At 38.1% G+C, this 71,436-nt stretch overlaps 6 protein-coding genes, 1 non-coding gene and 1 pseudogene across 7 annotated transcripts; 7 read left to right on the top strand and 1 right to left on the bottom strand.

Moving 5' to 3' along the window:
• The first annotated feature begins 8,715 nt into the window (after window positions 1-8,715).
• LOC147942295 (small nucleolar RNA R71) lies at window positions 8,716-8,822 on the top strand. Its single transcript, XR_015560582.1, has one exon. It is a non-coding gene; the product is annotated as a small nucleolar RNA R71 (small nucleolar RNA).
• Window positions 8,823-21,757: 12,935 nt separating this feature from the next.
• Window positions 21,758-24,430, top strand: LOC147942294 (uncharacterized). Its single transcript, XM_087456007.1, has 5 exons — window positions 21,758-22,243; window positions 22,440-23,105; window positions 23,211-23,330; window positions 23,431-23,564; window positions 23,833-24,430. Exons 1-5 carry the CDS (start codon window positions 21,758-21,760, stop codon window positions 24,428-24,430), a joined length of 2,004 nt encoding a protein of 667 aa, XP_087312133.1.
• A 117-nt stretch (window positions 24,431-24,547) lies between these two features.
• On the top strand, window positions 24,548-24,901 carry LOC147942293 (uncharacterized). The gene has a single exon (XM_087456005.1). The coding sequence runs from the start codon at window positions 24,548-24,550 to the stop codon at window positions 24,899-24,901; it is 354 nt and encodes a 117-aa protein (XP_087312131.1).
• A 965-nt stretch (window positions 24,902-25,866) lies between these two features.
• Window positions 25,867-26,749, top strand: LOC147942292 (uncharacterized). Its single transcript, XM_087456004.1, has 4 exons — window positions 25,867-25,907; window positions 25,981-26,160; window positions 26,264-26,387; window positions 26,465-26,749. The coding sequence occupies exons 1-4, from the start codon at window positions 25,867-25,869 to the stop codon at window positions 26,747-26,749; spliced, it is 630 nt and encodes a 209-aa protein (XP_087312130.1).
• Window positions 26,750-41,561: 14,812 nt separating this feature from the next.
• LOC104790464 (xyloglucan glycosyltransferase 4) lies at window positions 41,562-45,076 on the top strand. Its single transcript, XM_010516223.3, has 4 exons — window positions 41,562-42,585; window positions 42,698-43,006; window positions 43,745-44,149; window positions 44,236-45,076. Exons 1-4 carry the CDS (start codon window positions 41,950-41,952, stop codon window positions 44,905-44,907), a joined length of 2,022 nt encoding a protein of 673 aa, XP_010514525.2. The 5' UTR covers window positions 41,562-41,949; the 3' UTR covers window positions 44,908-45,076.
• LOC104790463 (uncharacterized) lies at window positions 45,037-46,148 on the top strand. The gene is made up of 6 exons (XM_010516222.3): window positions 45,037-45,043; window positions 45,300-45,331; window positions 45,420-45,452; window positions 45,549-45,581; window positions 45,669-45,764; window positions 45,869-46,148. Exons 1-6 carry the CDS (start codon window positions 45,037-45,039, stop codon window positions 45,962-45,964), a joined length of 297 nt encoding a protein of 98 aa, XP_010514524.2. The 3' UTR covers window positions 45,965-46,148.
• Window positions 46,149-56,785: 10,637 nt separating this feature from the next.
• LOC104698714 (uncharacterized) lies at window positions 56,786-59,615 on the top strand (annotated as a pseudogene).
• Window positions 59,616-59,786: 171 nt separating this feature from the next.
• LOC104790462 (WAT1-related protein At3g28130) lies at window positions 59,787-63,075 on the bottom strand. Its single transcript, XM_010516221.3, has 7 exons — window positions 62,636-63,075; window positions 62,449-62,514; window positions 62,193-62,306; window positions 60,551-60,797; window positions 60,282-60,443; window positions 60,046-60,194; window positions 59,787-59,955 (listed from the first exon to the last, which is right to left on the bottom strand). Exons 1-7 carry the CDS (start codon window positions 62,827-62,829, stop codon window positions 59,874-59,876), a joined length of 1,014 nt encoding a protein of 337 aa, XP_010514523.1. The 5' UTR covers window positions 62,830-63,075; the 3' UTR covers window positions 59,787-59,873.
• Between the last annotated feature and the right edge of the window lie 8,361 nt (window positions 63,076-71,436).

The raw sequence follows: 71,436 nt of genomic DNA, 5'->3' as shown, positions 1-71,436 counted from the left end.
ATTTATAGCAACTTCTAATTCAGAAAACTTTCTTCCAAAACACTGCCTTGCGGAAATTTTGTACCCCAAACACCACCTCATCTTGTTACTGAGTCACACAAACAACCACCCCAAGCGACCGAGTAAACAAGAGAGATGGGTTGGAATACTCCATTCCCGCTCCAGCCACGGACTACGACTAGGACCAGGCTAGACAAGTTCAAGTCGCGACCTGCTTCTCGAACCACTTCTGGAACCTTGCCTTCATCCTCCCCTCTGGCTCCCAAGTCTTCTCCTCAACACCATCACAGTCCCACAGGACTCTCATCAAAGGAATATTCTTCTTCCGAAGTTCCTTGATCCTCCTCTCGAGAACCCTCACTGGTCTCGCCTCCAAAGTCATGTTGGGCTGAAGATTCTTAGGGATCTTAGCCAACAACTGGTCATCCTCACGGAGACATTTCCGCAACATAGACACATGGAAAACCTTATGGAATGCACGCATAACCTCAGGTAACTCCAGCTTATATGACACTGGTCCAACTCGCTCAAGCACTCCGAACGTACCCATATACCTCGGACTCAACTTAGTCTCAGACAATGACATGTTTGGACCCTACAACATGGCCATCTTGAGGTACACTCTATCTCCAACCTGAAACTCAAGATCTCTCATCCTCCTATCGGCATAACTCCTCTGTCGATCCTGAGCTTCCTTCATGTTCATCTTGAGAACCTGAATCTTCTCTGAGGTCTCCTGAACAAAATCTGCTCCGTACATGCTCTTCTCCCCCACCTGAGTCCAGCATAACGGTGTATGACATGACCTCCCATACAAAACCTCATAAGGTGCCATCCCGATACTCGCCTGGTAACTGTTGTTGTAAGCAAACTCTACCAAGCTCAAGTGATCTGCTCAATGGCCACCCCAATCCAACACACACATCCTCAAAAAACCTCCAACGTTTGGATCGTCCTCTCTGACTGTCCATCTGTCTAGGGATGATAAGCTGTACTCATATGCACCTTTGTGCCCATCTCTGCCTGAAATGCCCTCAAGAACACCGAAGTGAACTTGGAATCCCTATCAGACACAATACTCGTTGGCACCCCATGCAACCTGACTATCTCCTTCACATACTTCTTAGCCAAGACTGCTGCTCCATCAGTCTTCTTAATGGCCAGAAAATGTGCCGACTTAGTCAACCGGTCCACAATGACCCAAATAGCATCAAACTTCCTGGACACTGGCAAACCAACCATGAAGTCCATAGTTATCATATCACACTTCCACTCCGGAATGGGAAGACTCTTCAGCAAGCCACCTGGTACCTGATGCTCATCCTTTACTAGCTGACACAAATCGCACCTCACAACCCAACTAGCCACGTCCTTCTTCATCCCGACCTAGTACCTCTTGTGATCTCGGTACATCTTAGTCGCTCCTGGATAAATAGAGAACATGCTAGCATGAGCCTCTCTCAGAATCTCTTGCCTCAACTCCTCATCCTTAGGCACACAGATCTGCCCATGCACCAGAATAGTATCATTAGTCGAAACCTGATACTCTGAGTCAACATCCTTTGAGGCATTCACCAGCCCCAAATCCGACTCTCGAGGCAACCGCACTCTGCTCAACAGATCTGCTCTATCAGCTGCAACCAAATCCAACGGCTCCTGAGAAACCGCACACAAGCTCAACGCACTGATCACTCCTACCAGAGAATCCATATCCTGCTCCTAAGCCGAAGCCGCCCACTTCCGACTCAATGCATCTGCAACCAAGTTAGCCTTACAAGGTTGGTAGGCTATCTCCAGATCATAATCCGCCACCAGCTCCATCCACCGCCTCTGCCTGAAGTTCAGCTCGGGCTGAGTGAATATATACTTCAGGCTCTTATGATCTGTAAACACCTGTACTTTTGAACCATAAAGATAAGATCTCCAAATCTTCAGAGCAAAAATCACAGCACCCATCTCCAAGTCATGAGTAGGATAGTTGTCCTCATGCTTCTGCAACTGCCGCGAAGCATAGGAAATCACCTTCCCATGCTGCGTCAACACACATCCCAAACCCACTCTAGATGCATATATATAAACCACATAGGGTTGTCCCTGCTCGGGCAAAGCCAACACCAGAGCAGTAGTCAACATCTCCTTCAGGATTGCAAAGCCCTCCTCACACTCATGTGACCAGACAAAAGGAACATCCTTCCCCGTCAACTTAGTCATAGGACGTGCTCTGCTCGCAAACCCCTGCACAAATCTTCTGTAATACTCTGCCAACCCGAGAAAACTCCTGATCTTTGTGGCATTATGTGGTCTAGACCAATCCCTGATAGCCTGAATCTTCTCCGGATCTACAGAAACCCCATCTGCAGACACAATATGACCCAGAAAACCCATCTCACGCTGCCAGAAAATACACTTGCTCAACTTTGCAAACAACTTCTGCTCACGCAGCCTCTCCAGAATTGCTCTCAAATGCATTGCATACTCTTCAGGACTCTTAGAATATACCAGGATGTCGTCGATGAAAATGATGACAGACACGTCCAGAAACTCCTGAAACACGCTGTTCATCAATCTCATAAACGTTGCTGGTGCGCTAGTCAACCCAAACGGCATCACCACAAACTCATAATGCCCATACCTCGTCCTGAAAGCAGTCTTCCTCACATATGCCTCATCTATCGGGATCTGATGATAACCCGACGCCAGATCTATCTTGGAAAACCAAATAACACCTCTCAACTGATCCAACAACTCATTGATCCTTGAACGAGGGTACTTGTTCTTCACAGTGACCGGGTTGAGACCTCTATAATCAATACGCAAGCGGAAACTTCCACCCTTCTTCTTAACAAATAACACTGGCGCTCCTCACGGTGATACACTAGGACGGATGAATCCCTTGCTCAACAAATCCTCAAGCTGCTTCTTCAGCTCTGCCATCTCAGCTGGAGCCATTCTGTAAGGAGCCTTGGATAACGGTGTCGTTCCTGGTTCCAGTTCAATCGTAAAAGAATCAGACCGAGAAGGTGGTAATCCCTGCAATGACTGGAACACATCCTCAAACTCCTCTACAACCCGAATACCGCTCACCGTAGACTTCTCCACTGACTCTGGCATAGATCACGAGACTCCCCGAAGTCGGTCTAATCCCCTGATAAACCAACTTCCCTCCTGAACGCTCAAACTCCACTCTACCCCGATGACAATCCAGATGAACCATATGTCGATGCAACCAGTCCATCCCCAAGATAACGTCATACAACTCCACTGGGCTGATAAGCAAATCCGCAGGCCAAGAATCTCCCGCGATCTGAATAACAAGACCCTCAGAAACTTGCCCCCAGCAACTCTGACAGCTCCTGTACGCTCTCCGGGATCTCCCATGATACCCGCACTCTCTGCACACTCCGGGGTAATAAAGCTATGAGTAGCTCCAGAATCAAACATAATGTGGGACTTAAACCCACCCACCAACAAGGTCCCTACACAAACCTCATGTGTTGAGAACCTAACACTTTATCACAGGACAACATAAAATCTGAACTTACTAAGAATTCACAAAGACAAAGTTCCAGAAATTATACATGTGATCGCCCCAACACTGGATCCACCAGTCTCTGCAGTCGTGTAAACCCGTGGCGCCTGCTTAATCCGTGCCACCTGCTGCAAAGCTGCCACTGCTACCGGCTGCAACTTGGGGCAATAGGGCTTGATGTGCCCTAGCTCCCTGCAATAGTAGCATACACGATCTGCTGTTGACGGGGCACTCCTCTTTGGACAGCTAGCAAACTTGTGATCCTTGCTCCCACACTTGAAGCAACTCGCACCACTCGACGTCTGATACACAGAGTTTTAAACCCTATTTTCCTACTGCAAGTGCACAACAAAGAAGTAGTACTTAGGGGTCGAATCCCACGAAGACCAAGTTTTACTCTATGGTTCTATTGGTTCAATTTCAAGCTAAGACAATTCAAAGTTGGGTTTGTTTGGTAACAGTAACGTGATTAAAAGGGTATAAAAAGGCAATAAGCAAAACACTAGATCAGGGGTAATTCTCGGGAATTTCAGAGATAGCAACTAAACAACTATTCAGGGCATAGATTAAGTATTAGTCTAGAACTCAAACATAAATATAAACTGATCCACTGTCGTGGCATCAATAACTCTATCTGATCGATTCTGTGCGGAAACGCGGAGCACATGCTCAGACATCCGGAGCACATGCTCGGCGGTCCATAAACCCTAAACTGTCGTTTGAGCCCAGAATCGCAGACAAGCATTAAAGAACAGGAATGATAAGTTCACAAATCACCTACACATCAACTTTCGCAGGTCTAGGATAATTTGCCCACTAATGTCTTTTCTAGCAACCTATTACACTTTTGATGAATAGATAAACCTAAAATCATAGATTGGGTGATCAAATCAACCTAAGCATTAAGTCTAACAATAGTGAAGACAATCGATTATATAAAGCCCTATTTGTGTTCTGTTGCTAACCCATGAAACCCCTTTTGAAACCCCTAATCTAGCAAAGAAAACTACTCAGACATATAGAAACGAATCATAGCAAAAGATGAGAAATTCAATGACATAAAAAATAAAAAGGGTTCAGAGAATCCTTCACAAGGTAGCCGCTCTTCTCCCTCTCACCAAAAACGTCGCTCAAAATCCAAAAGAAAAGAGTATATTCTCTCCTAAAAAACCTAGGTTAAATAGCATACAAGTAGAGAAAAATAAGGAAAGAATCAAAATTCGAATCTTCCTATTAAAAATCGATATCCTCTCTCTTTCTCTCACAAAGGATCGCCTAAAATAAGGGGAATTAGGCAGGGAATCGGCGCCTAGATGCTTGCCATGTGTCGTCATGAAACCGTAGAGTTGGAAGCATGTGCTCGAAAATCGGGAGCATGTGCTCCTGGGTCTAAAATCAGCTTTTCTGCTCCAATTCAACTCCTTTCTGCTCCGATTGCTCCTGCTGTTCCAATCCTTGCTTTTAGCTTCCTAGCCTCTTATTATAACCTGAAAAGAACTCAAACAACTACAAAACTATCAAATAAACGGGGTCAAAGTGAGTCAAACCCGTAACATATCAACTCCCCCGGACTTAGATCTTTGTTTGTCCTCAAACAAACTCAAACCAAGCGCCAAGAGAGCCAAGGTGGGAACTCGCAAAAATCTCAGAAACCGTGAGTAGACCATGACCTGCAGACCACATGTGTTAGAACAAGCTATACCAAAAACTTCTCCAACAAACATCTCCAAAACCAGAACCATAATTGGCAATCAAACCCGGAAAAATATCACTTTCCAGACAAAGACTCTTTACATTCAATTAAAATTGGCGTGAGCTTCTCATTAAGGGCACTAAGCTAGTGAAATCGAGGCTTGGTAGATAAAAGGCTGTTTTAATGGTGGAGCTATAGAGTGTTTAGGGGTTACCATTACTTCGAAAGAGATGCAGGATATCGTACAAAATGGTAAGGGAGAGTGGACTCATTGATGTCCACAACCTCTAATCACTCTCCTCTTCTTATCTTCTCAAACTCAGCCTCTCTGTTCTCCTCAGGTTACAACGCATGCTCTGGGGTGTGTAACACAAGCTCTGGTCCCTTTCCATCATCCTTAAACGTTTTTTTTTTTTTTTTTTTTTTTTTTTTGCAAAGAAATGAAGGATGATGGGGGATCTTCTTCTGATATTGCCCCCTGGAGCATGCAGACCATATCCTAGGCTCTCTCTCTGCTCAAAACAACTCGCGGACTCGGATGTATATAATTTCGGAGCAGGTGCTCGCTGGGTTGGAGCACGTGCTCTGTCCGTCCGGCTCTGTCCGTCCGGCTCTTTCCTCTTTGGTTCTCCAGCAAGAGCGAGTTAGAGATTGTGTCAGTCCTGCTCTCCCCGACCGTTTTGCACATAGCTGCACAGAATGAGAAAATAAAAATACAAGTGCAAGTGGTTTGAAAGGAGGTTAGGCTTGGGGTGGGTACTAACTTAAAATGAGCTAGCTATTCAGGATCAGCACGATTGGTAAAATGAATAAGAAGTCCTGAATATGTGACACGTTCCCTATCCTAATGCCCAAAACGAGAAGAATTTAAATCCGGTTAGGTTCCAATAAAGTAGAGTCTAAGTCTTTCTGGTGAAACCTTATTAGGATGAAGCTTTTCTGGCCAGGAGAAGGGTCCGAATGTGAAGAGGTATTAGCTCGTCTCTGTACTCTTAGTTCTGCAGCAATGGTCACTAGGAAAAACGGTCAAATTCACAAATGGTTAAAAACATCACAGATTTCGGTCCTAATTCCCACAAGTTTTGGTTCGACTCACATGACATACTGACTCAATAAAAAGAAAAATAAAGAAAACAAATGTCATAGGTGACCCTCCCCCGGACTTACTTCACACCGTCTCCGGTGTGAAAATAAGCCAAAGAGAGACCTAGACAAGAAGAAAAATAAAGATAACAATAAAAATGAAAAGAAAATAAGGCGGATAGGACAATGATGGTGTGTGTAACCGCGATCAGGCGTCGGAATCGTCTGGGCTCTCGCGCTCCGAACGGGCAAGGCGGCGCCTCCGACGTGGTGGATAATAAAGCAATTTAGTCTCAAAAATCACTGAAATCGGTCTGGGCTTGGTGGGCCTGGGCCTGAAATTCATCAAACTTACCTGACCCAATCGCTCTTCTCTGTTTCTTCTTTTGTTCTCAGTTCGTCGAGCATGTGCATCGGGTTGCTCGCGTCCTGCGAGCATGTGCTCCGCATCTTTTTTTCTTTTTTTCTCAGTTCGCCGAGCATGTGCATCGGGTTGCTCGCGTCCTGCGAGCATGTGCTCCGCGTCTTCTTCCAACATTCCTTCTGCCTTTGTCAAGGCAACCTCCAACGGGTCGAGAGTGAGAACTTCATCGGTAACCTCATGTGCAACCTCTGAACCATCATCAACCACAAAAGTCTGACCATCTATCATAGGTTTCTTGAGCAGCTTATTCGTCTCAAACCTTGCGATCATATCCCCCAGCTGGAGATCGATCGCTCCCCCTTGCACATCTATAATCGCACCAGCTGTGCATAAGAATGATCTACCTAAGATCAGGGGGTCACGTGGTTCTTCTTCAAGTTCCAGAACCACAAAGTCTGCTGGTATAAGCGTGTCCCCTATCTGGACATGTAAATCTTCCAACACTCCTATGGGGCGCTTGGTGGATCTATCCGCGAATACTAACGAAATCCGTGTAGACTTGAACTTCGTGTATCCCAGCCTTTTAGCCACTGAATATGGCATAAGGTTCACACTGGAACCCAGATCACAGAGGGAGTTTGCAAAACTCGTTTTACCGATTCTCACGGATAAGACAAATCGCCCTGGATCATCTCTCTTCTTTAGCACTTTGTTTTGCAGCATAGCACTGCACTCTCTTGAAACCATCATCACGTTCTCTTCCTCTGACACTCTCCCAGAAACTAACCCTTTCACATATCTCTTGAAAGCAGGTATCATCTGAACAGCATCAGCTAGGGGTAGTTTTACCGTCAATTCTCTCAACATCTCCTTGCACTTTGCATCCTCCAAATCCTTGCGAGATTTCTTAGGAGGAACAGGGTAAGGTACCCTAGGGGTGTACACGCGTGCAGGAGGTACCTCAGTAGGAACGGTCTGATCGGGAGTCGGGAGCACGTGCTCGCTGGGTGGGAGCACATGCTCGCCGGATGCTTTGGCTTCTTTTTGACTCAACGGTGGAGTCTCAGCAGCATGTTGAGGAAGGTATTCTTCAGCAATACCCTTGCCCTTGTCAAGCCTAGCAGATGGTGCTTCTCTAGGGGGCAACTTCTTTCCTCCCCTTAGCTCAATCGCATTGACATACTCGTTCCGCGGGTTTGCTTCCCCTTTTTCGGGCAGAGTCCCAGGAGTTCTTTTCACGGCTTCAGCAGTCTGTGCAACCTGAACATCAAGCTTCTTCACATGTGACATTACTGCCTCATACTTCCCATTAAGGTCATTGTACATGGTATCGACCTTAGTGTTGATTTCCACTGAAGCTTTTTGTTGATTCACCAAGAGTTGTTGCATCATGTTTTTCAGCTCATCCTGAGAGGTGCTAGCAGATGAAGGCCCCAACTGCTGGTTGGTGTACGGCAGTGCTTGCTGAGCGCTTGTATATGCTTGCTGGTTCCCCCCTTGGAAACGGTTTTGAGTGGGCACAAACTGTTTGCCTTGGAAGTTGTTTGAGAAGGTTTTCTGATAACCCATCTGATTCTGAGCTCCTTACTGCAGATACACCTGATCCTGAGGATTCTCCACGTTGGTGCTTCTATAGGACAAATTCGGATGGCTTCTGTAGTTCGGGTTGAAACCCCTGTTCTGCACAAAACCTTGCCCACTCACATAATTAACCTCCATTGTTTCATCCTCTCCATCACAAATCTCCTGAGCTAGCGGCATGTCTCCGGTCTCATCGACAAAATGGACAGTTTTCTGGCTCCCCTTCAGAAGAAGGTTCACCTTGCTGTCAACTCGTCAATCTTTTGCGTATCGACACTGTTGACTTTCACGGACCTGTCATACTCAGGAGCCTTGTTACTGGAGCTTGCAGCTAGGTTCTCAATCAACTGATATGCTCCTTCCTTAGACTTCGTCATAAAATCCCCATTGCTGGCCGAGTTGAGAGCGTTTCTGTAGTCCCAGTTAACTCCATCATAGAAAATGCCCAGAATCTGTTCATCACTGAATCCATGGTGCGGACACTCTCTACGGTACTCTTTGTACCTCTTCCAAGCCTCGCAGAAGGCTTCTCCAGTGTGTTGTTGGAACGATGAAATCTTGTTCTTTAGGGCAGCGGTCTTAGCCTTGGTGTAGAAATGGTCCAGAAACGCAGATCTACACTGTTCCCATGATGTCAGAGACCCAGGTGGCAATGACTTCAGCCAACGTGAAGCTCTATCCGCAAGAGAGAAGGGAAAGAGCTTGCACTTTAGGAAGTCTGGCGGTATCCCATTTGAACCAGTGGTGCTACATATCTCCTCAAAATTCTCGATGTGGTCCATCGGAATCTCAGCTGGGAGAGCGTGAAATAGGTGCTGCTTCACTAGAGAGATCATCTGTGGCTTGATCTCAAAATCTTGTCTTGGGATGGCGGGAGGAACAATCGCCGCTCGGTTGGTGTAGAACACATGCGGGTTGTCCTTGTCCCCAATGGACGGTTGTGGCGGCGCGGCTCTTTCGTGTTGAGCACGGAGCAACTGCCCCAACTGTTGCCGAAGTTGCTGCAACTTGGTAGCCATATCCTCATTGTTTCTGTTGTCACCCATGTTGACGGATTGAAACTTTCTGTTCTTGCGGTTTGTTCTTTCTGCCAAAGAGAGCTCTGCGGCTGACAAAGCAACTAGTTCTTCGGTGTTGTTTCTTCTTGTAGATCTTCTTGACATGCACTTGAAACACACGCAAAGAAGAAGTAGAAAGACAAATCAGTAAGGTCTTAGTCTAGTAATTTTGCCGAAAACCAAAGGTAAAAATTTGGTCCCCGGCAACGGCGCCAAAAACTTGATACACAGAGTTTTAAACCCTATTTTCCTACTGCAAGTGCACAGCAAAGAAGTAGTACTTAGGATTCGAATCCCACGAAGACCAAGTTTTACTCTATGGTTCTATTGGTTCAATTTCAAGCTAAGCCAATTCAAAGTTGGATTTGTTTGGTAACAGTAACGTGATTAAAATGGTATAAAAAGGCAATAAGCAAAACACTAGATCAGGGGTAATTCTCGGGAATTTCAGAGATAGCAACTAAACAACTATTCAGGGCATAGATTAAGTATCAGTCTAGAACTCAAACATAAATATAAACTGATCCACTGTCGTGGCATCAATAACTCTATCTGATCGATTCTGTGCGGAAACGCGGAGCACATGCTCAGACATCCGGAGCACATGCTCGGCGGTCCATAAACCCTAAACTGTCGTTTGAGCCCAGAATCGCAGACAAGCATTAAAGAACAGGAATGATAAGTTCACAAATCACCTACACATCAACTTTCGCAGGTCTAGGATAATTTGCCCACTAATGTCTTTTCTAGCAACCTATTACACTTTTGATGAATAGATAAACCTAGAATCATAGATTGGGTGATCAAATCAACCTAAGCATTAAGTCTAATAATAGTGAAGACAATCGATTATATAAAGCCCTATTTGTGTTCTGTTGCTAACCCATGAAACCCCTTTTGAAACCCCTAATCTAGCAAAGAAAACTACTCAGACATAGAGAAACGAATCATAGCAAAAGATGAGAAATTCAATGACATAAAAAATAAAAAGGGTTCAGAGAATCCTTCACAAGGTAGCCGCTCTTCTCCCTCTCACCAAAAACGTCGCTCAAAATCCAAAAGAAAAGAGTATATTCTCTCCTAAAAAACCTAGGTTAAATAGCATACAACTAGAGAAAAATAAGGAAAGAATCCAAATTCAAATCTTTCTATTAAAAATCGATATCCTCTCTCTTTCTCTCACAAAGGATCGCCTAAAATAAGGGGAATTAGGCAGGGAATCAGCGCCTAGATGCTTGCCACGTGTCGTCATGAAACCGTAGAGTTGGGAGCATGTGCTCGGAAATCGGGAGCATGTGCTCCTGGGTCTAAAATCAGCTTTTCTGCTCCAATTCAACTCCTTTCTGCTCTGATTGCTCCTGCTGTTCCAATCCTTGCTTTTAGCTTCCTAGCCTCTTATTATAACTTGAAAACGACTCAAACAACTACAAAACTATCAAATAAACAGGGTCAAAGTGAGTCAAAACCGTAACATATCAACGTCTGCCTAGCCTCCCACCTCCTTATGGTTCCCTGCGCAGGCTTGCCGCCCTTGCTATAACCTCCCTGGTGCTGAGCCTTACTAGGCTGAACTGCTAGGCTAGCCGCCACTGACTGTGCCCTGATATCCTCCTCAATCCTTGCTGCAGTCTCAACCAGCTCTACACGCGAAGCATAACTCTGCCCCCTACAGTGAACCCTCAAGTCATCACATAGAGCCCTCAAAAACCTCTTGATCTGAGCCTCCTCAGACTCCATATCTCGACCCCCATACCGCAGAAGTCAGCTGAACTCCAAGTCAAGCTCCCGCACTGATCGAGTCCCCTGAGCTAGCTGAAAGAACTGCACCTCCAACCTATCTAGTGCCACCCTAGGGAAATACTTGCGGTTGAACTCCAAGACGAAGTCAGCTCAAGACATCTCCCTCTGCACTCTCCTGGCTGCCACAGAACTCCACGACAACTGAGCATCACCAGTAAAATAGTGGACCCCAATGTCCACCCAAAACCCTTCAGGACATCTCAGAGTATGGAAGTTACGTTGAACACTCATCCTCCACGCATCCGCAGCGGTAGGATCTGTACCTCCCAAAAACCGCTCGGTACCAATATGGCCCATCTCAGTTAGCATGCTGATATAAAGAGAATGGACCCCCACATCGGCAGCCACTGGCTGCCGCTCCGCCCCCACCACTGGTGGCACTACCTGAGCCTGAGCCGGTGCCACTGGTGGCAACCGCTCCAACAACTGTGCCAGCAAACCCGCAAGTTCGACACCCAGGACTCCACCCACTGTGACACCCACACCCGGGGCCCTAACATCACCGGGTACTGGAGCATCAACACCGCCCCCTCCGGCCACACTCATGGAATCCCCCTGGACACCCTGCGACTCGCCAACACCCTCAGCTGTCACACTCTGGTCTGCATTCTCACTAACCATTGGGACTCTGCCCCTACCACGACCACGTCCGCATCCACGACCACGACCAGCAACAACATCCTCTCTAACCATCTGCACTACCATGAGAAGAAGGCTAAGCACACAATTAACATAACACATAAACAAAAACTCACCGTGGAATCACACTGTAGGCTCGAAGAAGATGTTCTAGGACTTCATGCCACACACAATTGACTAACTCACATAATCAATCAAGACATGCAATCCCAGAAAAAATAACAGAAACCTAGTGAACCCAATCCTAGAATCATAAGTGCTCTGATACCAAACTAAAAAGACCTGACCCGTTTTTTTTTTTAAATAATAAATAATAGATAATAATAATAATAATAATAATAATAATAATAATAATAATAATAATAATAATAATAATAATAATAATAATAATAATAATAATAATAATAATAATAATAATAATAATAGTAATAATAATAATAAGCCACAACTAGTGGTCTCGTACCCACTAGCCACCTAACCACAATCACACACAACAGCGGAATAACAAATACCAATATCCAATAATAATCCATAATAGAATAACTAATATCCAACATAATCATTCCAATGTCAAACAATAGGAAAAGAAGGAACCGGCAACCTAGCAAGTTATAAAGACTCAACTCTAGCAACCTAGCAACGCTAGACAACAACCAATCGAGTCCCTAGAACATGTTCCTCTTCATTGCCTTGATTCCACGATCACACTTTGCCTTAACCTGCAGCACAAATACAAATTGAGATGCATGAGTATTTGATAAATACTCAGTGAGGCGATCCTCCCATCTACTGGGCTATACACACAAGCAACAATGATCCAATGTTCCAAAACAACCAACAAACAAAACACACAAACCAGGAAATTTCGCTAGAAGGGAGGTGTCGACCGACACCAGCCTAGTGTCGACTGACACTGGCATTGGTGTCGACCGACACTATCCCACAGTGTCGATCGATGCCATCTTGATTATGTCAACCAACACAAAGTGGTGTCGATCGACACTCCACCTGCAACTGCGATCTGCACGAAGCCGAGAGTCGAATCTCGCTTCCCAATCTCTTCCAAATCGTCCAATACTCAAAACCCATGCCGGCAACATTATTAGGAACCTGTATAATCAAATCCCTAGCAAGAAAACACACAAAACAACAACAAAAAAGAAAGAACAAGGAAATCAAGGGCTTAGATTAGCCATGGTCATGCACTCACCTTCTTGCAGGAAGATTCTGAGCCACAACAACGAATCCCATCCTCCTAACAATCCTCTAGCTCCTTTCTAGCCTTGGATCTCTCAAGATACAGCAAGAAATCTCACCAATCTCTCCCAAAAGCTCAAGAACTCTCTTTTCTCCTTTTTCTCTCAAAAACCACAAAGCGGCAGACAAAAATAATTCCCAAAACCCTTCTGGTCGACAATTCACTTATATATCTCGGTCCAATGGTTTTTCTAAAACCAAACCGGTTCAAATCGATAGTTAAACAATCTGGTCGAACCAGAAATAAGTGCTGTCGACCGACACCACTATGAGTGTCGATCGACACCCACCCCCAAAACGCAGAGTTTTGGTTCGCGTGCGCTACACTTACGAAGACCCACTTGTGTCCCACTGGCTTTATCTCGAATGGCGTCCTTAAGATCGGACTGAACACATTCTTTTTCTTTAATGAATATAACTCCACGTCAATGGCTTCTTTCCATTTTAACCAATCTGGTCTTTGAGTGCACTCTAATATAGACGTGGGTTCATGATCCTCATTTATTTCAAATGCTACCTTGTATGCAAATATTTCATCGATGTCGACATCTTTTCGGTTCCATTGTATTCCAGACATGATTTAATTTATTGAGATCTCATTATTATCAATACCTTCAGGACCTTGAGGTTCAGCGTCCCAAATCTCATTCGGTACCTTAGGATTTGTCGCGGCCATGTCTATAATTTCTTTAACCTCGGTTTGATTTGCACCTTTCTTAGATTTCTGAGGGTTCTTATCTTTGGAACCTATTGGTCTAGCACATTTCAAATGGGCCTTAGACTCTGTAGCAACTTGATTATTGTGTTCCTTTTGAACATCAATACAACGGGTGCATTACAAGCTGGTATGTACGATTTTATTACTCTCTTAGGGTCAGCAAAGGAATCTGGCAATTGATTAGCTAGCTTTTGCAAATGTATAATCTTTAGGACCTTTGCCTCTCATGCTAGAGTCTGAGGATCTTGCCAATTTAAGGATGTTTGATTCCATGATATTTCTTTGATCAGCGTGTTTGTCTCTCCACCCAATTTAGGAAAGTCGGTTTCATCAAACTAACAATCTGCGTATCTGGCCTTAAATAAATCACCCGTAGTTGGCTCAAGATACTTAATAATGGTGGGAGAATCATATCCAACATATATTCCCATCCTCCTTTGAGGTCCCATCTTAGTTCTCTGTGATGGTACGATCGGTACATATACGGCACACCCGAATGTCTTTAGATGGGATATGTCTGGCTCATGACCCGTTAATAATTGGGATGGCGAATATTTATGCTCACTAGATAGCCTGATGCATATAAGCTCAGCTGCATGTAATATTGCGTGTCCCCAAGCCGACACCGAAAGCTGCGACCTCATGAGTAATGGTCGAGCAATTAATTGGATCCGTTTAATGAAGGATTCAGCTAATCCATTTTGTGTATGGACATGTGCCACATGATGTTCCACACTCACCCCATGGACATACAATATTCATTAAACGCTTGGGATGTGAATTCACCATCATTATCTAGACAGATAGTCTTAATTACTTTGACTGGTGATGGCCTTATAATGAGTTTTCCTTGTGAACATGCTACACACGTGAGATTCTTAGGAATAACTCTTCTCTCTTTTAGAGTGTGCCCTTTAAAGTTTATTATCAGCATGTTAGAACCCGGATGGCCAAGCCGGTCATGCCATAAAGTGAATTGTTCATTGAACATCTTGTTCATTGCCAAATTAGCCTCTATCATATTAATATTAGCCTGGTATAAACCAGTGGCTAGTGCGGGTATAGCCTCTAGGACTTACTTATGTCCTTGGGTGCTTTCAGTAATATATAGGAACTCTTGGTTTCCTTCAACCTTAGTTTCAACAAGTAGACCATTCAAACGAATGTCTTTAAAACTCAATAAGCTTCTCTTTGAGCTGGGTGAATATAAGGCATCACTTATTTCAAGATGTGTGCCATTAGGCAAAAGTATGTGTGTCTGGCCGTAGCCTTCAATTAAACTCGCTATACCCGCTATAGTGCTAATATTGGCATTTTTCATAATGAGATTAACAAAGTATCTCTTATCCTTCAAAATTGTGTGGCTAGATCTACTATTCACCACTAGTATGTTCTTGTCCTCTGCCATTTCTTAAATGGACAAGAATTTCTGTTTTAAAACATAAACAAATAATCTTATAATGAAGGAAATAAAATCATTGAATTTAAACCAAAATTATAATTCAATAAAATCCAAAGTCATAAAACATAGAGAATTAAACTAAATAAAAACAACCAATGTTTAATTATCCTCTTTTAGGCAATCAGAAGTTTCATAATCCAATTATTCATCATTCTCATGGTCGAAATCTCCTTCACCATCGAGATGAACCAAGTAAGCTTCTGGATCCTTTTTCAAACTCTCTTGATAGAGATCAATGAGATGCTTAGATGTCCTGCATGTCTTAGCCCAATGATGTGACATACCACATCGGTGACAAACCAATTTAACCTTATGTTGCAGTTTGAATATTCTGCGGCCTCTACACGGCCAAAACCGAAGTCGGACCGGTTCCCACGACCATAACCACCACGGCCACGACCATGATGCTTATCTCTATCGACGTAGTTAGACACTTTGGTCTCCTTTGTGAGCCTCTAGTAAGGGGGTAGATCCAGGAGGCCTCACTGCACTGTTCATCAATAATAGCTCATTGTTTTGCTCAGCAAGTAGCAAACAAGAGATGAAGCTTGCATATGTCTTAAAACCCTTTTCATGATACTGTTGCTGAAGCAGTATGTTATTAGTGTGAAAGGTAGAGAATGTCTTCTCTAGCAAGTCCTCCTCAGTAACCTCCTTACCACATAATTACAAGATAGAGACTATCTTAAATAGCTCTGAATTATACTCATCCACGCATTTGAAATCCTGGATCCTTAGGGTTTTCCAATCGAATTGAGCTTTGGGTAGGAGCACCGTCTTTTGGTGTCCATATCTGTTTTTCAACTCTGTCTAAAGCTCAAGAGGATCTTCTATGGTAAGGTACTGGTTCTTGAGACTCTCAGCAAGATGATGGCGTATATGTAATATCGCCTTATATTTACTCTTTTCAGTGCAATTATTATCATCCTCAATGCATTCTCATAGGTCTTTTGATTTCAGGTTGATCTTAGTGTCCAATGTCCATTGGAGATAGTTGTCTCCAGAAACGTTAAGGGCTGAATATTGGAGATTGTTGAGCTTTGCCATCTTCCACCATTTGGAGGTTGACTAGAATTAAACCGGGAACTAAAGACCTCGGTTTTACTTTTAGCTTGATCACGAACCTTGGCCTAGACAAGAAGAAGAACCGATCACGAACACAGGTTGCTCACGAACACGAACAGATCTCTGAACAGAAACTAACTACGGACAGGAACTGACCACGAACACGGATAGATCACGGACTGGAATCGATCGCTGAACTTGAACGAACAGGGGTTTTGTGCGGCGGCCGTTTTAGGGGTTAGGGATTTTTCTCAGTTGGAGTTTAGGGCAAACTCATGCTGATAACGTGTTGTAAACTTAGAGAAACTTATTAATCCAATCGAATGTTACATATATAGTAAAAGACAAAGCCCAAATACATTAGGACTACTAAACTGACTTAGACTTAAAAAAGGTGGCCGATGGGCCTTATCGACTTGGACGTGTATGGGCCGTGTATGAGCCGTGTATGGGCCGGTTATGGAAATCCATCATCCGTGTTTTACAACATCACTTTTAATAAAAAGACATAAGGTTAGAGATTATTATAATGAAATACTACTCAAATTGGAATAAAGATAATTCTTGAAGCCAAACATATAGCTAAAAAATCGGAACCAAACAGATATTATTTGTGTTAAGTTAATTTTCTCAATAAATCAGTTTTTTTTAAATATATATATATAGAAAATAAAGTATAATATTTGTAAAAAATAATATATTTTTTTGCCATTAAAGCTAAATAAATCTAACCACATAATTAACACACAAGATTTTAATGTAATGTATAACACAATTTCAAATTATATTGTTAAGATTAGGAAAATATTTTTGTTTGTTTTTTTAACAAAGATTAGGAAAATCCAGTCTTAGAATATCTTTCTTAAAAGTAAATATACGGTTAATAAGTGATCAATTTGATTTTTTCCACACCTATATTTTGGATAGTTAACATATGATAAATGATTCTGAAATATTCTAATATACAAAATCTTAGCTACTTACCAATATTTTGGTAGATGATATGCTACATTTATTTTCATCCTTAACAATATAGCATATTCTGAATAGTAACGCATATTAAAGATTTTTCTATTGCACAACTAACATTAAAAACAATCAAATCTTATAGATATTTTAATATTAGTTTTTTAACTAAATTTGACAAACTAATCTATATTTACATTTTCCAAGTACATTTAGCAAATAAATCCTTAAGTTCACACCTATTTACAAAGACTGTCATTGGTATTAAATTTTACAATTAACATTAAATTTAAATAATATCAAATTCGGAATTTATTTCAATAATAATTTATTCTTTTCAAATTTCCTAAACTATCGGACGAACACCAATTAACATTTAAAATTTTTCTAAACTATGATTGCCGAGATTTCCGGTAAATCTTGATTCCCAAATATTTCTTCCCTGTAACATATCTTCAAGATCAAAAGAAAGTAACAGCATTAAAACAAAAATATATCATATTCCGCAAATATAAAAATTTTGATATTTAAAGTATACATTTTCCATAAAACTTCACTAAACATTAAACTCTCCATTTATCGTACTATTGCCTAGATCTCCGATTAATCTTGATTACCAAATATTTTTTACCTATACCATATCGTCAAAATCAAAACAAAGAAACATCATTAATAACCATAATATATCATATTCCAAAAATATTCTATAAAAACCATTTTATAGTTATTATCTTCCTAATTCTTCCGTTACTTTTATATTGTTTCCCCTTAAAAGGATTTTTATAGTCAACCTAATAATCAGTCTATTGATATGTGTAATTTTTAACTCCAAATCTTTTACCTGAAAAGACCACAAGACGACTGAAAGTGCACAGTTAATCAATGTAATAATTTAGGATCGATCCCACCGAGAGTAAGAACTATGGCTAACACTAAATAAGAGATTGGGGTTTTGGTTTTCCTAATAGCTATTGCAAGAAAATAGTTACGGTTAAAACTATAAGACTAAGGCGTTGGCCGTTTTGGGAGTCATCTCAGGGTTTTCATGGTTCTAAGCACTATTAAGTGTAAGATCTAACAAGTAAATACTAATTTCGGTCTAGGTTCTCAACTACGAAACACTAATGAACTAACAAGCTATTGTCATAGAATGAAAGTCTAAAGTCTTCATACTCCATTACTCAACTTTCGCAGGCAACGACGCATGTCAACCAGCTAGTAAAACAAGTTCTATACATTCACCAAACTCCGCAAATCAACTTACGCAGGTTACGACGAGAGGTTTCGGTATATGATGTTCATATATTTTACCTTGTTTTCCCTTAGTTTATTCACAACTTTTGCATCTTTTGCTATCCATTTAGGCCATTATTGTGTAGCTTTAGGACTAATCATGCATTAGAGTATAGTTGCATTGCATTTGCATCTTTTCATGCATAAACAGGTGATTTTGGAGCTTAAGGAGCATGGAAGCAATGCTGAGGAGAAGTGAAGCAATCCTGAGGAGAAAACAAGAGAGTTAAGGCTGTAGAATCAAGGTCCGGAGTCCAACTCGACCGCACCACTCTATTTGTCACAAAAGTAACTTGATCCCAAAAGCAATGAAAGTATGAAAGAACTAGAAAGAGTAGAAAGAGAGAGATGGTGGACCTTCAAAGGCTTCGAGAGGGATGAGAGGTTGTGGCTGCTTCTCTGATCGTGGCTAGGGCTACTCCAAAATCTGTTGATGATGCACACTTGAAACCCTAGGTCTTTAAGAGTATTTATAGGGTGTTGTGTAGGATTAGGGTTTGTAAGGGTAGAAACGTCTTTTCTTCTTGAGTCCAGGACAAGGGGCGGGGAAAGAGGCTTCTGGACCGTGTAGGAGGCTTGGACTGGGCCGCAGTGATGGTCACTGGTCAGGACTTCAATAAAAGCACATCGGCTGGATGCTTCTCTTCACGTCGGTTTATAACACGTCTCGGTAAATCGGAAATATCTTCTTGATGAATGAACGAATTGACTTGATTCCACTTCAAGGAGAAAGATAACTCTTCCATATTTCCACTGCCATGTCATATCATATTGATAAAATAAATCAAAATTAAAATAAAAACACATAAAAGTTAAGGATAGACTTTCCGTTCGTTTTATTTTATTAATTTTTCCAAGTTAATAATTCTATGCACAATTTTTAAAAAATTACTAGATTATAAAATTTAATGCATTATTTTTATCTATTGATTGCATATTTTATGAATGATAAAATATTTTTGCTTTTAGCCAAAAAAAATTATAAAATATGAAAGAGGAAGTATTTAAATAATTAAAATTTTAAGAAAATATAGGTAATAGAAATCCACAAATCAACATTTTATTTTAATTTTCTATATGCCATATAAGTAATAATTTAATAATGTCAAACTGTTTTAAATGTGTTAAAACTTATGAATAAAACATAACTAAAAATATACTAATATACTCATCAAATAATCAAAATTTCATTCTTAGAACCTGATTCTTTTTCTCAAGTTTTTTGTTCCAGAGTTTGTTAGAAATACCTCTTTTATAAAACCGGAAAAAAAATCTAACTACCTAATTGAAGTGAACCATGAATTCCTCTTTAATCACCCCATAAAACCCAACAAATAAAACTACTTGCTCATGCTGCAAAGACACGACATTGATATCATAAAGTATAGCATCAAAAACGAATCAATAAATAAAAGGGTTCAAAGGAAACTTCTCTATTTGTCACCCTTATTTTTTTAGGTTTTGCCACGTCAGCACAGTTCTCTCTCTAGGGCGATCGTAAGAGCGACTAGGGTTTTGTTAGTGTCTGCCGCATGGCAGGGAGCGTTGAGAGGATGTCGGCGCCGGAAAAGGAGGCCTCTCCTTTTCCGGTGCAGGGGCCGACGAGTCAGAGTAGTCCGCAACTTCATCACAGCCTATATCGTATCCGGTAGCGGTCGAGAACAGGTTTTCCTATTCAAATCATGCGTTACACGTTGCAGTGGTAGACGGAGCTTCGCTAGTGCAGATTCTGGATGATCTCATTCAAAAGTCAATCCCTCTTTGGGAAGATTTTCTGCAAGGCAAGTTTCTGGATACGGCTCCTCATGTTGACAAAGTCCATGTTATTGTTACTAAGATCTGGCCATTGGGGAATAGATCGGTTCGGATTGATGTTTATGAAGTGAATAAAACAACAGTGAAATTCAGAATCAAGTATGAGAAAACCAGAAGTAGGGTTTTACGTAGGGGAATGTGGAATATAGCTGATATTCCTATGGTGGTTTCCAAGATCCCGTTGTGGGTTATTCTAAAAAATGTACCGCATAAGATGTTTTCCAGGGATGGTCTCCACTTTATTGCTAGTGCAGTGGGGAGACCCATTCGGCTTCATTCTGACATTGAGCTTTGCTCAAAGTTTACTGAGGCCAAGGTGTATGTTGAGGCAGATATTTCGAAAGAGCTGCCGAAAACGTATCGGTTTCGATCGAAATTGGGGATTGATGCGTAGATTGAATTTGTTTACCCATGGTTACCTTCCCGGTGTTCCGTCTGTTTGAAATGGGGGAATCGTGATGCTGCCTGTAAGGGAAATATTGCTCCTGGCTCGAGTTTGGAGGGGCCAATAGCTGGTGTGGACGAAAGACCAAGTCCTCCTCTAGGTCGGATAACTGGCCCACCGGAGGCTCCACTCTCTCAGGAGAAGGGAGTGACTCCCTCAGATGCTGGAGAGGCAGAGTGGTCTGTTGTTTCTCTTTCGAACATGAGGCGGAGTGGGGACCGTCAGGTGGCTCAAAATATTGTAGTTTCCCCTTCTCGTTTTGCTGTGTTATCTGGGACAGAGGAAGAGCTAGAGGAGAGGGTTGATGTAGTCATGGAAAAGGTATCGGAAACAGGAGATGTCGACTCTTCGCTGCTTCAATGTGATAATGAGGAGAAAGAGGAGGGTGAGATCGATCAGTCTGTTCCGTTGGTTGGGGCCTCGCGTCAGCTTACTGTGGATCTGGTAGCTAACCAGAGGAAGCTACCGCCTCGCTCCTCAAAGGGTGTTAATAAACAATTAGAATCCTATGCTTTGCCTACCAAGGACTCACATCCGGGTGCGCCGAGTAAAAGGAAACCCTCCCGTAGAAGATAAGTATGTCGGGCTTCTTCTGGAATGTTTGCGGTTTCAATAAAACATCTAATCATTATGTTCTAAAGAAGTGGATTGAGGGGGAGCAGTTACAATTTGGTTGTGTGTTGGAGACAAGGGTTCAAGAACGACGGTCTCAACGGGTGATAAATAAAGTGTTTAAGGATTGGTCGGTTCTGACTAACTATGAATATCATAGGCTTAGTCGGATTTGGGTGGTTTGGTGGCACAACGTTAGGCTAACACCATTTTTCAAAATTGATCAGGTTATAACCTGTTCAGTGAAGCTTAATGGGGATGAAAATGAATTTTTTTGTTCTTTTATCTATGCTTCGAATTTTGATGATAAGAGGCGGGAATAATGGACTGATCTGAGAGCTCATTTTTCTTCTCCTATCTTTCATAATAAACCGTGGATGCTGATAGGGGATTTTAATGTCACTTTGGATGTGGAGGAGCAATCAAGAGTGGATTCTGCAAATTTTACTACTGGAATGCAGGATTTTCGAGACTTGGTGCAACATTGTTCTCTAGTGGACATGACTTTCAATGGTCCTATTTATACTTGGAGTAATAGAAGAGATGATGATCTGATCTCTAAGAAGTTGGATAGGGTCTTAGTCAATGACTGTTGGGCTCAATATTTTCCGCGCTCGGGTACTACTTTCGCAGCAGGCGGTTGCTCCGACCATTTAAAGGGTCGTGTTCAGTTGGATTGTGATGTAGGCGTGGTGAAGAAGCGTCATCCTTTCAAGTTTGTTAATGCAGTAGCAGATTTGGAGGAATTTCGGCCGATGGTGGGTGAGTATTGGGGTACAACTGAGCCAATCTTTCTCTCCACATCCTCTTTGTATCGTTTTTCAAACAAACTAAAGGCTCTCAAACCGAGGGTTAGAGATTTGGTAAAGCACATGATGGGTAATCTTGTTTGACACAGGAGGCAAATTTAAAAGCGCCTTCCCTACAGCTGATGGAGGAGGAGAGTCTAGCTTATAATCGATGGGATTTCATTTCAGGTTTGGAAGAGAAGTTTCTCAACCAAAGATCTAAACTGCATTGGCTTCATATTGGGGATAAGAACAACCAGGCTTTTCATAGAGCTGCGACTACAAGGGAGGCACTTTATGCCCTGATGGTAGTGTTGTCTCTGAGACTGATGATATCAAGTCTGAAGCTGTTAGGCATTTTAAAACTTTTATGCAATATGAACCAGAGGATTATGAGGGAATCACGATTGAGCGTCTTCAAGAGTTATTGCCTTTCCGTTGTTTGCCTGAGGACATAACAGTGCTGATGAAATCGATTACTGCAGAAGAGATTCAAAATGTCTTATTTGTCATGCCAAAGGATAAGTCACCAGGCCCAGACGGATACACTTCAAAGTTTTATAGGTCTACATGGGATATCATAGGACCTGACTTCACCACCTCGGTTCAATCTTTTTTTGCAACAGGTTCCCTTCCGAAGGGTCTGAATGCAACGATACTTGCTCTTATTCCCAAGAACTCAGAGTCGCGTGAGATGAAGGATTACAGGTCTATCTCATGTTGCAACGTCATTTATAAAGTGATATCAAAAATTCTAGCAAACCGCCTCAAACAAGTTCTGCCCAAATTCATCTCAGGCAATCAATCAGCTTTTGTGAAAGACAGACTATTGATTGAAAATCTCCTATTGGCAACAGAGTTAGTGAAAGACTACCATAATGATAAGGTGCCTGCTAGGTGTGCGATAAAAATTGATATCTCAAAGGCTTTTGATTCGGTGTAGTGGACTTTTCTATTAAACACTCTTCAAGCAATGAATTTTCCTCCAGGGTTTATTCATTGTATTTCTTTGTGTGTTACCACGGCTTCCTTTTCGGTCCAGGTAAATGGAGAATTGGCTGGCTATTTCCAAAATGCAAGAGGATTACGGCAAGGTTGTTCTCTGTCACCTTATTTGTTTGTCATAAGCATGGATGTCCTTTCAAAAATGCTAGACAAGGCCGTGACAATGCAACAATTTTGGATATCACCCTCGTTGCAAAAGTATTGGTCTTACTCATCTTAGTTTTGCTGATGATTTGATGGTTCTTACTGATGGAAAGGTCCGGTCTACTGATGGTATTATACATATTTTCGAGGATTTTGCTAGAGTGTCGGGTCTGAAGATAAGTCTTGAGAAATCTTCTTTGTTCTTAGCTGGAGTCATAGCAGATGTTCAACATGAAATAAGCACTCGGTTCCCCTTGCTGTTGGGACGCTACCAGTTAAGTATTTGGGTCTCCCTCTTCTTACAAGATGTTTTACTACAACGGACTATCAGCCACTGATTGATCTGATAAAGAAACGGATTGGCTCTTGGACATCGCGACTGCTCTCCTATGCGGGTCGTTTGAACTTAATAAATTCTGTTTTATGGAGTATCTCCAACTTCTGGTTAGTTGCTTTCTGCCGCGAGATTGTATTAGACAAATTAACAAGGTCTGTTCTGCTTTTCTGTCGTCCAGGCCGGAATTGAATCCACGAAAAGCGCGAGTGGCTTGGGAGGATGTTTGTAAGCCGACGGAGGAGGGAGGTTTGGGTTTACGATCTCTAAAGGACGCTAACAATGTATGTTGTTTGAAGCTGATCTGGAGGATTGTTTCGCGTAGTCCATCTCTATGGGTGAAATGGATATCTACTAACTTGCTCAAGGGGGCATCATTATGGTCTATCCGTGAATCCACCAGTATAGGGTCGTGGATCTGGCATAAACTATTAAAGTGCAGAGCACTAGCAAGGACGTTTTACCGGAGTGAAGTGGGGAATGGTTTGACAACATCTTTTTGGTACGATATTTGGTCTCCTCTAGGTTGCCTAATGGATATAACTGGTCCAAGAGGGGTAATTGATCTGGGGATTGGTTGGAAATCGTCTTTGGCTGAAGCATGGACTACTCGGTGGAGACGTAGACACCGAGTGGAGAGCCTGATTTCCATAGAGACAGCTTTGGAGCAACAGTGGCAACGTCGAGATATATCTAAACCGGATCTTGTTCTTTGGAGAGGGAAGGGGAACATTTACACAGACTCTTTCTCTACCAAAGATACTTGCAACCATATCTGATCTATCTCAAATACGGTCGCTTGGTATTCAGGAGTATGGTTCCCTTATGCTACACCTAAATACTCCTTCTGTACTTGGTTGGCACTGCAAAACAGACTCCCCACTGCAGACCTACTGATGCGCTGGAACATAGTCTTTGCACCAACCTGTGTTTTGTGCAACCTGCCCCTTGAGACGGGAGACCATCTGTTCTTCGGGTGTAGCTACTCCTCCGAGGTCTGGAATGCTCTCGCTCAGCCTCTGCTGCATCGCCAATTCTCCACAACCTGGCAAGCGATCGTTCTTCATGTCACAACGCCCCTGCCCAATCTTGTTCAGACATTTCTGCTTTGGTACTGTTTCCAACTGTCTGTTCAGTCACTCTGGAGGAAAAGAAATGCGAGGAAACATGGTCAGCCACCAACTTCTGCAACTACTATGATCGCCTGGCTCGACAAACAAGTTCGGAATAAGCTTCTAATCATACACTGAGAGGGTGATCGAAGATATGACACAGGCCTCCCGGTTTGGTTTGCGTCAAGAGCTTCTCAGTATCATTATGCTGTTTAATTTCAATCGCTTTTCTGAATTATTGCATCTAATGTAACAAAACGATATTTTTTTTGAATTAATTTAACATTATATTCAAAAAAAAATGAAAGTATGAAAGAACTAGAAAGAGTAGAAAGAGAGAGATGGTGGATCTTCAAAGGCTTCGAGAGTGACGAGAGGTTGTGGCTGCTTCTCTGATCGTTGGTAGGGCTGCTCCAAAAGCTGTTGATGATGCACACTAGGTCTTTAAGAGTATTTATAGGGTTTTGTTTTGGATTAGGGTTTGTAAGGTAGAAACGTCTTTTCTTCTTGAGTGCAGGACAAAGGACGGTGAAAGAGGCTTCTGGACCGTGGAGGAGGCTTGTACTGGGCCGCAGTGATTGTCTCTGGTCAGGCCTTCAATAAAAGCCCATCGGCTGGATACTTCTCTTCACGTTGGTTTATAATACGCTTCGGTAAATCGGGCATATCTTCCTGATGAATGAACGGATTGACTTGATTCCACTTCGAGAAGAAAGATGACTCTTCCAGCTTTCCATAGACACCAAGCAAATTAAAATATGAGTTATGGAAGGTTTTCAAAAGTGGCCCGTACTATAAATCTCTGAATCTGTCCTGAAACATGTTTTTCTTTGTCTTTTGGTCCTTTTTGCTATAAATCTGTAAAACCTTCTTGAAATCTTAAATATTTGATAATAGACCTTAAAACTTTGAAATCATTTCAAACTCTTCCTAAATGCATATGAAAACTATAGCTAAAACGAGTAAAATAATTATGTTATTACCTATAAATATGACACACCTACAACCCGATTAAACATAAGCAACCACACCTAAACAATACTCACAATAAACCGTAAACACTCTTCCATCACTAATAGCTGCTACTTTTGCTTTCTTAAAAGATGTATGACCCTACAAAACAGCATGGAGGGTACAAGTTAAGGTAATCCATGCATGGCGTCAATATACTCAAAGTACTGGTGAAATTAATTAGTTTTTTAGATTGGAAAGGGTAGGATTCAGGTAACCATATACGACATCGATACCGACTGGCCTTGGTATTACATAAGTTTTCGTTCTTGCAACAAGAAAGTTAATCATATCCATGATGGAGTGAATGGTGTTAATAACAAAGGGAAAAAACCAAGGTTTTGGTGTGACACTTGCAAAAATGTTGTTACAAATGTCATTGCAAGGTAATTAAATCCTTATTTAAAAAATATTTATGTATTTGGCGTCATTTCTATTTTTAAAAAAACCAATGAAATCTTATTGATTGTTATATATATTGACATTCAGGTTTCTGCTTTATGCTAACGTCATGCACAATTCTGCTGAAGCAAATTTCCTGTTGTTTGATTATATATGCTCTGAGATTATCGGTGAGTCCGCTCCAGCCGTTTTTGGTGGCTCAGTGTATGAGGTGTTTTATTTAAAATATATGTTTACGTCGTTTGTTTGAAATTATTGATATTTTTTACCTAAATAACCTAAATAGAGATTGTGGATCCAGAAAATTTGCCTGATCCAGTAAAAAATCTTATTAGAAAGACTTATTTGTTTCTAGTGAATGTTGAGAAAGAGAACATATGGGATGGTAAAGACACCTACAAAGTGTCAAAATTTCTCATGAAAGATGGTCTACTCGAAGAAACACTACTCCAGCATTCTTCTGGTATGGTCAATCCAGAGTCTATCATCTCTGGTGATCAGGTAATATATCTATACAAGAATCCTATAGTAATAGTCTTTGGTGATCAAACTTTTGCTAAGTCTATTGGTTAAATTTTAAACAACTTCTCTCTTTGTACTTATAGGGACCTCTAATGTTGGAAAACGGTCCGGAAACTACTGACTCGTTTACTCCATCGTCCAGCGTGTGTAGCCAATAAATTGAAGTACTTCTAATTAATCCTCAACTTCCAAGAAGTTGTGTATTGAACCAATAGACTTAGAAAAGTCTAATCCAGAGTTTGAAGTCGTAGGTGTTCATCCAATATCTAAGGAGACTGACAAAAAAGATGGGGGTGGAACAAAAAAGAGTGTTGATCAAGGAAGTGCTGTGAACAACTCAGTCAAAGAGAGAAAACCATCTATGGTGGGAATTTATGTCAAGGTTGAAAAGAAGGAGTGATTCATGGCAGCTTTATTTGTTTTCTATTTAAGTTTTTGTTTTTAATTTTTATTCCTTCCCATGCTGAACCTTTTCACATTTGCAATTTCTTTTCAAACTTGGTTAGTCACAAAATAAGTGATCATTTCTAGCAGTTTTATGATTTAATTACTTAAATAAATATTTCAAGGGCATGGTTTCAAATAGAAGATTTTCAAATATATTTTCCTATAGAATTATTCAAACTAACTAATTTCATCTCATATTCAAATTTAATTAGTTTCTGAATACCATAATTATGTCCTTATTAGTTGTAATTGAGATTGACTTTCTATATCTACTAAACAAGGAAAAAGTTCCAAATACATTCTATCTATATATAAGAGAAATTTCAGAAGAGAGAACATGGTTTGAGAAAACAAACCTGTTGGTATCACTCTATCTGTATTCCATCCCCTTTTACACGTTTATATATGATCTGTCCAAATAAATATATTCCAAACAAATATTCATCAATTGCAATACGAACTTAAAATATTAAACTTCTTCAAGCACGACACTAACTGGTCACAACCAATAATCTATATATTTATAAGTGTTATGAAACGTAACTAATTGAATGCTCCTATTTAAATTTAATTAGTATTTGCATACCATATATATGTACTAATTAGTTGTAATTGAGATCGACTTTCTATATTTACTAAACAAGAAAATGTTTTCTTATAACTACACAATCTTTCTATAGATTAATAGTTGTAACAAAAGAAAGACATAGATATACGCTAATCATGGACACCATTTGACTTCCAACCATTTTTGGGGAATCAACCATGAAAAACAAAGAAAACTCTTCTTCGATGGATTTGGCTTCATCTTCTAAACCATCAAAAATACCCCGTTTGATTCAGAGTTCTACACCTCATAGTCAGATAACTCAAGCAAATGGATTTGATACAAATGGTTTTGTTCTTTTGAAAACAGCTTTTACTAGCATTTTAAAAGATATTATCAACCTGAGCAATATTTCTACTGGTCATTTTGTGACACCAATCTCACTTCAACCATCAGTTCCTGCAAACAACACAGCAAATTCGATCGGTCAATGTAACTCACTTATGTTGTATTTTGGATTGAAATTATATTTTTTTCATTGTCACAACCATTTATTAAGATGCTTTAATCTTATTATCAGGTTCAAGTGCAAGATCGGGACTGGCTTTTGTGCTTCATAGCAACTTTGGATTATTTCCTAAATCTTCAAGAGAGGTAGGTACTAACGGACATCACCAATGCCACGCCGGTTACGTGTGAAAGCTCCCACGACAACACTTCCATCTCCTTCTACAATATATTCAGCAAAAGGTTAATGTTTATCCCATTAAAATACACTACCAACTCATTTATTTTTAACACCTTCTATCTTTGTTATTAAGAGAACCAATATGCTACTGCTACTTCATGTATTAGCAACCAGAAACAATCAAATTGTGGCAATCCAGTTTGAAACTTGCAAGAAAATTTTGAAAATGCATCATTCACAATTTTTACGCAAGGTAATAGTGTTCTTATTATTTTTTGTTAGATAATTAATGTATTTGATGTTATTAAGTTGAGTTTCAGAAAATCAAACTACAAACTATTGTGTGAATTAGGTAAAGGGTCAGGAACTATGGAAGAATAGGTAGAAAATAGTAGTACTGATGATGACAGCATGGACCATGTCATCGATGAGAGTTTAACTGACAATGAAATGGAAGTGGAACATAACTACTATCTCAGCTCGACTGATGATGAAACTGACAAGTGCTTCGATTGTGATACTTAAATTGTTGAACCAGCTAATATAGAAAGCCAGACATCTATAGAACGCCCTACTATTATAGCACAACAGAGAGGCAGAAGTGAAGAACATGAAAAATTCATTGATAGACTGGATAAAATTTTGAAGAAAACTATCGAACAGGCAGCAGCAAATTTGAATATGCCTCAACCAAAGAAAAGAGGTCAGCCACGTTTGGAAAAAAAATGTCCAGAATTCGACAGCTAAGGAAAAGAAATCAGGTATCAATTTCCAGTGAGTAACCGATTAACAATGTTATTTATTTATACACTTACAATTGTACCCGATCAATTTCTGGCCACTTTACAGATTATCTTGATCACGGTGATGCGACATACAAGTGCAAGTATTGTGGTGCATTGATGTGGTTTGATGAGCGTATAAACAAAAGGCTTAACAAGAAAGACCCAACCTTTACACTATGTTGTAGTCAAGGCACTATTAAATTACCCTTTTAAAAAGAATCTCCAGAGCTTATCAAAAAACTTCTAAAAAGGATGATGTAATGAGCAGAAATTACAGAGATAATATAAGAATTTTTAATATTATTTTTTCAATGACTTCTCTTGATGGAAAGGTGAATCAGTCTATGCCAAAAGGCAAAGGGTCGAACATGTTTCAATTGCAAGGAGGAAACTATCATTTGATTGGCAGTTTAAAGCCAGATGATGGTGATTATGCTAAGTATTCGCAACTATATATAGTTGATACTAAAAATAAAGTAGATAATAGAGTGACTGTCATAAAGTAAGCATTTTATGCTTTCTTTTTTTAGCAATTTTTATAACTTTAATATACTTATTATTAAATACTTTGTGTTTATTCTATTTATATAGCAAGGATAAAAATTCAAAGTCAGGCGCAGGGAAACATAAACTAAAAAAAGAAGTCATCGAAGCCCTTATGAAAATGCTCAATGATGTCAACCCGTATGTCAAAATTTTCAGGTCGGCTAGAGAGAGGTTTGAATCTACTAACGATGAGACGTTACACATGCGTATTGTTGCGGATTGCAAAGGTGTTGATGGGAGGATATACAATATGCCTACATCATCAGAGGTAGCTGCCTTATTACATGAGGATTTTGAAACAAAAATTGCTTGGCCGTGATATATTTATTCAAGAGAAGAGTACTGGTCACTTACAAAGGATAAGTCAAATGCATATCTCCTATTTGGCTCTACAATATCCTCTCATTCTATGCTATGGTGAAGATGGTTTCAGGCCCAATATTGAGAAATGTTATCAGAAAGCCACAAGAAGAAGAAGAAGTGTATGATCATGAGACAGTGGTTTGCATTTAGGATTGAAGAGAGGGCTAACGAGTCTCATACTTTGTTGTCTTCAAAAAGTTTGTTTTAGCATTTTCATTGTGATGCTTATACAACTATTGAATCTAACAGACTATCTTATATCAAGTTTAATCAATCCAAACTAAGATGGAACAACTACTATGAGTGAAGAAGGTAATAAAATTTTAATACCATCTTCTTTCACCGGTGGACCGCGTTATATGGTTCAAACGTACTATGACGCAATGGCAATCTGTAAACATTACGGATTTCCAGACCTGTTCATAACCTTTACATGTAATTCTAAGTGGCCAGAGATAACAAGATATTGCCAAAAAAGAGGTTTAACTGCTGATGATAGACCAAATATTGTTGAAAGGATTTTCAAAATCAAGTTGGATTCTTTAATGAAAGATTTGACACGAAGAAAGATGCTTGGGAAAACCGTCGCCTGTAAGTGTTTTCTCTTATATAATTCACTTAATTTAGTATAGGTAATCGTGTATAGCTTGTTAATCTAATAACACTTTGTTTCTACTACTGCGGCTATGTATACTGTATAATTTCATAATAGAGGGTTGTCGTATGCTCACATTCTCTTATTTATGGCTTCTCAAAGTAAGCTACCAACGGCTGATGAAATCGACAAGATGATTTCTGCAGAGCTCTATGAAGTAATTAAAAAATTTATGAATCATTGTCCATGTGGTGCAACAAACAGGAATTCTCCGTGTATGGTTGATGGATCCGTGTATGGTTGATGGATCATGTTCAAAGCAATACCCGAAAAAACATCAAGATATTACCAAAGTTGGTAGTGATGGTTATCCAGTTTATAGAAGGAGGAAATCAGAAGACTATGTTGAGAAATGTGGTATTAAATGTGACAATAGATATGTTGTGCCTTATAATAAGAAGATTTCCCTTCGTTATGAAGCTCATATCAATGTGGAATGGTGCAACCAGAATGGTGCAACCAGAATGGTGCAACCAGAATGGTGCAACCAGAATGGTGAAACCAGAATGGTGAAACCAGTATGGTGCAACCAGAATGGTGCAACCAGAATGGTGCAACCAGAATGGTGCAACCAGTATGGTGCAACCAGAATGGTGCAACCAGAATGGTTCTATCAAATACTTATTTAAGAATATCAAAAAAGGCCCAGATCGTGTTACAGTTATTGTTGAGCCTGTAAATAAGTCTACAACTAATAAAACTGTCACTCCTTGCCAAGCACCAGACACGTCGGAGAAAAAGAATAACAAAATCAAAGATTGGTTTGACTGCAGGTGATTTTTATACAATATGATATTCACCTTCTTATTGCATGTTATATCACTACCTAACTTTGCTTTATCGTAATTTTATCTCTTTAGATATGTATTTTCGTCATAAGCAATTTGGAGGATTTTTAAGTTTCCTCTTCAACATAGATCTACCCAGTTCAGAGACTAACTTTTCATGTTGAAGGGAAGCAACCTGCTTATTTCGATGCAAAAGCTCATATTTCAGATGTTTTGGAACGTATACTTAATCAAGATTCACAGTTCATGGCGTGGTTGACTTTAAATAGAAAAAATATTGTTGGAAAGAATGGGAAACGAGCTCGAGAACTTCTATATGCTGAAATCCCAGCATATTTTACTTTGAATGGAAAGAATAATCAGTTTAAGAAGAGATCGAAAGGTTTTTCTTTGGGTCGTATTAACTACGTTCCTAGAAAAATGGAAGATGAATAATATTTAGGGTTCTTCTTAACATTGTCAGAGATCCAATGAGTTAATGGTGTTGTATATCAATCTTACAAAGAAGCATGTTTTGCAAGAGGAATTTTAGATTATGATCAAGTTTTTATTGACGGTCTGATTGAAGCAGGTCAGTATTGTTTTGGAGATTATATGAGAATTCTTTTTGCTATGCTGCTTCTATCAGATTCTCTTGCTAGATCGGACGTATGGTTACAACTGTGGCACCTTTTGTCAGAGGACATAGAGACAAAAAAGAGAGAAAAGTACAACAATCCAGGTAATAATAAGTATTTGTTAAATATCCTAATTTATATACAGTATATGCCTGAATCCTAATACCTTTTCATTATGAAGAACTAACTCTCACGGAAGCTCAGATTAAAAATTATACTCTTCAAGAAATAGAGATGATTATGTTGTTTAATGGTGGAACTCTCAAAAAATATTGCAGATTTCCCACAGCCTTCACGAAAAGGTATTGATAACTCAAACCGGTTAATTGTGGATGAGATGAGATATAACCGTGTCTACTTGGAAGAAAAGCATGAAGAATGGATACAGATACTAATTACTGAGTAGAGAAGTATATACGATGAGATTATCGGGGCTGTATTCAAAAATTTAGGTGGTGTTTTATTTTGTTTATGGCTTTGGAGGAACAGGGAAAACATTTGTGTGGAAAACACTAGCAGTTGTTGTTAGATCAAGAGGACATATTGTTCTTAATGTCGCCTCAAGTGGCATCGCTTCTTTATTGTTAGAAGGTGGTAGGACTGCACATTCAAGGTTTGCCATCCCATTAAATCCTGACGAATATTCAGTTTGCAAAATCAAGCCTAAATCAGATCTAGCTAACTTGCTAAAAAAGCATCTCTTATTATCTGGGATGAAGCACCAATGTTGAGCAAGTTTTGTTTTGAATCTTTAGATAAAAGCTTCTCTGGTATTTTGTGGAAAGGGTGTTGTTTTTGGAGGTGATTTCAGACAAGTTCTTCCAGTAATAAATGAAGCAAGAAGGGCTGAAATTGTGATGGCATCACTTAATGCTTCTTATCTAAAAACATGCAAGGTCCTAAAGTTGACTAAAAACATGCGACTACTGTCAGACAAGTTAAGTGTTGATGAAGCTAAAGATATCCAAGAATTTACAGATTGGTATTTTCTGTTGGTGATGGTAGGATTAATGAGCCTAATGACGGTGAGACACTAATAGATATTCCAGAAAAAATTGTTAATTACAGAAGCAGAAAATCCAGTAGCAGCAATATGTAAGGAAATCTATGGAGATCCAACAAAGAGGGTTACATCCAAAAAAGGTTTGAGAATACTAATACTAAACAAAGAGGGAAGATTCAGAAGCAAACAACTAATGTTGTTTTCAAGGAGGTTTTCCAAAATGTATTATAAGTCAGCAACCTCTACGAAGGTAAATTTGACCCCCCCCCCAACTTATATTACTAGCTATTTCATTTATTGTTTGGAAACAATGCATCTTAAAATATAATTTATAATTTCTTCACCTAAAATATAGCAAAATGCATCTTAAAATATAGAAAAAATGTAATCATAATCTATTGTACAAAAAGATTTATATAATTTATTGATAATAACTACCCAAATGACAAGAGAGAAAGAAAGAAACAAACAAAGAAAAAAAAAAAAAGAAGAGAAAGAGAGAGAAAGGGGAGAGGAGACCGTCGACCCAAATTTATTATTTTCCCCCAACAAACATAAGTTACCCAATATTAGTTGCAGGGTAGTTTGGTCATAAAAAAGACAAATAAGCAAAAAAAATGAAAAGGTATAGTAAGTATTGAAAGTAGGTGTAAGTGTAAGAAGTTTGATATAAAGTAGGTCTAGGTGCAATTCACCCTTAAATTTAACAATTTCATATGAAGAATTCTAGAACCCATACGCTATTATTGCACACAATAGAGTTGGGGTTATCAAACTCAACACATTAAACCTACAGTATTTTGTTAGTCAACTGTAGATGGAAATGACGCATCTGCCATTTACTAAACTAGTTATGGGTATAAAGGTTTGCGCGGTTAGGAGATCTATCTCTTGGATCAGTTATAAGTCATCCATTAAGCAATAAACAAATTAGTTAGAGAACCCTAATGGTAAATGAAAATTGAATCTAGCAACCTAACATATTTGAACCATGATGTCATCCTTTTAAACCAAGCAACCTAATGGTATATTTGAACTCACTTATGATAAAAAGAGTCATGAATAAAAACATAAGAGAATGCATAACATTATGTTCAAATAAATTAAGGGGGTCAAACAATATTAACATTTGGATAGTGGGTTTGGGTTGATTCTACTATGAGGCCAATCCAGAATTTTCCAATTTTCCATGAACTACAAAAATAAGTTATCTGGTGTTCGGTAAGGTGATATGATCATCAGACCATAACCATCAAAGAAGATCCTTAAGCCTTGTTCAACACGAACAAAGTCAAAAATCAATTTTTCCAGCCAAACGACTATTTGGGATACATTCTTACCTTATCTTGAGCATATATCGAAGTATAATCAGTCCCATCAGAGTTCGTATGAAGGAGTTATTCATTTTACAAATCAGGTGAACTCATGGCTACGCGATATGGACCTACAATCATTCAACGGAGGATTCCAACCAATCCAGAAGAATTCAAGGTATGAACCAAACTTTTCTGGAATCTTTATCCATTTCATAACCACGGAGAATTGGAATCACATTAATATCAGTTCATATGTGAAAGATATGGATATTTCAAGTCAGTGGATTTATCCCAGTTCCAGTTTCGCGTCTGAGCCAAAGATTGTGTTACACAGATCAACTCAGCAACAATTTCGACACGAAAACACATGGAAGATGTTAATGGATCTCTTATGTTTCCAACAAGATCAAGAATAGAATATTTGGTCCACGGAGCACAAAGATACACTCCATTTTCCAAAGGAGCTCAATCTAGTTCTTCACCTGAAGAGTTTTAAGGTCCAATAGGTTTAAGTGCTTGCAGAATTATGTATGGAAACCAAGAGTTGTTTCTACTAAGACCATGGTGAAGAAATGGTACATCCATGTTGTTTATCATCAGCAAGTTGGACCAAAGAGTCAAAGAGAGAAAAGATCAAGAATACCCTTAGTGGGTCAATTCAAGAGTTATAGCCAAAGAGAGCATGAGAAATTCTATTGGGGATGATGTCTATCAAGTCCACTCCACTTTAAGCCTAATTCAAGTCCAAGAAAGGTCAAAATAATCACTTTATTTTGTGGTCAAAGAGGGGTGAGGAAAATAGAGTTCAACTCACCTTGGGAAGGACACCTTGGAAAGGATACTTTGGGAAGGATACCTTGGGAAGGATACCTTGAGAATGATACCTTGGGAAGGAAAACTTCAAGAGTTGGGTCTTCATTCAACCATCTATCTTTAATGTGTTTTAGTTTCAAGAACATTTAATTTTTGGCTTTGTTACCAAGTTTCTTATCCCTATATAAACACATGTAATCTCATTTGAGAATAATCAATCAATTTTTTTTTCATTTTATGAGTCTATCACTTTGTTCTTTTTCTAGAACATTTTCTTGTCTTTTTGTATGTAATATTCAACCAACAGTCTCTTTTTCTAGACTAGTGTGTCATATCTAGCAGCGATTGGAGTTGAGAATATCAGCAGTCTTACACAACTGTTGTGCGACTCCTCAATCCATTAAATCTCCCTTGTTGCACTTTGCATCTTGGCGAATTTTTATCCTTTCTAATCCGGCTGAGTGATCCTCGAATTTGGACGTATCATAAACTCTCCAACAAATGTCAAGATTTTGATGATACGAATTATGAAACTATTTTAAAACTCGCTTTCTTTTAAATTTTGTGTTTTTTTCTTTAAAAAACTATAAACTACTTTAAAACCATAAAAATTTGATAACACTTGAAGTCTTATTAAAAAAAAACTTATAAAAACACAGTAAAAATAGGTAAAATTATGATGGCATCACCGTATCGTGTTTTTGTTTTGCGTTTACTAAGTATTCAATGTTTATATATATACTAGATTAAGATCTGTTTGCTTATTATATATAATGTATATAATCTACTAAATGCATATCATATAACATGGAGAATTTATATTTTAAATCCAAAATACAAGAAAAGCAAAATGAAATCTTGAACGTCAAAAATTGGATCACTAGCTCAGATTATGACATCTAAGTGAATGCTATGAATTATGAACGTGGATAGTCAAAAAATTCCATCGCCTCTAAATTATGAATTTGGATGGATCGATGGGATATAAAAAATATTTACAGTTTTTTCTGCAAATTCATACTTATTATCCGGATTTTTTTTTAAAACATAATATTATATATATTAGGTTCTATAAATGACCACTTCCAAACACCTAAATTGTAAGTACTACATCGTCAAATCTCAGTTTCTGTTGACCATTTTTTTCTAATCTACGGTAATACTCATTTGAAGTTAGTAAACTAGTTTATTTTGGTCAGAAAAATAGTTTTGCACCCTTGAAGTCTATATTCAATTTGTTAGTCTTGATATACGTGAGGAGACGATAAGAAAATTCAATAATTTCTAATTATATTTCATCTGAAAAATACAAAAGATAAGTGTATGCTATTATTAATTATGTAGGCTCTATATAAAATGGACCAAATTTTATTAATCTTAACTGTGTCAAATCCATATCATGTTTCCTTTTCTGGATTAATAAGTATTTCACTGTTTGCTAACTAGAATACTGTTTGCTTATTATATATACAATAATTAACTCTATGCATATCATATATATGAGTATGACATAACACATATAACTTGGCAAAACAATATTTTAAATCCGGTTCGCAATAAATAGAAAAAAAAAATCTTGAACGTAAAAAATGTATCACTAGCTCAAATTGTTTTCCCTGACAAATGTTGCGAATTACAAATGTGGAGAGTCAAAAGCTTCCATCGTCTCTCAGAGAGTATTGCATGAGTAGTAGTTTTAGGTTACGAAGTTCTGTTTGTAAACTAGTTTTAAGAAAATCTTTCCTTTATCAGAACTTTGTATTGCAAGTAGCATGGCTCTAAATTTGGATGGCTTGACATTTTATACGTTTTTCTGCGAATTCAAAATCTTTCCGAATCTTTTTTTGTCAAACTCCTAATCTATTATAATTTATAAAAAGATATATTGTTTTAAGTTCACTATCAATCCAGTAATTCATCCAACATATCTTTTCGGAGTTTTATACCAATAAAATTAAATTAAAATCATAAATATATCACTGTCATCTTCTTCACATTAATTTGTTTCTGTAGCTCAAAATTGGAATTTTTTAGATTTTTTTTTTCCATTTTGGACCAAATAACTTTGGAGGTCCTGTATTTTGATTACTACGTGGTTTATTAATGTCATTGCAAACAAAATAACAATTTCAAGGTGTGATTTTCGTGGTTGCAATTGCAAATAGTCTGTCGTTTCTCAGTTTGTGTATTTTTTGTGATATAGTTTTTGTGAAACCTGCTATCATCTTTCATCAATGGTTATATACAAGAATTAACTATAAGACTTGAGTTTGATCAAAGATAACAAGATTTTTATTTTTCATTTGTTACTGATAACCGTTTACTAATAAACCCTCTTTGATTTAGCAAGAAATTTACTCAATACAAACATTGATTAAGTAGATGATTATATTGCAAATCTGACCATAAATGCAGATCCAATTATTATGATATATATGGTATAATAGCTAGATTATGAGAAACCTGGGGATTTTATTATGAAATCTATAGGCCCAATTATCAGAATCATATAAGGAGAAGAAAAAAAAACTCAACTAGATGATTCGAAATCTATTTTTTTTAATGTATGTACACATTATAATTATACAATCATGGCCAGAGAGGCCATACCACATGTGTATAGTACAATCTCACATGTGTCAGTGCCCAAAAAAATCCACAAAAACTAATAACATTGGCTTAAGAGTTGAAGACATGTCCCATGTTCACTTTGGCTTATCTCTTCAATATCTCCTAAAAATTGCATTTGCTTGGTTGCTAGGACACACTCACATACAGCTACGTGAATTCCCAATGACCCATATGTTTCTTTTAGCTCCAAAATTACTAGTCACTTCTGTTATTTTGCCACCTTTTTATTCTCCATTTACGGAATCGTGACAGATAAATATAATAAAAACCGAGTTTGATATTCATATATAAGAGACTATTTTAATTAACGTCGATCAAAATTTATATAAATGTTTGTCTAAATATACAACCTAAAACGTGAGTCATTACATAATAGTTCACCTATTTATCTGGCGTGGTATCATGATTCATATATACAACTCTCAAGACCCAATTAAGACTAAAAAAGGGACATACTGGCTCTTAAGTCTTTTGTTTTTGGAATTTGGATCCCACTACCTTTTTGAAAAACTTTATCACATTATGAAGTTTCGAAGATAACTAACTCAAAGATAAATATGTCCATAGGGTTCATAGAGATGTTCAAGACTTTCCATATATGTGTGTGTACTTGGGTATATAAATGGCAAAAAAAAAAGATAAAAGACTATCATTTGACTTCTAAGCAGTTAAAATATTAATGTCATATGACTCATATTGATTGATAATTGACCAATCAAGCATAAACAAAATTGTTTTTACGATGAAGAATAATGAATTCAATGAGTTAGATACTAAATGTCAAAACCTCACCGATTGCATCTGAAAAGTCTTAGAAGAGTCATGTATATTGTTTATTGAATTATTGACAAATATATTTATTATATAAGCGATATATTTATTTAAAATGAATATACGATTGTGAGCAAAAAAGATACAAACTTGGCCGTCTCATGTGGTAGACCTTACTTCAGTGAGACTGTGCTGATGAAAAAGCATGTGCCTCTATTAATGACATACATATAAAAATATGCATATGGTTTTGCTAACTAATTATATACTATAACATAACACAGATACAATTCAAAATTTTGTTTGTTGGCCACGCAATTAAGAAATTAAAACCTAATAAATGCTAAGTGGGATGAATCCCTATCGGCAAGAAAACTCATAATCATTGTCAAGAAAAGAAAAAAAAAAAAGACTGTTCATAAAATTTGTTTACTAAAATCAGATATACAATTGAGTAGCTTTAGTAATGCTATAAAATGAGTAACTCTTAATCTTGTTGGTAATGTTATAAATGGTGCCTGAATATATTCGTATTAGATATTCAAAATTACGATTTTAATCGGTAACCCCGTATCGCTTTTTGATGTCTATTACCCATTCATCAGCTCAAACACGTTTTTGATGATCAACTGCTAATTAAACCTGATCATTGGTCAATACACCTAATTACAAAAGTATCATAAAGTTATGTCAAAAGCGAATAACAACGCAAGTGGTAAAAAACACTTGGGCCTGATAATTTGTATAGCTGTCCTGTACAGTGTAATCCATATGTTAAGTATATTCTCTTCTTAAGTCAAACCAGTTAAATTCAACATTTATCCACCGTTTTATTCAAATTAATTAATAGCTGCCGCCAAAAAACAAAAAACAAAGTATAATATAAATAATCTTGTAATATAAGATATTATAGAATATGTAAAGAAAATATAATAATATTTACATTCGTAAAACAGAAACTTCCCATGTGTTTCTTCTCTTCTCTCACCGCCGGTTACGGTTACTGTCTTTTTTCTTAGTGTTGTACTTTGAAATGATTTTGGTTGTTTTAGAATTTTAATACACAGCTTGTGTTCATATGTTTTGGTTACATAGATCGGGTTCATAGTTGACTTACCCCTTTTACACGTTGTTACACTGTTGAAACCATCAAATATATTACTGTTGTAATTTATTTAATTTTTTTAATAACTAAAATTTTTTGGACATACACCCGTATATTCGCTTAGATCCAAAATCACAACAGGTTAATACGGTTTTGTCCTAATAATCATATATATATATATATATATATATTATGTTTTCACTATATTAGGTTAAAAAAAAGAATATCTTCTCATATACATATATGTAAACTGTCCCGGTCAATGGGTTACAGTAAGTGGATAATACATGTAACACTTTGAATTAGAAAACAAGATGCAATGCGTTACAGTAAGTGGATGATACTTGTAACACTTTGAAATTAGCAAACAAGATGAAATAAAAAGTTGTTTAGACAGTGAAGCGACAACATAGTCCATTATACTTTGAATTAAAGTGATACTATAATTTAGTAAAAAGTTGAACTCTAATTACATTTTAAATAAGTTTAGTTTAGTCTTCGCTGGACCAAGTTGTCATCCTCCCAATTCCTTTACCAATCATTCAAATTGATTCTTGGCCTTTTCTTGGAATCATCTTTTTTTTTTCTTTAATTCACACACATGCATGTATATAAACAGTTTTATGACTGGACATATTAAGATCATTATTTTCTTTAACTTATTTTCAATCTTTTGAAATCCGACCCGGATTGTGAACCGAACTAGCTCTCGGGTCACCGGGTCATTGGGTCAACCGGGTTCAACCACGGATCAGTTGAGTAAAATATGTTTAATGTATTTATATAAAATAAATATTATAAAAAATATTATAAAAAGAATATCATGTTTAACAAAGTATAAAGTTTAATAATAATAATAAAATAGTTAAAAATTTTAAATCCAAATGAAAAAATAAAGAACACTAAGAAAACATCTTCAAAAATAACCAATTGTTCTTACACAAAGTTCGAGAGATGACAAAGAAATTGAAGACGAGAGCTGTGTCTTGAGTCATGTGTTACCGTCTAAGCTCTAAACGAATAAAATGTTGTAAAAGTAATTGAAACTGTGAATCTCTATATATTTTTTCAAAAATCAAGTAGATTTTTTTGAACCGCTAACCGGCCGGATTAACCGGTTCATCGGATCATGGGTTAATAACGGTTTTTTCTGGGTTTTGCCGATTTTACTACTACCGGTTATTAGCACTATATCTGAACCGGTAAAGTCTCCGGATCGCGGGTTAAAGTATTTCGATTTTTATGGGTACTGTATATAGGTAACCAAAAAAATCTCTCCGACGTAATCAAATCATTAGACGCGGCTTTGCTTTACTAAACTTTAAACCAAATCGTCGTTTGCCCAAAACCATCAGGACTGATTAGGATTTATGGTCAAAAAAATCGGTTACTATTTAAAAAAATATATATATATTGGAGGCTGGTTAATAATATGTTGCCCAAAAAAAAAGTAAATAAAATAAATTAACATTTTGTAGTTGGTGGAAAAACAATTTTATCAAATTTTTCTACTTTCGCCAATTTAATTCGAAATCCTTCTAAATTAACTATATTTGATCCAAAAATATAATTTTAATCATTATAAATTAGTCATTTGTAAAAGTTAATCCCGGAACAAAATACATACAAGACGTATTCATTTATTTTATTGTATGTTTGCAAATTAGTTATTTACTCGAATCATTTGTTATATAACAATCTTAAATAAATATTGTATTGATCAGCGAATATTATATTTCCAAGTAAAATCATGTAATTATGTAAAGAAAGAAATAAATATTTTTGGTTATACACGCTGGCAAATAGATCCACTAATAAAAATTAGACTTTTCAAACAAGAAACTAATTTTTTTTTAAAATCCATTTAAAGAAAGCCAAAATATAGGAAAATTCAAAGAAGCGAGGACTCTCTTCTTCTTCTTCTTCTTCTTCTCCTCTTTATTTACTAGTTGTTCACTTCAGCACATGATCCTCGTCTCTCTCCCTCTCTCTCAATCACGAGTTTTAGTTACACAGCTGAACTAACGTATCTGATTTGATCAGATCACTGTTTTGTCTGTGTAACAAAACACAAACGATCCAGTTTTTATGGAAAATTTAATGAAACAGTGACGACTCTGTTTTTATTCTTCTCTCTCTCTCTCTGTTCTTTTCTTCTTCTTCTTCTTCTTCATTCATGGCTCCAAATTCAGTAGCAGTGACAATGGAGAAGCCAGACAACTTCTCTTTACTAGAGATCAACGGCTCAGATCCATCCTCATTCCCTGACAAGCGTAAATCAATCAGTCCTAAGCAATTCTCATGGTTCCTCCTCCTCAAAGCTCACAGAGTCATCTCATGTCTCTCGTGGCTCGTCGCTTCCGTCAAGAAACGTATCGACTTTTCCGCGAAGAACGTAAACGAAGAAGAAGATCCCAAAAGCAGAGGGAAACAGATGTACAGATTCATCAAAGCTTGTCTTGTTATCTCCATAGTTGCCTTGTCCATAGAAATCGTCGCTCACTACAAGAAATGGAATCTTGATCTCATCAACCGACCGTCTTGGGAGGTTTACGGGCTCGTCGAGTGGTCTTACATGGCTTGGCTCTCGTTTCGATCAGATTACATCGCTCCCCTTGTCATCACTCTATCAAGATTCTGCACTGTCCTCTTCTTGATCCAGTCTCTTGATCGGTTAGTACTCTGCCTCGGTTGCTTCTGGATCAAATTCAAAAAGATCGAACCTAAGCTCAAAGACGAAGCTATCGATTTAGAAGACCCATCCAATTTCCCAATGGTTCTTATTCAGATTCCAATGTGCAACGAACGAGAGGTAAACTACAAATACTCTGTTTTTGCTCTGTTTTGTCACTCTGTTTTTGCTCTGTTTTGTCACTCTGTTTTGAGTTTTGTTTAAGTGATTATTCTTGTGTTGTTATTGTTAGGTGTATGAACAATCAATAGGAGCAGCTTCACAACTTGACTGGCCAAAGGATAGGATCTTAATTCAAGTTCTAGACGATTCGGATGACCCGAATTTACAGCTTTTGATCAAGGAGGAAGTAGCGGTATGGGCCGAGAAAGGCGTAAACATAATTTACAGGCATAGGTTGATCAGAACTGGTTACAAAGCTGGGAATTTGAAATCAGCCATGACTTGTGACTACGTTAAAGATTACGAGTTTGTGACAATCTTTGACGCAGATTTCACACCTAATCCTGATTTCCTCAAGAGGACTGTTCCTCATTTCAAGGTAAACAAAACCCAAAATTATCTAAAAAAGGAAACTTTTTTCTTCATGTTTCGTAATTTACGATGATGTTTTAGAGAAAATTCAGTGAAAAAGATTTGTTCTTTTAAACACTTTTTATTTTTTTATTTAGAAAATATTTTTTCAATATACTCATTACCGACAGTTGTCTTTTTTTTTTTTTCCTTTTTTTATCAAGTGGGTCATGTTCTAAGTAACCGACAAATTTCTATATTGTTTAGGTAAATCTTTTTTTTTTTTTTTGGTTTTATGTTATAAAAAATCCAAGTTGTCACATATATCATGTATGAAATCAACGTAACCGACAAATATAAAATTACAAAATCATAACTTTCTCTAGTTGATTTCTTTTTCCAGCACAGCATAAGTCTTCAGAGTAAATCTAGTTGTATAGCTAACCTTGAATTAGGTTTGATTGTGTTTTAATTATTCCTCTGTTTTTATAATTGCATATCTTAATTTTTTTAATGAGTTATTTCTATTGTGAAAAATCAAAAAATTTAAATTATTTTTGTTTATTTTCCATACCCTACCTAAATAGCATATCTTATTTTTTCATGTGGGTTGTTGGAGTTGATTTCCAAGTGATAGAGACGCCGATTTTGAGTAGTCGATAGCTCTTTGAAATTTTATTTTTTTAAATTATTATCTTTTATGCGAAACGTTTTTGAAATAATCAAGATTCTGTTTTTGAATAATGTTATGTTGTTTGTTTTGCAGGGTAATCCAGAGCTAGGACTAGTCCAAGCAAGGTGGTCATTTGTAAACAAAGACGAGAATCTCCTCACAAGGCTACAAAACATAAACTTATGTTTCCACTTTGAAGTAGAACAGCAAGTGAACGGTGTGTTTCTCAACTTCTTCGGTTTCAACGGAACCGCAGGAGTTTGGAGAATCAAGGCATTGGAAGAATCTGGCGGATGGCTCGAGAGAACGACCGTGGAAGATATGGATATCGCGGTTAGAGCGCATCTTAACGGATGGAAGTTCATTTACCTCAATGACGTTGAAGTTACTTGCGAGTTGCCTGAGTCTTATGAAGCTTACAAGAAGCAACAACATCGTTGGCATTCTGGTCCTATGCAGCTGTTCCGGTTATGCCTTCCTTCAATTATCAAATCAAAGGTAAAAAATTGATTTCTACAACTAGTGATTAGTTGTTTATGCAGTCAAAAGATCAAATACATATACTCAATTGTTTGTTTTTGCAGATATCGGTTTGGAAGAAGGCGAATTTGATCTTCCTTTTCTTTCTCCTAAGGAAGCTGATTCTACCGTTTTACTCATTCACACTCTTCTGCATTATCCTTCCATTGACCATGTTCATCCCTGAAGCCGAGCTTCCCTTGTGGATCATCTGTTACGTTCCTATCTTCATTTCACTTCTCAACATTCTCCCGTCGCCTAAATCTTTCCCTTTCTTAGTCCCTTACCTCCTTTTCGAAAACACAATGTCTATAACCAAGTTCAACGCCATGATCTCTGGGCTGTTCCAGTTCGGATCGGCTTACGAGTGGGTTGTGACAAAGAAAACTGGGAGATCATCGGAATCCGACTTGCTAGCGTTTGCTGAAAAGGAAGAGAAGTTGCATAGGAGAAACTCAGAGTCCGGTTTGGAGCTTCTGAGCAAACTTAAGGAACAAGAGACCAATCTTGCAGGGCAAGAAACCGCAAAGAAGGGCCTTGGAGGGCTAATGAGGCCGAAGAACAAGAGGAAGACGAACATGGTGTTCAAGAAAGAGCTGGGGCTTGCGTTCTTGCTGCTAACCGCAGCTGCAAGGAGTTTTCTATCGGCACACGGTCTTCACTTCTACTTCTTGCTGTTTCAGGGTCTGTCTTTCTTGGTTGTAGGGTTGGATTTGATCGGAGAACAGATCAGCTAGACTCACACTAAATCAAGACAGAGAAGAAGGAAACAAATACCGTTTATAATCGCTATTTTTTTGTTTGTTTTTTTTATTCTTTTCCCTTTCTTATATGTGGGTTTTATACATAATTTTCAAGAACTTATAATGTCCAGTTTCAGATAAATGAATTGAAACGAATTTGTTATATGATTTTGGCATAACTGTTGTGATAATCATAGCTCTTAGATGTTATTATTGTATTAAGAGTCGTTTGGATTCTTCTAATTTCAAAATAAAAGAAGATTCAGCCAGATTTAGTTAATTTTTTTTAGATTGTGTTCAACAGTTTTCAAGGTTTTGTTGTGCTCCAACGTTAATTGTAGAGTATGGGATTACATGTTGTTGTGTTATTTTTGTCTTTCCTTCAGATGCTGCTTTATTCTCTAAGTCAGATCATCAGGTAAGCACATCTATCCCAAATCCCAATAATGCTCTTTAGCTTTTGTAAAGACGCGATAATGATTGATTGAATTTCTCATGTATTTCAGACGCTTAAGACTCATTTGGAATCCTTGAAAGAGGTAAAAGGCAATAAACGTTGTTATGATTTTGAAAGGATTCAATGTATATATGATTTTCTCTTTTTAATGTGTCTACTTGAATTTCTCATGTTTCAGACAGTTAAGGTTCAGATGGAGTCTTTTAAAGAGGTAAAAGCAAGAAATGCGTTATGATGATTAGTTTTGAAAAGACATCAAATAGTTATGGTGTTTATGTAATGCCTTGTCATGTTTCAGCCTTCTAATGCTCAAATGGCTAAGTATAGAGAAATCGAACAAAAATTGGAGGCTAAGTATAGAGAGATGGAAAAGAGGTTGGACCATCTTGTGAAGGTAAAATCAAGTAACTGGTGCATCTAACATTTGTTTGTTTATTTGTTTGTTTGATTTTGAAAGGACAATAGATTTGGTTTGATCCACAATGTCTTATGTTTCAGTTGTCTACAACTCAAATCTCCGAGTTGAAAGTAACTAAAGAGAAGTGTTGCAGTGATTTGTGGAAAGCAAGGACACAATCAGAAGAAACCATCTGACTAAATTATTAGGCCTTTGATGAGTTTTTTAGAGTTGTTATGAATGATCAATGAATTGAGTGATTTCTTATTCCCCAAGATGAGTATAACAGGATTTGATACAAAAATGGGACAATGGTATTACATGCATGTTTCTTCATCAAGTAACATCTATCATATTGTACTCAAATACAAATCATTGAGAAGTCCGACATTTTGTATATATGCTACCACAATATATATATTTTTTAATGCGCAAGAGATCCTAAATTATTTTCCATACTGAAAATTAATTAAATAAAATATACAGTATTTTGTTTATCAGAAATTTAATGAGTGAGTGGGTGTTAGATAAACAAAACAATTTAGACTTTGGTTAATGGTTACTCTATATGTATCATTACGTAAAACCGAAAAAGTTTTTTAAAAGACAATTATCCAAAAAAAACTTGATACGATGGCATAGTTCAATACGATGTACTACACAATGCGGGTCCACTAAATCACATGCTTCACAAGTAGGCCTCGGCATTCGGGTATCCGATCGGATTGAGTTCGGATGTTCGGGTTTTCGGATGTAAAGATATAAAACTCGATCGGGTATTTTCTAATATCGGGTCAGATTCGGATCGGGTGTCTTCGGGTTTGGGTAATTTCGGGTTATTCGAAGTCATAAAAAAAAAAAATCTGTCTTGAAAAACAAAAAAAACTTTCTATCTTCCTCTTCTTGTCTCCTTCTTCTTCATCTCCCTTTTTCAACAAAAAAACTCTAGATTTGTTCATCCATGGCCACTACTTCAAAAATTAAATCCTTCAAATTCCCTACAAAATCTAATATTTATAGCAAATTATATGATATGATTCATATTTATCTTCCAACCTCACTCACTCTTCAAATCCCACAAACTATTTTTTTTTTTGTAGATTTGTTTGTCATGTTTCTACTAAAATTGATCTGGGTAATAAAAAAAATAAAACAATTATGGGTTCTGTTGATTAAGAAAGAAAAAAATAAATCAATTTTAGAATACATAATTATATATATATATATATAAATAATTAACGTTTTCATACTATGACATAAAACTAAGATGGCAAAATGGATTATGATAAACTTGTAAATGCCTAAGGTACTGGGTTCAAACCCACTTAGATGCATTTTTGTATTTATTTCGGGTTAGTTCGGATATCCGATCGAATTCGGGTAATACCCAAACCCGATCGGATCGAATTTCAAAGAAACTAAATGCGATCGTGTATTTAGTACTATCCGAATCCGAACCGAACTGCCTATTTCGGGTCGGATTCGGGTTCGGGTTTTGGATTAGGTTAAAAAGCCCAGGCCTATTCACAAGAATCACAACTGTGTCTACCTATTATCACAAATTGTTCTTATCTACTATATACCCTTCAATTTATTTTTCTTCTTAATAACGTGTTTCTTATAATCAAACAAACTACAACCAACGGATTAAGTCTGCAACAGCTTAGAATATATCTAGCATCGTTTCATCATTAATTCATTATATCATCTCCATACATTCATAACCATGATGATTTCACACGAGCTCATCATCTAACACCATAAATTCATCACCATATTCGTATATCTTCATCACATCACTTATATATAATATAGAAGTCATCATGTGCTACGCACGGATTTAGCTTACAATGTTGTTCAATTTTAGTAATTTAGAAATTATTAGTTTTTATTGTTTACTCAGCAATGGTTATTACTGTGATTTTAAAAATATACTGATCATTTTTGTTTTTTTTGGATTGATTTGTTTGGTGTTACTTGATTTTTCTTTTTATATATAGTATTAGACTATTACAACACATGAACAAAATTTTGATTGCATTGGTGATGGACTGATTAAGTTTCTCATCATATAATATTAATTTTAAATGTAGAGAAATTTGAGAACATCTTTCTAATATTGTGCGTCCATTGGTGATTTTCTCGTCAATATAATATTTTTATTTTTAATGTAACTTAAATATTTGTAATCTAATTTTATTTGGATACTTATTTTGTTATTTTTCTTTGCATTTGACCTTAAATAATAAATACAAAAGTATTAATATTTTAAAACATATTAAATTGCTTATTAATTATATTTAATTTTATTAAGTAGTTATATTTCATATCATATATGTGTTATCAATAATAAAATTATATATACTAATATAGTTTGTGAAAGTTTCACGATACTAAATTATATGTTAAACTTTGAGAACCGATTTTCCCTTTTTCAATTAAAATAATATTATTTATTTTCATTTATTATAATTATTAGAAACTCTATAATGGATTAAAAATTACACTAATTTTTGGATAAGTGTAAACATGCAATGGTTTTATTTCATCATCATTATAGATGCAATTGAATAAAATGAATAATCATGTTTGTCGTATCTACTTAGAAGACAAACAATAGGATATTATAATGTCAAATGTCATAATAATAAAAATTCTTAGAAAGTAAACTATTATATGTGAAAGTGAAAAAATGTTATAGAAATTTTTTGTTCTTTTATTTCTAAGATGGTTAATTCTAAAGCAATTTGATACTAAGATTGTTAAAAATATATGATACCAATATACAATTAACATATACTACTCAAAACTATAGAAGTCAAATTAATCATATATAGTATAGAAAAATGCAACTCATATCACACTATAATATAAAAAGACATCACAAGCTTAACAACATGATTTTTTAAGCATATAGTAATACAATTTTCCTTTGTTTATAATAAAGAGTAAAAATAAATCAAAATACATTATTAATGTTAAAATTGATTCTAAGTTAAGCATTTTTAGAATAGTTTAAGGTCAATCTCATATGTGTCAGTCTGACATTGGCTGGTGAAATTAACAAAAGAAAAAAAATTCGACCGAAGCTTTCGTTTTAGATTTTTCTTCCAATCGATTCAATCGGAAACCTCAAAATCGATTTCAATTTTTCGTTTCATATTTTCTTCCAAAATAATGAAGATTCTTAGAGCATGTTCAACGGTGGATACTAAGAAAAGATGCTTAAGGATGCTTGTAATTATAATATTTGGAAATAATTAAGTTAATTTTTTTTTAAGAAACGGTAAAGTGGCATACTCCAATAGTAGATCCTAATTTTGAGTTACTAAACAGTCCAAACATATTTCAACTTCTGAATTCAGTTTAGAAAATGGAATTCTGATGTCATATACTCCAAGAGATCTTCACACAGGATGCAATAATCTCTCAGCCTCATCGATCTTGTCGTGAAGACGCATTGGCGAATCCTGATCTGGTTGAGATATCAGCACATTCTGGACAGGAGGATCCACAAACCATGTCTATTGTTGCAGACGATAGTATTGCGCCTAATGTATCACAAGCGTCAACTACAGATGGCGAACCACAATTCTCATGTATATAGAGAAGATTCTAGAATAGAAGGCGTGTCAACTTGTGTACAAACTACTCTGAATGAATCATCTGAAGCAGCTGAGGAAGAGTCTCCTTCAGCAGTCAATGGAACAAGCGACACCTATATGCATAACGATGAAAGTGCACTGAAGTGTTTGAATAAAACAGTGGAGTCATCTAATCTCTCTAATGCGTTTGCGGTATTGGAGGAAGCAGTGGAAGCATAGGGAGTGGTGGAAACAGAGGAAATAGAGGAGGTTTCAGGGGCGACATCCAATATAGTTGAGGATTCTGCGAGGGTTCCTATCCAATCGGAATTGATGGTCAAGTCAAAGGAACCGCCAGGGGAGGTTTCTCTATGTCCCTCTTTACCGCGGGAGTCGAAAACAGCTCACAAGGTTTTTCAGAAGCCTTCTTCTCAATCGAATAGGACTGTTCCTAAAGATCAGCGGAAGAAGCATACTCACAAATCTAATTAAATGTCGCTCTTCTTTTGGAATGTGCGTAGTCTAAAGAAATCTACAAAGCATTCCGTCATAAAGAAGTGGGTGGATGAGGGTCAGTTTCAATTGGGGTGTGTTTTGGAGACTAGAGTCAAGGAAAGAAAAGCAATGAGTCTTGGGAATAAGGTGTTTAGAGGTTGGTCTTTATTAACCAATTATGAGCATCATCACTTGGGACGCATTTGGGTGGTCTGGAGGGGTAATGTGAGGCTTACTCCGTTTTCTAAAACTAGTCAATTAATCACGTGCTCTGTCAAACTGGAGGAGCAGGATACTGAATTTTTCTGAACATTTGTCTATGCTTCGAACTGTGTCGAGGGTAGAAAGGAGTTGTGGGAGGATTTGAGAGCTCATCACGATTCTCCGGTAATTTTGAATGAGCCTTGGTTGGTATAGGGGGTTTTAATGTGAATTTGGAGATTGATGAACATTCAGAGGTGGACACGCGACCTGCTATCTCTGCACGGATGCGTGATTTTTGGACCATGGTAAATGATTGTCAGTTGCAGGACTTGGCTTATCATGGTCTTTTATTCACTTGGAGTAACAAACAAGATGGTAACTTGATATCCAAGAAATTGGATCGAGTGTTAGTTAATGATAAATGGTCCTCCTCATTTCTGCAATATTACAGTGTGTTTGAAGCAGGAGGCATATCGGATCACCTCCGCTGTCGAATTCAGTTGAATCAGGTAGCTGGTCTGAGTCACTCACGTCGACCTTTCAAGTTTGTGAATGCCCTTGTGGAGATGGAGGAATTTAAACCCATTGTGGAAGAATTCTGGGATGAATCAGAGGATATCTTTTTGTCTACATCGTCCCTCTTCCGGTTCTCAAAGAAGTTGAAGCTTTTGAAAACCAAAATTCACTGTCTAGCTAGAGAGAAGATGAGTAATCTGTCCAAGAGGGCTAAAGAAGCTTTTGAGGTTTGTGTCAGAAGCAAGAGATCACTATGACCTCACCTTCTGTTCACGCATTGGAGCAGGAGAAAGAAGCTTATGCTCGGTGGGACCATGTCTCAGCGCTTGAAGAAAAATTCTTGAAGCAGAAATCCAAATTGCATTGGTTCCAGATAGGGGATCACAATAATAAAGCTTTTCATCAAGTCGTGGCTACAAGGGAGGCAGTAAATACGATTCGGGAGATCGTCACTCAGGATGGAAAACTGGTTAAAACCAAAGAGGAGATCCAGCTGGAGGCTGAAACTTTTTTCCAAACATTTTTGCAAACAATTCCAGCCGACTATAAGGGAATGTCAGTGGATAGTCTTGAAGAATTATTACCATTTTGTTGCTCTGCAGATGATTGCAGTTGGCTCACACGGGTGGTCACGGGGGAGGAGATCAAAAATGTTTTGTTTGCCATGCCCAGCGACAAATCACCAGGGCCAGACGGGTATATTGTGGAATTTTATAAGGCGGCTTGTTATGTGGTTGGAGCTGATTTAATTATCGCGGTCCAGTCCTTCTTTGCTAAAGGCTTTCTACCTAAGGGAATCAACTCAATCATACTTGCTCTCATTCCAAAAAAGAAGGAGGCAAAGGAGATGCAGGATTACCGACGTATCTCTTGCTGTAACGTCCTCTCTAAACTCATCTCCAAGATTATTGTTAATTGATTGAAGTGCATACTACCTAAATTTATAGATGGGAATCAATCTGCATTTATGAAAGATAGGCTGCTTATTGAGAATGTTATGCTGGCAACCAAAATAGTGAAGGATTATCACAAAGATAACATCTCGTCACAGTGTGCAACGGAAGTTGATATCTCCAAAGCGTTTGATTCTGTGCAGTGGTCCTCTCTGTTTAATGTGCTACAGGCTTTGAGTTTTTCTCCTTAGTTCATAGGCTGGATCTCGTTATGCATAACTACTGCTTCCTTCTCTGTCCAGGTAAATGGTGAGCTTGCAGGCTATTTTTGTAGTGCTAGGGGACTACGCCAAGGCTGCTCTCTCCCACCGTACTTGTTTGTCATATGTATAGATGTGCTTTCAAAAATGCTAGATAAAGCAGCAGGGGTTCATGATATGGGATACCACCCTAGCTGTAAGAATTTGCATTTAACGCATCTCTGTTTTGTCGATGATCTCATGATATTAACAGATGGAAAGGTTAGATCAGTTGATGGTATAGTCAAAGTTCTGAATCTTTTTGCCCAACGATCAGGCCTAACAATTAGTATGGAAAAAACTACATTGTATCTTGGAGGTGTATCATCAGAGTGTAGTGAGATTATGAGTAGTCGTTATAACTTTGCCTTGGGGGAACTCCCTGTGCGGTATCTTGGACTTCCTTTAGTCACTAAGAGGCTCACAAATGCGGACCTCACTCCATTATTTGACCAAATACGCAATAGAGTAGGCACATGGACTTCACGTTACCTTTCGTTTGCAGGTAGACTCAATCTTGTGAATTCGGTTTTATGGAGTACGACTAATTTCTGGATGAGTGCCTTTCGATTACCTCGGGAGAGTATGAGACAGCTGGATAGTATATGGTCCGCCTTTTTGTGGTCAGGGCCACATTTGAACACTTGGATATGGAAAAAATTGCTGAAGTATCGCGACTTTGCGAAAAACTTTGTGAAGGTAGAGGTACAGTGCGGGGCTCAGAATTCCTTCTGGTATGACAATTGGTCACCGCTGGGTTGTCTGTTGAATAAAGTGGGTTCACGGGGTATGATTGATTTGGGTGTTAGAGAACATATGACTCTTCAGGAGTTATGGTACTGTCGGAGGAGGAGGGTACTTTTCAGCGGTATCAGATGAGGTCTACTCAGACTGATACGGTTTTATGGCATGGCAAGGGGGATGTTTTCAAAACAACATTTTGTACAAAGGACACTTGGAATCATATTCGAACAACTTCAAACAAAGTGGATTGGCATAAGGGGGTCTGGTTTCTTCATGCAACTCCAAAATACACTTTCTGTACTTGGCTCTCTATGCATAATAGATTATCGACAGGGGATAGGATGATGCATTGGAATAATGGCATGTCTTATGAGTTGTGTGTTTTGTTCTACGCCAGTCGAGACCAGGGAACACTTGTTTTTCTCCTATCCATATACGACTGTAGTATGGACTGGTATAGCAAGGCCTCTCTATAAGGCCCTCCGATCGAGTCCATGGTTTCTTAATTAGATACACCTTTCAGCTCACCTTATACTCTGTTTGGCAGGAGCGCAATGCTCGACGACATGGGGAGGTTCCCGCCTCTCCGACTGCTCTACTTGGTCGGCTAGACAAACAAGTGCATGCCCAACTTCTAGCTATTGAACGTTTGGGTGATGCTCGCTATGCTACGGGTCTTCAGGCATGGTTTGCCACCCGTTACTAGATGCATTTTGCAGAATGTTTCCTCTAAATCTCTACAAGGATTACCTTTTTTAGCAAAATTCAAATTTCTGTAAGGTTAAACTTAAAAATGCAGATGTAAAACGTTATTTTCTTTTGAATATAATTTAACATTTATTCAAAAAATAAATCAGTAGAGGCACCACTTGCAGAGGAAGTATCATTAGAAGCTGACTGTTCAATTGAGTGTTACTAATCTCGATCAACTTAAAGACATTCAACAAACATATATTCTTTTATTCTTCTTTTTTCTTCTTTTTTTTAATGGCGAACGGCTGGTTCCCTTCGGACCGTACTTCCAATCTGATCCCTCCTTCAACATTGGTTGAAGGCAGCTCCAATCGTCCTCCTCATTTTCCCCTGACCTTCCAGACCACAACCTTCTTCCCTCCCTTTCCGATTTCCCCCCTCTCTCTCCTATCTCTCCCGACTCTGCTCTCAAATCCCCTGAAACTGCTTACTTGGAGCCTGAGCGAGTGATTCTAGCGTTTCCTGTTCAACACAAGTCTACTGTAGTGGTTGTAAATCCCCAGGCACAAGCAATTCTCAATTCTTATTACAAAACCTTGGGTCAAAACCCTAGATCTGAATCTACTTCTACAGTACCGGAAAGTAAAACAGTACTTGATGGCAAGGTGGCTGCTCAAACTGATGGACTACTTTGCACACCTCCGCCAAAGGTAACTCGTCGATACATCAAGGACCTGTCGTTGTGTAACTCTTTTATGCAAGTAGCTGCTTCTGCGAGTCAAGGTTGTGCAACTGCTCCGCAATTATCCAAGGCCTCAACCTCTATCCTCCCAACTCCTTCTCCCACCAATCAACATCCTTTTCAACCTTCCCCCATAAACCATAATCTCTCTCCCTCTACCCTTGCTCCCATAAATCAACAACCCTCTCCCACTCCCCTTGCTCCTATTGCTCATATTCATGCCCCTACTGCGAATATCCCAAACGCTACTACAGCCTAGCGACCTGTGGAGAATTCAAATAAGAAAGCTCCGGAGACTATCACAAGGAATAATCAAGAAAAAACTTTAGCGCAAAAACTGAAAACTGCAGCAGATAGATCCCTTACGCGTCTAGCTCCAGTGGAGTTCTCCCCTGATGGAAAGCCTAGAGTTTATATATCAGATTCAGTATTTCAAGAAGGAGCAGATATTCACAAAGACTTCATAATCGGGAGATTTAAAGGTCGATTGCCAACTTACAAGCATATTCAAAGTGTTCTAAGCCATATATGGGGTAGAGGTCAGTGGCTTGAAATCCATCTCAATCATTCGAACAACTCTATGTTAGTGAGACTTCCAAATGAGTATCTGCGAGCAAAGGTTATAGAGAAGAAAATGTGGTATATTGGTGAATGTATGTTCTTAGTAGCCCAATGGAATGCATTAGGAGGAGTGAATACTGACCTTGAAGCAATCCCCATATGGGCACCTTAAAGGCATGCCATTTGACCTAATGCATCATAAAGGCATAAGTTTTCTGGCAGGTCTTGTGGGGGAGCCAAATGAAATGGATGAGTTTACAAAGAACTTAGTAAGCTTATTTGTTGCGCATGTAAAGGTTGAGAGAAATCTGAATGAGCCTCTGCCATCGTCAGTCGAAGTTGTGTGGGAAAATGGTGATGTCATAACCATAGAGGTTGAATATCCTTGGGTCCCTCCTACGTGCTCTCAATGTAAGGAGATTGGACATGTTATTCGCTTCTGTCCACTAGCTCCATCCTGGATGCAGTCAGAAAAAACAAATGAAACCGAGACAAACAAGGGTAAAGAAGAAGTCTATCTCGGTTGGTTCATCTCCTGATCAGACAGTGCTAGAAAAAGGATCCTCATCTCTCCCCCCCTGTAGTTGCAAACGCCACCAACAAAGCACCTTATCCGCCTGCCTCTCCTTGTGATCCTCCCTTGCCTGAAAATAGACCTCCAAACCAAACCAAAACAGTCAAACAAAAAAAACATATTAAAGTAGACCCTTCTCTTTTGCCACCCTCTGAAATAAAAACACATAACCTTTATGTTGTTCTAGCCCCCCCCCCCCCCCCTAATAAACCCCTTGTACCCATTCCTTTGCCAATCACCTCAGATAATGTACCTACTGATATGGTGATTGACCTGACCCCTCCTCTTTGTATTATATCTGGAGATTCTCCCCCTACTCAAGGAGGGGATCTTCAAAGTTCCTAACCTCTTATAGTTCCTATGTCTATACAACCTATTTGTTGGAACATCTGAGGTCTGAATGACACGGATAAGCATCGCCCTTTTGCGTCCTGGCTAGCTATTAATAAGCCTAGTTTTGGTGCCCTATTAGAAACCCATATTAAGGAACCAAACTTGAACCGTGTTATGAATCAAGCTTGTCCTGGTTGGAGTTACACTTCGAATCATAATTCTAATGAGGATGGTCGTATTGTACTTATCTGGAAGGCACCGACAATAGTAATTGTTCTTCATCAGTCCAAGAACCTGCTCACCTGCGAAATCTCATTACAAGGTGGACATTGTTTCTACTTCACAGTCATCTATGCTCCGAACCAAAGTGATGAGATAACTGACCTTTGGTGTGAACTCTTGAGGCTACATCAGAGCTTGATGCTTGGTACCATCCCATGGGCACTCTGTGGAGATTTCAATCCGATAATCCATCCAGCAGAGAATTCCAACCCGAATATCAATCATTTTTCGCATGTTATAGCTCCGTGACTGTCTTTTGCAATTAGAGCTATTTGATCTGCGATTTCAAGGTCCCCTGTTCACCTGGACAAACAAAAACATCACAAATCTGATAGCGAAAAAGCTAGACAGAGTTCTTGTTAACAATCACTGGCTCACCTTGTATCCTGATAGTGTCGTCTCTTTCCTATCTCCAGATTTTTCTGACCACTCTCCTAGCCTCATAAACCTATTCGCTTCCCTTCCCATCTCTTGCACCAAAACTTTCAAGTTTTTCAATTTCCTAACCAAGCTCCATAACTTTCGTCCCATGACTGAAACTGCTTGGAATCAGATTGGAAGTACATCTCCCTTGGAGCCTTGTTTGTCCACATTGAGTGCAAAACAAAAAACACTTAAAAGAGAGTTAAAAACACTTGCGAGGGAGAATTACTCTGACATCCAAAACAGAGTATGAGAGACTAATATTTTGCTTCAATCTGTGCAGGTTCAGGCTTTGACGACCCCTACTTTTGCGCTTTTTGAACAAGAGAAGGACATTCACACAAAATGGAATTTTCTTAGAACAATAGAAGATGCTTTCTTCATGCAAAGGTCAATGATTAATTGGCTCAAAGAGGGTGACCTTAAAACTTCCTACTTCCACATAATTATGTAGATGAGAAACGCCTTTAATGCAATCCGCAGCTTCACTTCTCTCTCTGGCTCTGTGATTGATGATCCCTTAGAGATGAGCTCCCTTGCGGTTAATCACTTTAAGACACTACTAGCAAGGGTTTCCATACCGGGTATTTTGCCCAAGTAAGTTAATTAGTTTGAAAATTTTTCCCATTCCCATTGCTCAAATCTTGAAATTTCCCTAACGAAATCAACCAAAAAATGTCAGAAGGCTACGCAATTGAGCTCTACTTCGATCCAGCACAACCAAGTCTTGAAAGCTTAGAACGTCTTCGGTCTTCGTCAAATCAGCACAAACCTAATCAGCAACGAGTCTCGTCCACACATAACTTTATTCTCAACTCCATTCATAATAGATTTAACAAAGCTTGAACCAATCATCAAATCATTCTCATCGAAACAAGAACCAATCGCACTCTCTTTATCTTCACTAGGAAGCTTTTCAAACAACAGCGATGCTCTGTTTCTTTCGCCGATGCCTTCTCTCCAGCCTCAGGTTCAGTTATGTGAAGCTATGACTAAAGAAGGATTTGAGATTGGTGAAGAGTATCGTACTGATTCTTCGGTTCTGTTTTGTCATGTGGCTCTTGATGGGCATAAGTCACGTATGGCTGAAGTGTTTTTGGTTTTGAGAGATTTTGATGTAACGCCCCGACCGCCACTTCTTAATGGGCCCTATATCCAATTCCAGTCCATGGGCCCATCTCTTTTATGGGCCTCACGTCCTCTCACTAGACCCGTGAGTGCATCAATATCCGATGCTAGCCTGGGCATAAAATCCGAATCCAAAAATCTGAACCGTATCCGAACCGAAGTAAGCGGATTAAAACCAAAGCGATATTAAAGAAATAACTGATCGGTTCTTGGCTTTCATTATTTTGGGGATCGGTTATTGTCCGATCCGAACCGATATCCAATAGATATCCAAATATAACCGAACATATAAGAAATAGTATGATATTCCGATAAATATGCCTCATATCTTTTATGTATTTATAAGGTTCTATGAGAATCTTGTCATTTACTTAATTTCTATCTTTTTTTTTTTTGTTTTAATACTCCATTAGTATGATCATCTGGGTACAATAAGATTAAAAAGTATTCGAATAAAACATTGTCCAATAACTTTTGGTTTAATTTTGTTTATCGACAATCATATCCGAACCGATCCGAATTCCGAATTCTTTGAACTGAAACGGAACCGAATTTTATAAATACCTGAATGTTAGAGTCAATATCCAAAAAATCCCAAATCCAAATAATCCGAACCGAATCCGATCTGATATCTGAACGCCCAGGCCTTCCGACGGCCAGGTTGCTATGACCGGGAGGTTTTTAATATTTGTTACCGTCCCTACAAATCACCACATGATCTTTTCCTGTCTTTTATCCTCACTTGCACAGTTGCGACAAACACTTCCCGGATGGTCACCCATCCTAAGACTACTACATCTCAAGCACGCTTAACTCTAGAGTTCTCTCAGAACCCTTGACCGAAAAGATAAGTGCACTTTGTTGACACATGTGGTCAAATCAATTCTTTTATACCTCTTCGAATGTCCCTGAAACCGTGGTGTCACAATTCAACCCTACTAACATATCACAACGTCCTTGTTGTGCACCATGACCGTAACCCCCGACGGTGTGAGCCCACTCGACTCTACACTTGTCTGAATTTGGCTCTAATACCACTTGTAACGCCCCGACCGCCACCTTTTAGTGGATCCCATCTCCATCCCAGTCCATGGCCCATCTCTTTAATGGGTCTCACGTCCTCTCACTAGGCCTGTGAATCCATCCATATCTGATGGTCGGGTTGCTATGTAAAGACTTGTTATCATCCATACAAATCACCACATGATTTTTCCCTGTGTTTTGTCCTCACTCGCACAGTTCCGGAATGTCACCTTCCGGAAGGTCACCCATCCTAAGACTACTCCAGCTCAAGCACGTTTAACTCTGGAGTTCTCTTAGGACCCTTGAATGAAAAGATAAGTGCACTTTGGTGACATAGGTGGTCAAATCAATTCTTTTAAACCTCTCCACATGTTCCTGAAACCGGGGTGTCATATTTTGAAGCTTCCTGTGAATGGTTATGCTATGGATATTGGGTTGGTTGAGTTTTCTCCTGTTCGTGAAGTCTTCTCTTTGGTCTTGGTAACAATTTGGAGTCTTGTATGAGCCGCGTATAAGCCGTGTATGGAAACCATTGCTAGGAGAGGAGGGGGTTTATATATGGAAACCCTTTTGACCTAGCTTCCCAGACCTGCCCGATGGTCTACTCGATGGGGTACACGAGGGTGAAGTCGTATTACTCCTCGGGTGGATCTTTGGGTTGTTCTTCATGCTCTCGGATCCTCCTCGATCGTGTTGGGGTTCAGACTTGTTCTTGCAGCTCGATGGCTCCTTCGGGTACATGCTCGGATTGTCCTTGTTTTTCCTCATTTTTGGCTCTTTAGCACCTGTTTTCATCCAAAATATGCAAGTGCATAAATGCAACACCCTAAATGGTCTAAAAGTGAATTCCTACAGTTAAAAACCTAAAAATGCTAAGTTAGAGGTATGAACAATGCAAAATATGGACAAAAAAGGATGCTAAAAACATATAAATTAGAGAGTTATCACCGACTAATCCCTTTTCGATCCTGGTCAGTGACAGTTCAAAACCTCATGCGCTACAGAGGCTCTCGTGACTCTAGGAAACTAGCTCTGTTAGGATGGCAAGCTATGATCTACACTCTCTGGACGGAGAGGAATCATCGGCTTCACCGCAATAGCTTCAAGTCTGTTGATCTCCTTCTTCGTCAAGTCGACACAACCATCCGGAACAAAGCTTCAAGCTTGCGATACGTCAACTTGGAACAATCCTTAACCCTTCTGCAACTCTGGTTCTCCGGAGGAGGAGCGCCGACAACAACAACTTAGACAAACCTAATTCTAGTGATGGTTCACGACTACATTGATTGGCTTTTGGATTGATTTCAGGTGCAATAATAGAGACTGGTTTGAGGTGGTTATTGCCCAACCGTAAATCTGGTTCAAATTTAACTATTGGTTCAACATTTGGTTTCTTCCTAACTATGGGTTTCTTACTTTTTTTTTTTTTTTTAATTTTTAAATATGAGTTTGTAATTTTTCTGCTTATCGGGCTTCCGAATTGGGTTTCGGCCCTGTAAAACCTTTGCAATTTAAATTGAATGTATTTTAACAAAAAAATAAAACATATATTCTTTTAAATCTATCTTTGCCCGTCTATGTTTTTGATTAGCAGAGGAGCTTCCTCTAAAAGTTACAATAATTGGGTCTCTTCTTTTGATTTTCCCCACATCACAGTGTAAAACCCTAATGATATCAAAATTCCCCCGACCAAACTGCGACATTAACCACAAAACAAGGAAGCATCAGATGTTTGGCTTTTCTTATTTCAAGTGTATGTAAAGATTATTGATTCATATATATACCTTCCGAGGTAAAAAATATCGCCAAGAAAAATCGCTCCCATAATTACTGCTATTAAAATCGATAAAGGTCTGAATATTGCTAAGTAAACAGGTCCTTTGTTACGTACAGCCCACAGATGAATAGCATAATATCCTGGATTAAATATTCCCTGAAAAAAATGGTTAAATATAAACTGTTTTAGGATCGAAATTAAAAAGAATATATATATATATTTCTTAGCAGTATTAGTACATACCCCAAAAATTATGCAAACTAATGCAATGTCAAATTGAATAATCCATACGCTCGGATTGTTCTTTTCTGCTACGAGTCCGATCAATGACGTCAAGAATGAAGCAATCAGAAAATAGTAGAACGAGACCGTGAATGGTGCTGGATATATCTTCATTATGTGTGCCTGTTCAAATCAATATAATTAATCTATTGTGCATCAATATTATGAGTAAAATATTAGTTTATGTTGTGTATCAAGATATCAAGTAAAACGGATTAATATGGTATTACTTGGAGAATGAAAGCAACCGGAACGAGGGTGTCTTTGATGGCTAAAAGACAACCACCTTTGATCCAATCGGAGTTTGAGGATGATAATGACGGAAGAAGCTGACGGAGTTGTAGAAACGACGGAGAAGATGAGGGGAAGACACGTGGACCATGGTAGAGAACCACCACAAGTGCACCAACTAGTGAAACTAGTGTCCCAACCATTTTGGCTACACTACTCCTTGCTTTGAAAGATGCTTTCTCCATTCTGATTTTTTGTTTCACAAATTGAAAACATATGAAACATATGAAGAAATATTTTGCTAAACGGTAAATTTAATCCTTTTAATTATAGAAATGACTATTTTTGTAATTTCTATTATCTATGGTCTTTGTAATAGAACCTAACTCTATACTATATATATATATATATATACAAATATATTTTTTCAAAATATTCATTTGGATTTCTGTTAAATGAATATACACATTTTTATCACATTTAAGTATAATATATAACCATACGATAATAGATCCGACCTTTATAATAAATTACTTGTTTTGATAAACTAAAAATATTATGGTGAATTTTTAATTGGCAGCATCGAAAACTTTTGTGGTGTGTTTTTGTGTCTGGTTCTCGTAATAGCCACCCGAAAACTAAAATGTCGTGGATCAAATGTATACTCTATAAAGAAATAAGAGGGAAGACTTGGTATTTTTCTAGAATTTTAGTTACCTCCCGGATCTTTTCTCATAATATTATACGGTAGTTTTCACACTCTCAAGTTCTCGATGGTTTGCTTGGTGTGAATCGGTAATCTCATGAAAAATTACTTGAATATATGACCTCACTTTTGAAAATCTAAGTATACTTCAGCGTCATACATGGAGTCTGCACATCGAGTTACGCTTCAGTTATGTTCTACTTCGATGTATATTCTTATTATGTTATAGTTCTTTTTTATATATTGGTAAACACAATGAATTTATCTATTAAAACGTTAGAACCCTAGAACTACAAACTGTAAATGGCATTTAATTTACGAACGACATGTTATTACAGTTTTACACCATTTATCTATCCATTCTGAGCCTATAAATAATATATATGTATTTAGTAGTTTCACCAACGACTGCTGGCTATAGTAGCGTTGTCATTACAACTTTAAGTAACATTTTATAACAAGTGAGTGTCCATTTGCAAAAAGAATGTCACATGTGGTACTAAATCTGTAAATGGAAGAGATAACTCTACGTGGCTCCATTTGTCCTAATGTTCATGATTATCATGGTCCACTGTGTCCCACAATGAAAATGGATCGAATTGCGTTGGACGTAAATATTGGGTTGCTTTCTCTTTTGAAAATGGATCCGCAAAAATTCAATATTAATTTAATTCGGTAGTTAGTTGGAAAACGAACGAAGATCCACTAAATATAAATATAGCTTCTGCCACGTCTACCACTACGCAATACCAGTAAATACTTTTCTGTTTTTGTCGGCATACCTGTAAATACTTTAATGTGACTATTGTGAATTTTATATCATATATAATTTTTTTTTCTGTTAATGGGTAGAAGATTTCTAATATTACTAATGAACATCTACATGATAACTGTAAAGAAAAAAAAAACAGGACTATGAATCAATACAATAAAACCTGAAGATAATGGCGAGGATGAAGGTAATAGCAGGATTGATATTGCTAATGGCTGAAGATAATGTTGGGCTGCTGTATTCGATGCCTATGAATCCTGTGATTAGATACGTCGATCTGCTCATTTATATTTAGCAAAAGGTAATATATATTAGTAACACTTTCAGTTTAATAAGAAATAGCTTTGATAGAAATATAGGAAAATAATGAAATACTCAAAATCTGAAGAAGAAAGTATAAGAAGTGTAGTTGGCTTTACCCTAGCAACCCAAGAACTCCTATTTTACAAAGAATTGAGAAACTTAGTGGAGGAAGTGATCTTAATCTGCAAAAAAAAAAAAAAAAAAAAAAAAAAACAAATCATCAAATGAATTTTTTTGACAAAACAAGAAACAATCAAATATAGTTGATCAACTGTTGTTTTTTTAAAGTTAAAATTTAGAAACCTGTAAGAGAAGATGTGAGGAGCAAGAAGAACAAGAGAGCCAATGAGATAAGAATAGACAAGGAATGTATAAGAATTAAGGCCTTTTAAATTTGCTGCTTTAAACAGAGTATTCATCACAACATTTCCGGTTTCAGTCGCCAACATCGCCGTCAATAACGCGGCGTCTCTCCCACGGAGACTAATGGAGGCCATTTTTCGTAAAAAAGATAGCAAGTTTAATGTGTGCAACGGAGAGAAGCCTTATAAAACTCTAGCAGATTTCTTTAAAAAATATCATTTATTAAAACTTTGGTGGACCTTCCTATCATTTGGTCTCTCTCTCCTAGTTGTAGTGTGGGATGATAATTTGAATAATTTATATTTGTTCATGCTTATTGGACCTTCTCAAGCATTGTATTTCTTTTTGTTTACTAATGAACAAAATTGAGTAACAATCTCATAAACCTAAATATTTAAATTAAATTCATATAGCCATAACTCAACATGTATCAAGAGGGTTACAACTATATGGGCTAAGAGCAGACCTAAGCTAAAATTAAGAAAACCTAGCGGATGCTTTTGTCAACACCATTGATGGACGATAGTGATGAGAAATTCCTTTAAATACCACTAAAAATGTTTTTTTTCCAAAATTATCACAAATACAAAAAAATTGATTTTTAAAGATGTAAAACATTTTTTTTTTATATTTGGGTTGACATATTTAGTGTTAAGATACAGTTTTTAGGGGTAGGGTTTAGTATTTAGAAATTAAGAATTAATTTTTAGTATTAGAACTTTAATTCAATTATGAAGTATTTTTGGAAAAAATTATATTTTAATGGTATTTTTGGAAAAAAAACTAAATTGTAGTATTTCTGGAATAAAAATCTATTTTAATGGTATTTATGACAATTGACATTTCGTTATTATGTTTATGATATATAATCTCTCGTGCAATCAAATTATTGTGGTGGCGTTGTAAGGGTTGAGGGATATGACACTTTGCTTCATCCGTATCACAGGCTTGGAGAGATCTCTCGTGTAAAATTTTGGTGGACCTTCCTCCAATCATTTGGTCTCTCCATGTTGACTTGTACGTGAAATGATAATTTGAATCATTTATATTTGCGCATGCTTATTGGACCTTCCCAAGCATGGTACTTTTTCCCCCTAAGCCCTGCAAAATCCTGGATCGAACAAATCCGATCCCTAACTCATTATTCTAAAATTAGAATTAATAAGGACATTTTCAAAAATACCTTTTTTTAATCATAACAACCGAAACCTAACCTACGAAGAAATCGGATTGTTTACTAATGAACTAGATTGAGTAACAATCTCATGAACCTAAATATTTAAATTAATATCATATAACCATAATTCAACAAGTATCGCGAAGGTTATGACTACATAGGCTCCGAGCAGGCCTCAATTAAAATTAAGGCCCAATTTTGTTCACCAAACATGAGTACTAAAAAAAACTCTAGCAGACGCTCTTCTCGACACATGACATCGATGGACGATAGTGATGCACAAACTCAAATCCGCCCGCAAATTGTTTTTTTTTTAATAACTATTCTATGTGTTTAGAATTTTTGATTTGATCTCATGTGGTTAAGGGGAGAGATTTCGTTGTTATTTTTATGATATATTATCCCTTGTGCAATCAAATTATTGCAGTGGCGTTGTTAGGGGTGAGGGACACTTGGCTTCTCCAAAGCTCCTCTTTGCTGTTTTTTAAAACTTGTGATACAATGCAATTGGGAATTGGGCCGGTTTGTAATTGGGAATTGGACCGGTTTGTTTTCTTTTCAAGCCCATTGAGGCCCAACAAAAGCAAGTCACAACGAGGAGGTTTATTTTGTGTAATTGTGTTAACGTGTATACGCTTATATCGCCGCCGTCCTTGTTCAGCATGAGAGGAGAGCCGATGAACCCTAAAAACACACCAGCAACTTGATCGTTGAGTATTGGAAAGCTTAAGTTGTGTTCTTATTGTTGGTGTTGTTATCGGTAAGAAGGAAACGATGGAGAGACGTTGTTGTGGTGATGAGACTCGTGGAGGAGAAGCTTACCGTACGGACCCGTGGTTCTCGCTAGTCACCGTCGAACACCATCATTGGTTAGTTAGCCACCGTGAGTCACCGGATGACCGCCGCTGTCATCGGCGTAGTCGTGGTCCATCGGAGATGTCGTTAAGGGTAAGGAAACCTAATTAATTATGTAGCTTGCACAAGAAGCTTCTGTCCTTGTCTTATGATTGGTTGCTTTGTGTTGTTGTTTTATTGTTGAGCGATGAGGACCGCCGCAGATGAGTGCTAACGCCGTGTAACCTGTCCGCCGAGATCTAGTGTTGTTGAGAAAGGTAATCGGCTGCACCTCGTCTCGTGTTGTTGTTGTTCTTGTTGTTCGTTCTTTGCTAAACCAAGAGATTCACGTCCACAACCGAAACTTGATTATTAAACGTACGTGCATGAGTTGATTTGTGTTGTTGTGCATGGTTACGTGTGTTGGACCGTGATGTTGGTTAGTTTAATATTGTAGTTGTAATCGGTTAGTGTGGCTGGTTTAGGAAGTGATATTAATATGGGAGCATGCGATCGTGGAATGAATGGTGGTGTTGTGAATAAGTTAGATTGTTGGTTTGATTTAATTATTAAACTAAATCTAGTTAATTATTTGGAAAATAATGGCATAATTAATTCGGGTTTGGGTTATTAGATTAAATCATGGATTATTATTGGAACATAATCTTTGATTGTTAATCTAAAAACATTGCAGATTAAGATCGTTGTTGGATTGGAATTCTATCGTTGCTGGCTTTTGCTTGAGGATCAACCAATTTGCTAAGGTGAGGACTAGTTAGTGTCTGCTACATATTCAGATGTGTTTGGATAGTTACTTAGTTTAAGGTTAAGCTGAGTATACATATATGTTACATATAAGTAACGTATATTTGGATGAGTGTATATCTTATTTATATGTATATAAATATATATGTATTATATTATATAAGAACTAGTATAAATATGAGATTAGAAAATGAATGTGTGTTGATTGATATTGATGTGGTTGCGTGAATGCATATTGTTGTGGTAAAATAAGTGCTTGTGTGTGAGGAGATAGGTGCCAAGGACACATAGGTGCGGTGAGCCGCAGAGATTCATGCAAGGAGAGATCCTTGTAGTTGTGTGGTGGTCTACGGGCGCGGGATGCGGGTAGATCAGGATTGGCTGACGAGCCAACGCGTTGTTATGCGTGGAAGAAGTACGAGAAGCAAGAGGAATCCGGATACGCAAGTGAAAATGTGCAGGAAGAAGTGCGAAAGCATGAGGAATCCGGTAATGCACAATGTGCAGGAAGAAGTGCGAAAGCATGAGGAATCCGGTAATGCACAACGTGCAGGAAGAAGTGTGAAAGCATGAGGAATCCGGTAATGCACGGGTTAGCGTGTTTGGGTGTGGAGACTTCGGGAGCCCTGAGGCTTTCCCTCACTGAGTAATTATCAATTGCTCATTCCTCTCTCTTTTGCAGGTTGATTAATTTAAGAGTTCGGTTGCATTGTTAGCTGGTGATTTTGTATTTAAAGAGCGTTTTGGGCCAGCCAGGGAGTCAACCCGTTGACCAGTTCCGGGTATCGAGTTCGGGTATTATAATTTTGGTATCAGAGCCCAAGGTTATGTCAAACCGGTTTTGACCCAGGAGGTAGTCTTGAGGGAGATTGGATTTCTCTAACATGTTGGCTTAAAAGTTGGAGTAGTAGACTCGGAGGAGATATACTTGTTAAGCAACTGTTAAATGGAAAGGATGCTACTGAGGACCGTAGTTTTTCTTGTAGTCGTATATAGCAACTGGGAGTTGGTAAAGTTTTTGCTAGTATGGTTAAACCAATTACTCGACTCACATGGAAGGACGTGATGTTCGAGTGGACAAAGGTTGGTGATACTAGCTTCTAAAAGTCGAATGGATATTTGACAAAATAATACTACCGAAGAACATTTTTTTTAGGTGGACCACGAAGTTTAAAGAGGAGGTATTGTATAAAGATCACTAGTCAATGTTATTCTAGAGCTTGGAAAGCACAAAAAGAAATTGCAGCGGAGGAAGTGGAAAAGTGCAGTGTGGGAGGACTCCACACATTAATGTAGATTATGGACTTCTAGAGAGCATTGTATGTAAGCATTACAAATGATTTAAAAAAAAAAAAAAACTAAAAAAAAAAAAGAATGTGTTATGACACTGGAGATAGACTGTTTATAATTTGAAGTTGTCTTAACCCGAATGGGAAAGGGTATGGTGAAAATAGAGATTGTTGGTGGATTGTTGCGGACGACTAGCACTAAGGAGGCAACTTGGATAGTTGTAGAGAAGGATGAGTCAACACGAAAAATGTTGAGAAAAAAAAATGGTTGAATCTAATATTGAGGATTTGGAGAAAGCTTTAGAAAATGGATGTTATTCTAAACGGAAAAAAAAATGATTGGAGGAAGAGGAAAACGTTAAGACTACAATGTATGAAGTTTGATGGGTGGTATAGGAATCCACTAAGGATAGTGAAATGGAAATCACTAAGGATTATGAGGATACATTATTTAGATTTGGAGTTCGATTAATGTAGAACGAACATTATGTGACGAAAGAAGATTACATGGGAAGTACTACTTTGAATGAAAAGAAAAATGCATGGAACTGTGAAACCCAAAAGGAACAAGAACCGTAAGTGAGTGTTAGGAAAACACTATGTTAACTTTAACAATGGAAAACCTTCAAAGGGATGTCAACTTTACAGAGTGAGCGCAACGGAAGCTTGGTGGATCATTTAACTACGTGTTACAAAAACCGTAATGGTCACAGTTAATGTGTATACTTCTGAGCATTGTTAGAGGTAATGGAAAAACCTTTTGTTGAAAATTAGAGTATTCTGTTCAAGTTTTAGAACTATTTGAAGAATGTGTGTTATGTCTAAGCGAAGGAAAGCTAAATGAACTATGACACTTGACGTTCCAAGTGGTCATATGGATAATATCGGATACGCTAATATAAGATAAATATTTGTATTTGTTGAATCAAAAGTTGAATCAAAAGTCGAATAGAAAATGCACAGAGGAATTATTATAGTGAACGGAAACTAGAGTTGTTATGCTATAACCAAGTAGAAACCTGTGATTCGTTGTTGATCGGAAAACTTTAGAAAGAAGTCAAACTGAGCATATGGATAAGGACACTACAAGTTGGATTGGATAATCTATAACATTAAAAATCAAAGAGAAGAACACTCCAAGTTAGGACGAAAACTAAGTGGGGGAGAAACTGAATCGCAAATTCGACGACGAATTTATTTTAAGCGGGGGAGAATTGTAACATCCCCGTTTTGTAATTGGGAATTGGGCCGGTTTGTTTTCTTTTCAAGCCCATTGAGGCCCAACAAGAGCAAGTCACAACGAGAAGGTTTATTTTGTGTAATTGTGTTAACGTGTATACGCTTATATCGCCGCCGTCCTTGTTCAGCATGAGAGGAGAGCCGATGAACCCTAAAAACACACCAGCAACTTGATCGTTGAGTATTGGAAAGCTTAAGTTGTGTTCTTATTGTTGGTGTTGTTATCGGTAAGAAGGAAACGATGGAGAGACGTTGTTGTGGTGATGAGACTCGTGGAGGAGAAGCTTACCGTACGGACCCGTGGTTCTCGCTAGTCACCGTCGAACACCATCATTGGTCAGTTAGCCACCGTGAGTCACCGGATGACCGCCGCTGTCATCGGCGTAGTCGTAGTCAATCGGAGATGTCGTTAAGGGTAAGAAAACCTAATTAATTATGTAGCTTGCACAAGAAGCTTCTGTCCTTGTCTTATGATTGGTTGCTTTGTGTTGTTGTTTATGTTGAGTGATGAGGACCGCCGCAGATGAGTGCTAACGCCGTGTAACCAGTCCGCCGAGATCTAGTGTTGTTGAGAAAGGTAATCGGCTGCACCTCGTCTCGTGTTGTTGTTGTTCTTGTTGTTCGTTCTTTGCTAAACCAAGAGATTCACGTCCACAACCGAAACTTGATTATTAAACGTACGTGCATGAGTTGATTTGTGTTGTTGTGCATGGTTACGTGTGTTGGACCGTGATGTTGGTTAGTTTAATATTGTAGTTGTAATCGGTTAGTGTGGCTGGTTTAGGAAGTGATATTAATATGGGAGCATGCGATCGTGGAATGAATGGTGGTGTTGTGAATAAGTTAGATTGTTGGTTTGATTTAATTATTAAACTAAATCTAGTTAATTATTTGGAAAATAATAGCACAATTAAATCGGGTTTGGGTTATTAGATTAAATCATAGATTGTTATTGGAACATAATCTTTGATTGTTAATCTAAAAACATTGCAGATTAAGATCGTTGTTGGATTGGAATTCTATCGTTGCTGGCTTTTGCTCGAGGATCAACCAATTTGCTAAGGTGAGGACTAGTTAGTGTCTTCTACATATTTAGATGTGTTTGGATAGTTACTTAGTTTAAGGTTAAGTTGAGATACCTATATGTTACAAAGTATATAAGTAACGTATATTTGGATGAGTGTATATCTTATTTATATGTACATAAATATATATTTATTATATTATATAAGAACTAGTATAAATATGAGATTAGAAAATGAATGTGTGTTGATTGATATTGATGTGGTTGCGTGAATGCATATTGTTGTGGTAAAATAAGTGCTTGTGTGTGAGGAGATAGGTGCCAAGGGCACATAGGTGCGGTGAGCCGCAGAGATTCATGCAAGGAGAGATCCTTGTAGTTGTGTGGTGGTCTACGGGCGCGGGATGCGGGTAGATCAGGATTGGCTGACGAGCCAACGCGTTGTTATGCGTGGAAGAAGTACGAGAAGCAAGAGGAATCCGGATACGCAAGTGAAAATGTGCAGGAAGAAGTGCGAAAGCATGAGGAATCCGGTAATGCACAATGTGCAGGAAGAAGTGCGAAAGCATGAGGAATCCGGTAATGCACAACGTGCAGGAAGAAGTGTGAAAGCATGAGGAATCCGGTAATGCACGGGTTAGCGTGTTTGAGTGTGGAGACTTCGGGAGCCCTGAGGCTTTCCCTCACTGAGGAATTATCAATTGCTCATTCCTCTCTCTTTTGCAGGTTGATTAATTTAAGAGTTCGGTTGCATTGTTAGCTGGTGATTTTGCATTTAAAGAGCGTTTTGGGCCGGCCAGGGAGTCAACCCGTTGACCAGTTCCGGGTATCGAGTTCGGGTATTACAAAACACTCTTAAGTTCTCAATGTTCTCTCTTACAATTGCCACAACTCAACAATTGTATCTATAGAGTTAGCACACCTTTGCTAATCCTATTCACATTAGAACTTATAATTAGATAACTCTTAGTTCTTATGAAGTCTATCTCTTATCTTAATCCTAACTTGATAAGGATCTCCAAGACTTGAAGGTATGTTGAAGCTTATCCAACATTTACCCCTTAAGCTTCAACTTGGTCTTGGACATGTCTTCAACTCCTATCAAGCATCTCATCTCACAAAACTTGATCTTTTCCAATGCCTTAGTCAAGATGTCCGCTTCTTGATCCTCTCCTGGTACATGATTTACATCGACAAGCTCTCTCTCAACACACTCTCGTATAAAGTGGTATCGCTTGTGGATGTGTTTGGTTCTTCCATGAAATACAGGGTTCTTAGAGAGTTGTATTGCAGACTCGTTGTCGATCCAGATGATGATCTGCTCCGTCTCCTTCCCGGTGATCTCACTCAAAATGTCTTGAAGCCAAATGACTTGTTTAGCTGCTTTCGTTGCAGCCATGTACTCTGCTTCACATGACGAAAGAGAAACTGTCCCCTGTTTTTGCGAACACCAACTGATTGGTGTCGAACCAAAACAGAACATGTGACCCGTTGTGCTTCTCCCATCGTCTGGATCAATGTTGTGACTGCTAATGTTGTGACTGCTAATGTTGTGACTGCTATCACTGAAACCATGAATCTTCTTTGATCCTCCTCGACCATATTTCAAACCATAAGACACGGTTCCACTAAGATAGCGAAGTATCTACTTCATTATAACACTATGTGAGTGTCGAGGAATCTGCATATACCGACTAGTGACACCAACCGAGAAAGCTAAGTCTGGTCGAGTGTGTAGTAAGTATCTTAAGTAAGTAACTAAGAGGATCTATTTCTTCTTCATTTTTAGCCTTTGACACCGTAAGTCCAAACTCCATAGGAATCTTTGTTGAATTACATTTTTCTAAGTCTGCTTCTCTTAAAATCCTTCTTGCATAAGCTTCCTGCTTGATTTCCATTCCATCCTCTCCTTGATGAACTTCGATGCCAAGATAGTAAGTGAGCTTTCCAAGGTCCGACATCTCAAACTTTGACGACATCCCCATCTTGAAATCCTTTATGACTTTAAGAGTATTTCCTGTAATGAAAAGATCATCAACATAAACTGCAACAATTAGAAGTGACTCTCCATCTTGTTTTCGATAAACAGAGGTCTCCTTTGAACACTTCTTGAACTACATTGCTTTCAAAATCTGATCCAACTTCGTGTACCATGCTCTTGGAGCTTGTTTCAAACCATACAACGTTTTTGTAAGTTTGTAAACCTTTTATTCCTTCCCTTTTATTTCAAATCCCTCAGGTTGCTCCACATAAACATCTTCCTTTAGTTCTCCATGCAAAAAGGCTGTCTTCACATCTAAATGATGAATTTCCCAACCATGTGATGCAGCTAGAGCAATTAGCAACCTAATGGTTTCAAGTCGCGCAACCGGTGGAAAAACCTCATCAAAATCTATGCCTATCTCTTGTGCAT

Source organism: Camelina sativa, chromosome 6 (assembly GCF_030686135.1).
Source record: "Camelina sativa cultivar CO46 ecotype springtype chromosome 6, ASM3068613v1".
In the NCBI taxonomy this organism is placed as follows: domain Eukaryota; kingdom Viridiplantae; phylum Streptophyta; class Magnoliopsida; order Brassicales; family Brassicaceae; genus Camelina; species Camelina sativa.
The sequence above is the reverse complement of the archived record's forward strand: the minus strand, read 5'-3'. Positions and strand labels throughout refer to the sequence as shown.

Excerpts from the sequence above, each read along its gene's own strand:
- LOC147942294 (XM_087456007.1), top strand. The coding sequence starts at position 21,758 with ATGCTGATAGGGGATTTTAATGTCACTTTGGATGTGGAGGAGCAATCA. Across the intron at positions 22,244-22,439 it reads AACCGAGGGTTAGAGATTTG|AGCTGCGACTACAAGGGAGG; the intron begins GTAAAGCACATG and ends GGCTTTTCATAG. Across the intron at positions 23,106-23,210 it reads TCTCAAAGGCTTTTGATTCG|GTAAATGGAGAATTGGCTGG; the intron begins GTGTAGTGGACT and ends TTTTCGGTCCAG.
- LOC147942293 (XM_087456005.1), top strand. The coding sequence starts at position 24,548 with ATGCGCTGGAACATAGTCTTTGCACCAACCTGTGTTTTGTGCAACCTG.
- LOC147942292 (XM_087456004.1), top strand. The coding sequence starts at position 25,867 with ATGTATGACCCTACAAAACAGCATGGAGGGTACAAGTTAAG. Across the intron at positions 25,908-25,980 it reads CATGGAGGGTACAAGTTAAG|GATTCAGGTAACCATATACG; the intron begins GTAATCCATGCA and ends TGGAAAGGGTAG. Across the intron at positions 26,161-26,263 it reads GTTACAAATGTCATTGCAAG|GTTTCTGCTTTATGCTAACG; the intron begins GTAATTAAATCC and ends ATTGACATTCAG.
- LOC104790464 (XM_010516223.3), top strand. The coding sequence starts at position 41,950 with ATGGCTCCAAATTCAGTAGCAGTGACAATGGAGAAGCCAGACAACTTC. Across the intron at positions 42,586-42,697 it reads CAATGTGCAACGAACGAGAG|GTGTATGAACAATCAATAGG; the intron begins GTAAACTACAAA and ends TGTTATTGTTAG. Across the intron at positions 44,150-44,235 it reads CTTCAATTATCAAATCAAAG|ATATCGGTTTGGAAGAAGGC; the intron begins GTAAAAAATTGA and ends TTGTTTTTGCAG.
- LOC104790463 (XM_010516222.3), top strand. Across the intron at positions 45,332-45,419 it reads TCTCTAAGTCAGATCATCAG|ACGCTTAAGACTCATTTGGA; the intron begins GTAAGCACATCT and ends CATGTATTTCAG. Across the intron at positions 45,582-45,668 it reads AGATGGAGTCTTTTAAAGAG|CCTTCTAATGCTCAAATGGC; the intron begins GTAAAAGCAAGA and ends GTCATGTTTCAG.
- LOC104790462 (XM_010516221.3), bottom strand. The coding sequence starts at position 62,829 with ATGGCCTCCATTAGTCTCCGTGGGAGAGACGCCGCGTTATTGACGGCG. Across the intron at positions 60,444-60,550 it reads CGGTTGCTTTCATTCTCCAA|GCACACATAATGAAGATATA; the intron begins GTAATACCATAT and ends TGATTTGAACAG. Across the intron at positions 59,956-60,045 it reads GATATTTTTTACCTCGGAAG|TTTGGTCGGGGGAATTTTGA; the intron begins GTATATATATGA and ends TTAATGTCGCAG.